The sequence below is a fragment of the Raphanus sativus genome, chromosome 1 (genome assembly GCF_000801105.2).
Source record: "Raphanus sativus cultivar WK10039 chromosome 1, ASM80110v3, whole genome shotgun sequence".
Taxonomy (NCBI): Eukaryota; Viridiplantae; Streptophyta; class Magnoliopsida; order Brassicales; family Brassicaceae; genus Raphanus; species Raphanus sativus.
In genome coordinates, this window is record NC_079511.1 from 23,466,169 (window position 1) to 23,522,626 (window position 56,458).

Consider the following 56,458-nt stretch of genomic DNA (forward strand, 5'->3'; position numbering starts at 1 on the left):
TATTTGGAAAATTTTAAAAAGGAAACTAAATAAAAATTCAATAATAGTATTTAAATGTAATATTTTAAATTCATTAAGGGTATCAATGTAATCAACCATCGTGAGAATTAACGTGAGCACGACACATAGGAAACTGACTTCTCAAATAATATTATAGAGATGGATAAGCTTCCAAGTTACTAAAAATTATAAAACGTTTTTTCAGAGACTTGCCTTAATTTATAGAAATATTTTAGGGATGAGATTCAAAATTTTAAAATATTGATTGTAATTTTTTTCTCAGTTAAAAAAATTCTTCTAACTAATATCTAATAAGTGTAACATAACAGATGGATAAGATTTTTCCAAAAAAAAACAGATGGATAAGATTCCAAGTTACTGTAAACTATTTGACAGAAAAAAAGATACTACTCCCTACCTTATAATTAATTGTTTTTTTTAATTTATGTACACAAATTAATAAGTTTCTTGATTTTGTATATTTTAAAAATAAAAATATCATTAACTATATGTCTAACCATATTTAATTAGAAAAATAAACAGAAGAATACAAGAATCATATATCATATAAAATTAATAAATTTTGCATTGAATTCTAAAATGATATTTATTTTGAAATGAAAATTTTACTCTACACTGACAATTAAAATGAATAATAGAGGGTCCAAACTATAATAATAGTTTAAATAAAATGAAATTATTAAAATAAACTATTTTAGATCAACCTTACTACTACCTTCAATATGATAAACGTGATTCTAATTCAATTTTGCACATATCCATATTTTATGTTTTGATAAACTGTTCTTTGGAGTCTCCCACAACTACATTTGGTCTTGGGGATGAGGACAATCCTGCTTCCATCTCAACACTCATAATCCTTGCATAGCAATTTGGTGTAGACTGCACCACACATCTCATTATCTATACTAGGTTCGTGTCTGCGCTACACGCGGATTGGCAGTCTTTATTTTTATTTTGCGGTGTCTTATTTCTTTAGAGCAAATGTAATATCACAACTATATTTTGTTAAACGAAAAAGAAAGATGAAAATGTTAATATGTTTAAAATTATTGTAAAAAGAATTTGACAATTAAATAATTATTATGAATCTACTAAATGGTTATGAATCTCATGATCCTAGACCATGCCAGAAATATATTTGTTTTTTGGATAGAGCGTGCAATACGTATCTTTTCTAATAGATTTTAGTGGTTTGCAATGTTGGTTTGTGGACGTGAGAAAGAGAGAAGATAGACTTAGCCTTTAATTTATTTTGAAAATTAAGTTCCACAATACCGTGATAACTGTGTTTTATTTCCAATTTTTTATTTATTATTTTCAATGACATGCTATATATATTCTTTAAACTATTGGATCCTAACACCAAACAACATAAACCCTCCTTTGTTCTCCTCTGGTTTGGTTTCTTCTTCTCCTAACTTCGATTTAGAGAAGTTATCTGGTTTCGATATTACATCATCAGAACTGTTATGAACTGTCTTGTTTACTTCCTCATCAGTGACCACAGAGTCACTGTCTGAAAAGCGATGAACATCGACCATCAAGAAGTTCTTGCTCTGGCCTTCTAATGTCGGAACATCACAAGTGTAAAAAGTGATCACATCTTTCTCCTTGAGGCTCTTCTCCTTGACGAAAGCAATCCATCCTCTGGTGAAGACAAAGCTCTGGCTACTTGTCCAGTAACAATACTTAAACGTCCATGATCTCATCTCTCTGTCATAAAACACAACCTCAACGTCTTCTACTATTTCACCCTCTTCTCTTTCGCTTATGAAAGGTAAATACTTCACTGCATACTTCTTAGGTATCACAAGCCTGTTGAGTTTCCCTACATCGCTCGCTGTCAGTTCCTTTTGAAAAAGCTGCGTGCAAGAGAAGCACTTGTTCGATTCTTCACCTCTTCGGTTCTGTTTTGATCCCACGACAACTTGAGAACGGTTTTTGAGAAAATCTTGAAACTCACGTTGGTAAGAACCGTCTTTGATCATGTTCAAGACAGCTTCTGTTGTGTAGCCTTTTTGAAACACCGGTTCGTGGACCGTTAAATCAGACCAAGGGAAGTTCCTATACGAGTTTGTGTCGAAGCTCCGAAGCTTGATGGATGCGCTATCGTACCCCATGGCCGCTTCAGCAGCTGATTTGAAAGTCCCGAGCCAGATCCGTTTGTGGTCTACGTAAATCTGAGCCCCCCAGTGACCGTTCTGATGCTGAACAACTCCCTTGTACTTTGTATTGTTTGAAAAAGAAACCTTGTCTATAGCAGTGGAAACTAGTGCATTGTCGGTGGGAGGTTCGTCAAGTCTCATACGTTTCTTGGGAGGCAAGAAAGAGTCGCTTGTGTTTAAAGTCTCCGACTTTGCAACGTCCATTGGAATAACAGAGGATACTAGAAACATAGCAAGAAATAGAGTTCGACCGAGAATGCAGCACAGAGAAAAAAAATGTAGAAACTACCTAGAGGAGAGCTCTATCCGAATAGTCAGTGCTATGTTTCTTTAATTTGTATTGTTGTTGTTGTTGTTGCACTGCCTGAGTAGTGTGGTATTTAATAGCAACGAGTTTCCTTTCTTGTGTTCGTGTTATTTCCATTTAACGGTCGGAATATTGCACTTAGAAAGATCTTTCTTATTTTAAAAAGATTTTCCTTTTTCGTAACACTTGTTACCTTTTTGTTAAAAGGTTCCGTAAGAGAAAAGTAACTAAAGAGCAGCTGAAAAAGGAAAGAGAAATTGGTAAAAATGCACCTAAACCAACCCCTAATTCACCATCTATCCTTAATCTCGTAAACATTTTTCGTCGGACGATTTTACCCCTCTGCCACTCTGCAGGTTACTTTTTTAGGTTTGTCGTGTGTCAGAATAATTTTTCTATCTGTTGGATAATTCTTTTTCTCTTTTAGTTCTCTTTTGTTTTTTCTCTTTATTTTTCATCTTCTTTCTTTCTTTTCCTCCATCCTCTTTCCTTTTTTTCTTTCATCTCTCATCAATTACGAACCAAATTCATGGTTTCAAATATCTAACTATTTCTGATCATCAATTTTTTCATCTATTTTACTAACTTCGGTCAGTTATATCTGATTACATCGATAATATAATTTGTAGCATGTTAATAAGTAGTATTCAATGTTAACATAATGCGTAACATGTAACATAGCCTGTTAAATCGCTAACAAAACTTATAACAACCTCAAATTCATAGTGGATAACTTTCGTAAATGATACTGAATTATATAGTGTATTATTAAGTTATTGATTTGTTTAATGTATTATAATAAAATATAACCTAATAAAAAATTGTTTAATGATTATCAATTTTTCATTTGTTTGAATTATTATCAATTTTTCATCTATTTTAATGATCTGTGTAATGATTGTCAATTTTTTCATCTATTTTATTATATATATTACTTCGATAACATAATTTGTAACATGTTAACAAGTAGTATTCAACGTTAAGATAAAGCGTATCATGTAACATAGTTTTTTAACTCGCTAACAAAAATTGTAACAACTTTAATAGTCAATTTCATAGTGTGTTAACTTTGGTAAATGATGCTGAATTATATAGTATATTTATTAAGTTATTGATTTGTTTAATGTATTATAACAAAATATAATCTAATAAAAAAATTGTTACATGTTAACAAGCATAATTCAATGTTAACAAAAATGTAAAACATGCTACACAATTTGTTAACTCGCTAACAAATTTTATAGCATATTAGTCAATATCATTAGCCGTTAACTATACACATACCTTGCTAACATATAATTTAACATATGTATGTGATTGATTATGATTCTAGTCTTCTAAATATGAAATGAATAATATATGTGTTAACAAATAGTATTCAATATTAACAAAATGTGAAATATATTACACATCTTATTAACTTGCTAACAAAATCTATAACATGTTTGACAGTCACATTTATTTATTAATTCTAAAATTGTTCATCATAAACCGAGGAAAAAGTGTTTATCAGAATTTTATAATTCATAAAATTACTACTATAGATTTACGCTTTTATTTTTCATAATCATTTTGTCTCTAACAATTTTATCAGGTCTTTTTAAAATATATGTAAAGTATATATGTACTGTTAAGCATCTTCTTTAATCGTTAACTTAAGCATCTTCCTACAAAAAACTGCCAAATGCTGTCAAAAAAAAATACACTGCAAAAAGTAATCTGCCAAACCTGATGTGCCAGTCCTGCGCAGTGTACTCTGCCAAATCTGATGTATCAGTTCAGGCAATTAATGTGTCACATGCATAGAAGGGTATTTTCGGCAATCCAACACCAAAAAGACATCATCCAAATCAGTTACTTCACATCATTGGCATTTGGCTAATTAAGACTCTCATTAATGATATTTACCTAATTCTCCCTTGTTAATTTATTTCTTGTTTTCTGATTGGTTAAATTAAAATATCTCTCAGACAAACGAGAAACAATTTTCATATTACAAAAATCCTGAAGTAACCGAGCGACGGTAGAATAATGCAAACAGTTGATGAAACATTTATATTAAACTGACCTTTTCTCCCATACAGATTTGTTAATGTCATAACTGTTGTTGGCAAAATGAACGTGTGAGAGAGAAATGTAGCGATCAGGTATGCGCTTTAAGGTCCATTTCAACTTGATGGATTGTCCACTGCATATTTTCCAGTTTCTGCAGAAACAACAAGTTCTCATTATCATTTTGCTATAGCTTTCCCACAAGTCGAATGTATAGAAGAAAAGGTTTAGTAATGTAATTAATAGTCTCCTCATTTTTTTTTTGTAATAGCATATACCTTAACAATGTCATGGTATTGTCTGGCAATTGTATCAAAATGAGGATCTACTCCTTGATATTCTCTCAGCCGTGTAACCTGGTCGTTTTGCAGGCTTTGGTTAGTTTATTTGATGGGACAAGAAGGCTTTATAGCAAAGCAATGAAAGAGAAGATAAGACACAAACCGCTTTGTTGTATGCAGCTGAAGCTTCTTCAGTAGCCTCGACTAGATAATTCCTAGTAAAAAAATACGACAAAATCAGAGATGTGCGCCGGTTTCATGAGTTCATGGTATGAAATACACTTTTGGAAAGTTTGAGTTCCGAACCTGATGCTGTGCAAGGCTGGTATGGATTCAGGGGTGTATGTTTCAAGTAAGAGAATATGTTCTAAAACCCTTCAAGCAAAGAGAGAAAAAAATAAGACATCAGTTACTGCAATAGCCGCAAATATAGATCTTTAACAGTGATGGATGAGGGTAATACCTTAATTTTGCGTTCATGGTCTCACACCTTTTACACAACCAAGTCTTCTGCATCTCATCCTGTAGCAATATATAATTAATGAAAATGAGAGAAGTGCAGCAACTTAATCAATAGGAAAAGACTGAAACTGCTTACATATTTGTGTTGGTGTTCTAACTTCAGATCCTTCACAAGCTTTATAAGTACCCCGAGTATTTGTTCCAGGACCTTGTTCAGAATAAAATCAAACAGTCATCAGAACTTACTAGCACTTGGGGCTACAAGAATAACTCATAGGAAGTAACATTGATATAAATGTAGAAACTTAAGTACACAAATTTGTATGTAGAAACTATCATACAACAGCCAGGTAATGAGGTTTTGCATAATGCAGTATTATATTCCTTTTCACCTACATTGTAATATTCTGCAAATTTCCTATCAGCAGAGTAGAGGTCCTCTCGTAGAGCCGCTTCTTCCCTTTCAATCTCCTCAATTATAAACTTAACTCTGGAAATGCAGGAAGACATTATGGTGCTAGAGTGAATCAGAGTATGAGTAAGTGTGATAACGTCATCTGATCTGTTAAGATTTTCGGATAAACTCTATAGAGAAACAGAATACGAATCACCAACATGATTGTTTCTCTATGAATATAATATCGTAAGAAAGACATTCTTATTTCTTGGCTTAGAACTACATTATGTATACATGTATGACACATCATGTAGATATATATATCCCTAGATAGCGGAGTAGCTAATAGTCTTCATAATACTCATTAAGTTTATAACAGATATAAGGAAAGCAAGTTTTTTCTTCTAAATGTTTCTAGCCATAGTTAAACATCAGTGCCAAAGCTAACCTTTCTGGGAGCCTAGCACTTGAATTTTGATTTCCAGTAGATGAATCTGTCATTAATGTAGACAATCAGGAAAATCTGGTCAGTACGTGCAGTGCAACTTTACATGAAGGGATAAGTATCGCACTCGCTTCAAGAGTGTGCTGGTAGTTAAGAAGATCTTACCAGTGTCGTCAACAATGGCATCAGCCAACTTATCACACTTGTCCTTCAATCGACCTTCTATCTCACGAGCAAGAAACATTTGGTAGTCAGCCATATCCTAAGGCAATTGTTTAATAAGAACATAAGAATTGGTGCACAAAACAGAGGAAGGCACAATATAGTGATGAAGAGACCAACACGAGACACACAATATGATCTCACACGTACCATGGACATAGTATTTTGGAGCTGGACATATGATAGATAAGCAGGTGTTATTCCAAGAAAGCGATTCGGCACACCACCAACTCCATCAGTATCAGCAGCACCAAAGGCGACGCTGTTCGCAGAGCTATTCGCATAGTTCACCGAGTTAGAAGCAGAGCTGACTGTAAAACTCGTGGCTGCACTATCAAGAGAGCTTCTTGATAGCATGCTCCACTTTTCGATCTCTTCCTCGTGGATTTCACCATCATCTGAAATAAGAGGCAGCCTCAGTTTCTGAGCTGCCTCAGCAACCACCAACCTATGCTCTAAAGTCTCATAAACCTGATAAAGTCAACAATGAGTCTAAGAGATAACAAAACTGGATTCCAGAAAAACTACATTTTTAGGTTAGAGACCTGAGGAGAATTCTTCAAGCCAAGTTGAGGGTAAAGACCGTGAACATCCCGAGTACCTCCATGGTTAGCTACTGAAAGAGCTTGTTGATACTCTTCTACCATAGCTGCAGCTTCACAATAGATAGCCTACCATTTTGTAAAACAACAGTCCATTTAAAAAACTGTCACTGTTGATCAAATGTAGATATTTGAAGGTCCATTTTACCCCCAACCCGAAAATCTAAACCGGAATCTACCAAATAACTGAACCGAACAAATGCGAATCCGATAAGAAACGATCTAAACAATATTCTATGGATATCTATATGGTTCCGAAACTCTCTCTAACATAAAGACCCGACCCGGTTACCCAACCCGATCCGAAATCCCTAATGCCCAGGCCTAGTGATTAGGGATGAATCACAAAATACCAAACCCTAATTTGGAGTAAGAGAATGAAAGTCATGAAGAAGAGATAAAAGTGCTACCATAGCTTCCAGATAACGCAGTCTCTCCCGAGACATCTCCTCTCTCGCCTGCAATGTCAGATAACAAAAGCTTATAATTAAATGGATTGAGGACACGAATCTGAACCTAATACTCGTAAGATACTGAGAGAGAGAGAGAGAGGGAGATTACGAGTTGAAGATCGTAGTAGGCTGATTTGGTAACAAGAGATCCATCGGGAGCCAAGCAGTGACGCTCTAACTGATCGATCAGGTGGTTCACATCCGCCGGTAGATTCTGAGCCGCGCCTTGCAGTGCCTTCACCATTGGATGTTTTCCGGCGAGAGATCTGCTTCGATCTCACCTCGCCGCGACTGTTAAGTTCAAAAACAAATAAATAAAAAATTCTCCGGCGCTCGATCTCCAAGTTTCGCTTATTTTTTATCTCTCTTGAAAAATTATTTGCAAAAGTAACTCTAAATTTAGTGAAATCACGATGAGACCCAATTTAAAATGATTTGCATTTTTTTGGTACATCTTATTTGCCTGAAGACGGATTATTTTTCTCGTAACATTTATTAATAAGTTATAAAGTGAGCAAAACTTTACCAAAAATATTATTTAGATTGAAAATGGATATAACGAAAGGAGTGTAGAGAAAAAACGTTTTTACAAAAACTGCATTTAAGATATTAAACCCTTCTCAAGTAGAGTTGAAGTAGCTGTCTTGAGTACTCTCAAGAATCATTACACCACTATTTACTTGCTTGGTAAATGTTGAATTTTTTGAATTTCTAACTCAAAATTAACTAATAATAAGTGAATTGTCAGATTTTTTTTTCATAAGCGTAAATAAGTGAACTGTCACATGATCTTCTTTTTTAAATTGTGAATGTTTTCATATGTCTGTCCCTAATCTCTTCCCATATTTTGTGATTCTTCAACTCTACTTCATATGTCTGCCCAAAAAAAAAAAACTGTATTCAAAATATAACAATCTCTGAAGTAGAGTTGAAGAATCACTAAACCACCATCTACTTGATAAATGTTATGTTTTAATGCAAGAACATAATATTTTTTTTTTGACTGAAAGAACATAATATTTTTCAATGTTGAATATCACATAGTTTCTAACTGAAAATCAAGTGATAGCCAAATGATTCGTGTCATGTCTTTTATATGTTGCTCTGGACGGGTCCTCACTTCTAACGTGGGACGTTATTATTACTAAAGGCATCCCCATATTAGTGAACCCCTCGCTTCTCGTTTTCCAAGGTAAGTTTTATAATTTTTTATTTATTTTTTCCGTTCGAATTTAAAAAAAGAAAAATAATAATAATAATAAAACGGACTAGTCGTGGATCGTCATGTGTCGTAGAGCCCACGGAACAGTTGATGAACCGCCTCTTACTAACGATACTTTCTGACCCAGATTCACTTCTTTTTTATTATTATATTTTTTTATAGAAAAATATGTAAACATTCCCCATGATTTTTTAATGCAGGTGCTCTAACAACCTCTCGATGTTATGAATTCTAAATTTTACTTATCTAGTTATCTTGGGTCAGTAGGACGACTAACATTGGATTGAACAACATTGCGCATCAGTCTGATTGTAATCTTCATGAAAACTTTGTAACTTCTGATTTTATAGTCAACTTTGAGAAGGAGATTTCTCTCATGAAAATATGAATTCATTCAATCTTAATGCAAAGTTTGGGAAGTTCTAATCTAATACTAGTTGAGCTAAATGAGATTTAGGCATCTAAGAGCATTATAGGAAAGAAGTCCAAATAGATTTCTAAACAAACAAACTATTATTATTCTAGTGTAAATTAATTAAACCATTTAATTTTCTTTTTCCTTTTAAAAATCAACTAATATAAAAGAGACAAGTGACTAATGGAAATCCAATGATCTAATCAGTATCCATAAACCTTTTATTTTAAAGCTTTAGTGCATTCTCTCTCTTATTTTTAATTGTTTTTTTTTTCAATGTTAAAAATTTCTCTAAAAACTGTTGTTGAAAGTTCTCTATATTAGATTTCGGTTATATTATGGACCTTCAATTTAAAATCAATTGATGATTAGTGGACTGACCATAACTTTTTATATATTAGTTAATGTCTCTTAGAATTTTTGATGTGGGTATAATATCTCTAATACCCTTCTTCGAGATGATGATTTTTATCGGCCAGAAATTTCGAAACTTTAAGACAGTTATACTCGGTCGAGCGAGTTAATTACGACTTTTATATCCGGCCGGAAAGAATTAATTACGACCTATAAACCCAGTCGGGAATGATTAATATTAATTAAGGAGTTTAGAATATTTAGGATCTGGGCTCTGATACCATGTTAGATTCGGGTTACATTATACTCCCTCCGTTTCATTTTATTTGTCGTTCTAGACTTGACACACAGATTAATAAAATATTTAAGTTTATATATTTACTAGATAAAAACATCATTACCACTACACCTAACCCGATTTCAACCAATAGAAAAATTGCTTAGAATAAAAAATCAATAAATTTTGCATTGAAATCATACAACGACACTTATTTTGAAACAAAAATTTTGCTCTAAAACGACATATAATTCGAAACGGAGGGAGTAGATTCTAATTTAAAACTAACTAGATCATGATCCGCGCTTCGGAAGCGCGGGATATTTATGATTCAAAATTTTGTTAACAATGTTACAAGTATTTAATATGTAAGAACTTTGTTTATTTAAAAAACTGGGTTTGAATCAACATTTTTAAATCCAAATTTAGATCGTCGAGCCAGTAAACCCGGTAATCCGATATATAATCATGTTTGAATTGGTTAAAAGGTAATGGGTTAATAAGTTTGATTTGAATCCACTTTGAATATATCATATAGCACGACTATTATATAAAATTAATTGGTTAAAGAGTAATGTATTGTATGGTGATCATCGCATGGACTTATTAGATGGTGATTATGAAATCTCAAATTTAACATTACTGCATGTTGGTTATGAAATCAATTGGAAAAGAAAATATTTTTTTGAATAAAAAAAAATGGATCAACTGATAAAATGAATGTATATAAAGTATTAAGTTAGCATAGAATAAGGAATTAGTAACATTAATTGTTAGTTAATAGGATCAGAAAATATATCATATCTAATAGTAGGTCCAATTTAAAAATTCACCTAGAAAAAATTCCAATATTTCTGTTTTAATAAGATAGATTGGTGATTAATGGATTGACCATAATATTTTATATATTATTTAATGTCCCTTAAAATTTCCGATGTGGGATATAATATCCCTAATACTGGAAGAAAATTTAGGATCTAGCGATATTAACTTCGAATATCACAATTTGACTTTATTAATTATAACCAAATTCTAGTACTTAATTTTGTTTCTTGGATCGTGTCATTTTCTGGTTTTGAACTTGTTAAACAATTGCTACTTTGTTTATTCTCCTTGTTTAATTTCCACGTTATTGCAAGATTTGATTTAAATTAATGCAGCTATTGAACAATTTTTAATGAACTTGTTAAACAATTTCGTTTACTTGTTAATTAAATATTAGACACCATTACCGAGAAATACCACAAATAAGTTTAACTTTGTTGATCAACAATTGTGTTTAGTTTAATTAAGTTTTTTTGACTAAATAGTTTAATTTAATTTAATTAAGTTGTTTAATGAACTTGTTAAACAATTGTGTTTCAAATTTGGAAGAAAACCCAGATTAAATATCATAAGATTAGCTTTAGTAAAAGTTCTAAATAATTATCAAAGCTTACTATAAGACATCTACAATGATTTTCTTATTCAACACTTTTTTACGTTTTTATTATTCCACATCATTTTTTCACATAATCACTCAATATCCATTTAACATTTATATTATATAGTGATTTTATTTACAACAATCCAATATTCTATTTTATTATTTTGTTTCAATTTTTATTGTTTTCTATTAATGTATAAATATATGTGGTTTTATAAACAAAAACAATATTAGTAAATAATTTATATATTATGATAAAAGATTCAATTTTTTTTGTCTCCGAATCAAATAAACCAAGTTTTATTTGTAAAGTATAAAATAATAAATTTTGGTATAAATATTTTTATTGAAAAAAAATATTTGCTATATAATGTTTGATGAACCCCATTTTTCTTTTTCAACTAGTTGAATTTATTCAATTGACATGAATCCACATAGTTGAATAATAGAATATCTAGCTAAGCTTTTTTAAACCAATTTGTTTTTAGTTTTGTTGGAATTTCGGAAAAAAAAAATTCTTAGAACTGTTTTATTTATTTTTAATAAACATATAAAGGAAATTTTCCTTAAAAAATAAATGATATTTATTTTTTTAATTTGTTGCATTTAAGTACTCTGTAAAATAAAATAGAACAAATAAAACATCAACCACGTTTATGTATAAAATCATACTTTTAAGACTATATAATTATGTTATTATATAAACTATGAAAAATGCCCACACCCTTGAAGATGTATACATCGTTTAAATGCAACATATGTATACAAAAAAAAAAAAACTTTTTACAAAAAAAAAATGTATACAAAAAAAACTAATATGAATTAGCTTGCACTGTTATGTTAACAGTATTCGGATTTTGTAGTAGTGAAAATCTTGCAGCTACTAAATTAAGAGTTATTCTTGGGTTCACCAACCAATAGAAACTTGTTATCTTAGATTGAGTATCTTTTTAAAAAAAGAAACAAAATAATTATCAAATTGCATTATGTTTTTAAAATAAATGTAAAATAAATCAAAATAGTAATTAACAAAAAACGAATTTTTGAAAAATAATTTTAAATCCGCCAGCAAAAACTATACCCTAAACCCTAATCCTAACCCCTAAACCCTTGGGTAATCTCTAAACCCTTGGATAAATCATAAATTCTAATTCATAAATATCAAACTCTAAATCATAAAAACACTGAATTTTTTAATTCTAAATCTTAAACCTTTAGATAAATTCTAAACCTTAAAATTTTATATAGTTTTTTTAAATACATTTATACAATTACTATTATTTTTACTTTTTTTTTATTTTAAACATAATATAACTTGACAATTATTTTGTTTCCTTTTTCAAAAGATACTCAATATAAAATAACTAATTCCTATTGGTTGGTGAACCTTCACTCTAGGGGGTGAACCCAAGAAAAAATCCTAAATTAATGAGAAATACTTGGGTTCATCCCTAGAGTGAACCTTAAGGTTCACCCAACCAATAGGATTTCGTTATTTCATATTTAGTATCTTTTAAAAAAGGAAACAAAATATTGTCAAGTTTTATTATGTTTTTAAAATAAAAATAAATAGAAAATAATAGTAGTCGCAAAAAAGATTTTATATTTAAAATACCGTCAGCAAAACACTAAACCCTAAACTATAAACCCTAAATCATAAACCTTAAATCCATGATAAACCCTTGGATAAATCCTAAATCTTTAGATTTTTTTAAAAAAATATTTTTAACACAATCAGCAAAACACTAAACCCTAAACCCTAAATACTAAATCCTAAACCCTTGGGTAAATCATAAACCCTTGGATAAATCCTAAACCGTAGGATTTAGATATTTATCCAAGCATTTTGGATTTACCGAAGGTTTAGGGTTTACCCAGGGGTTTAGGATTTAAGATTTAGGGTTTAGTGTTTGGCTGACGGTATTAAAAATATATTTTTCTAAAACGTATTTTTGTTTGCAATTAATATTAATTTTTATTTTTTTAGTTTAAAAGTATTAATATAATTTGACATGATTTTGTTTCCATTTTTAAAAGATACTGAATATGAAATAACGAAATCATATTGGTTGGGTGAACCTTAAAATTCACTCTGTTGGTGAACCCAAGAATTTCTTTAAATTAATGCAAGACGAAATTTTCCAAGTTTTACCTAACCAACGAACACCGACTATGCTTTCCATTTCGTTGAATCTTTTCGCAATATCAAATACTAATCACATGAAAACTTATATGCCCATATCAATTTCTTGATCCAGATTTCTATATAAAAAAACAACAAGTGAACAAACCCAAACAATAACTTTATATTATAAAATCACATTAATTAGAGCAGTAGTAAACATAGCAAAGTTCAGTATAGAAAAACTAACTAACCACATATATCAAGCGTAATTACACAACCCATAGACACAAAAGTCACCAACCAAACAACGATGGTTACATTCACCACAATGCCTCTTATCATAAGCCAAGTAAACACATTCTCCTCCACAACAAGTCTGCGTGAACTTGCATTGGTTGTTACATGCGCCACAATTATCGTTATCATACGCCACATCAGCACACGTGTTACTACAACAAGCCATTGTGGAGTTGGACGATCCTCGACTCTTGCATATCTCCTCGTTCTTGTTGCAATGATCAGCCGCGTTACCGTTGCGAGGATCTTTCTTCGCCTTTTGCGCTAGGAAACGACTCACCCTAGGAGGTTCCTTCGTAACGAGCGTTTGCGTTTGCAAATGAGTTTCTGTTTCGTTGTTGCTAACTGATACTGTAGAAATCAGTATGATGATGGTTATGGCAATTAGAAATATTGCCACTATGATATTCTTAAGCCCCATCTCGTTTTTTTGATCCGTAGAGAGAATGAGAGAGATATGGGGGCGTGAAATGTTTGTGAAGGACGAAGGAAATTATATAGTTTATATAGGATTTGACGAGTCATTATTTTGCAGTAGCCATACATGTGGTGGAATGAGTAGAGTACGTTTAAATAATTCTTCATTAATGTTGAATATTTTTCTCACAAAGTCCAAAAAATTTGTAACTAGTTTTCCAAGAATTTGACAGTTTCAAGTTTGTATTCAAACAACCCGTTTCTGTTTTATAGCGTAAGTTTGTGTATTTTTTTCTCACTTATTTTTCTTCCATAGAGTAGTTTCATTGGTTGCTTTTCATTGTATATCTCAATAGTAAAAAAATTTCTCAAATGAAACATTTGAAGGTGGTTGTACGTTATTTTATAATTGGTTTAACTATTTAAAAGACAAAAAATAAATTAAATTATAAATATTATAAAAAACCATTTGAACGAAGGAAGCAAAAATATATATGGATTTTATATACTAATAGGCTATTTGACTATATCTGATACTATTTTTTCTTCTTGTCATCGAATTATATATAAATATAATTCTGTATTGGATCAATAACTACATACATATATTATGCTTCTTGGGTTCAAGCTTATAAAGAACAAAAAAAAAAAAAAAGCTTATAAAGAACACCTGACGAATGTGAAAGTAGCCACATGCAAGATAAACAAAATGAACGATTCTGATCTAACTTCTAAGTACGGATAGCGTATCACCGATAACCAATGTATCAGGTAAAAAGTGCGCAAGATATTTTGTTCAGATTTCGAATGACCATATATAGTCCTAGCCCCCTAGGCCAAACGTAAAATTTATGGCAGATGTGAAAGTAGCCACATGCAAGATAAATAAAATGAACGATTCTGAAATAACTTTTAAGCACGGTTAGTGTTGTATCATCCATAATCAATGTACCATGTAAAAAGTGCGTAAGATTCAATGTTTAGATTTCGATTTGATATAGTCCGAGTAGCCTCCTAGGTCTTAATATAAAATTTAAGGCAGATAAAATGACGTGAAGAACGTTGAAAATTCAATTCTAATAACGAAAACAAACGATAGTAGAAGAATGAAAACCTTTTCCGTTCCTTTCTTAAAAAAAAACATTTTTCGTTAAAATGACTTAAACCAATAAAATGGCATCTTAAGTTTTTTTTTTTTTGAAGTATTTTATATTCAACACAGTACTAGCTAGTGTAATACAATGTGCCCAGCTTGATCGAGTTATATATGCTTAAAATCGGGAAAATTAGGAAGTATTAACCGGCTATTAAGGAGCCAGAATGTGACCTTACAAGTGTGGCTGGACGAGAAAATAAAGGCATGCTGTATGGTGAAGCAACGTTAATCAAATACCTAATAGATTGATCGAGACTTTCTTTCCAAGTCTTGGTGCCCTCCTGTGCACCGTCGGCAGAATAACTATAATTATTATTTTCATTGAATATTCCTTTGTTCGGTTCACATTTTTCTAATGTTGATACTAATGTTGCTTTGGTTTTGTGCTGTGATTAAATATTTGGAGTGGTTTTGAGTTGTTGTTTCGGTTGATCGGTTCAACTTTGTCGATCTCTCTATGCTGTTTTGAGTCACGTCCAAGTTCAAGCCTATTGCCACTGATTGTTTTGGGTTTGTGAGGCTTCTTTTATTTTCTTATAGTTTTGGGTTTGATCTTTTTAGTATTTCAATGCCTTACAGTTTGTATTCAAGCTTGCTTGGATCTGTGTTAGATGTTGTTCTTAAGTTTATAATGTTTACTGTTTCAGCCTTCACCTTCACTACAAAGTGTAAAAGAAGAAAGGAAAATTAATCTTACGATTGACAATTTGACATATAGTATCGATCTTTTTCTACAATATTCAAAAGGGGTCGGAAACTAACACTACAAAAAGTTGCTATTCATAGCACATTGTTATAGCTCATTTTACCGAACTGCTGTCGTTGATGAGGGTAATATTTTTTAATTATATAACAGCATTAGATAAATGCTATGATAGAGTTTTAGTAAGCGGAAACCTAAAATAAGCTTTTTCGCAAAACACTTAGTGAAAAATTAGCTTTTCCCTCACTCTCATCGGGTTTTCCTCTCATCTCTCTCATTTCCCTCTTTCTCTATTGAACCCTAAATGAAATCCCCATCGATTCTCTCTCGAAAAACAAATCTGGAAACCAATTAGCTCGGGAACCAATCTCTATCAACCTCCATCTCAAAAACCCTAAACGAAATCCGCCTCATTTCCCATCTCGAAACCAATCTCCGACGAAGCTCAAACCATCATCGCCGCTTCAAACCATCCTCGCCGCTTCTCCCAGCCGCCACAGTTCTTCGATTCAGCTCCGGTTTTACATCTCGAAGGTATTGGAAGTCCTAATTTTGAGTTAAAATCGATTTACATAATCTCTAATTTATTATTTTACTTTTTGAGTTCTTGGTTGCTTTGAGTTCTTATTTGCTTTGAGTTCTTGGTTGCTTTGAGTTCTTGTTTGGTATTGTTATATGCTCTGAATTATTTTGATGATTTTTTGGATTTTATGTATCGTTATATGCTCTGAGGACAACTTGACATCACATTTATGTTACGAAAAGCTTTCAACTTAGGTTCGAACATAGTACGATGGACAAAGCTTGGGTACATCTAAGCAGGTACTGATCTTAAGCATATATATTTTAGTTTTCATTTGGTGCATCTCACTAACATGTTTCTTTTGTTTTCATTTTGATTGTTAATGGAAGAGTTGATCCTGGATATAAGAGAGGGCTTCACAGTTTGTCCGGGATGTGGCTTCAGCTATGGGAGGGATTGATATGATTATATGCCCGTGCATAGACTGCCGTAACATTGATCGTCATTCAGCAAGTGTTGTAGTTCACCATCTAGTTACCAGGGGAATGGAGGAGGGTTATAAGATGCGGAGTGATTGGTATCTACATGGAGAAGTGAACTCAGAGGTTACAGGTGAAAGTAGAGCAACTGAATGGAATGATGAGATCTTTGGGCTGTACAGAGCTGCTGAGCTTTTTGATGAAGAGTTAGCTGAGACGGGAGATTTATCTGAAGCTGCAGAGGGAGACGACAAGAAAGAAGATGAGTTTTTGGCAAAGTTAGCTGAGGCTGAAACATCCCTGTATCTGAGCTGTGTCAACCATAGTAAGCTCTCTGCAATTGTTTCATTATTTCGACTGAAGACTCAGAATGGGTGGTCTGACAAGAGCTTCAATGATCTGCTAGAAACATTGCCGGAGATGTTACCAGAGGAAAATGTGCTTCACACATCTCTGTATGACGTGAAGAAATTTCTGAAATCCTTCGACATGGGCTATGAGAAGATTCATGCATGTATTAATGACTGCTGTCTGTTCAGAAAGAGGTTCGAGAAGCTTGAGAAGTGTCCAAAGTGTAAGTCTTCGAGATGGAAGACAAATATGCATACCGGTGAGAAGAAGAGGGGCGTCCCACATAAGGTATTACGTTATTTTCCTATAATTCCTAGACTGAAGAGAATGTTCCGTTCAGAGGAAATGGCTAAAGATTTACGGTGGCACTCTATGAACAAAAGCAGTGATGGTAAGCTTCGTCACCCTGTTGATTCAGTGACATGGGATCAGATGGATGCTAAATACCCAACGTTTGCAGCTGAAGCAAGGAACATCAGGCTTGGACTTTCAACAAATGGATTCAATCCATTCAACATGAAGAACTCGATGTACAGTTGCTGGCCTGTTTTACTGGTAAACTACAACTTGCCACCTGACTTATGCATGAAGAAGGAGAACATCATGCTCTCATTGTTGATTCCTGGTCCATAGCAGCCTGGTAATAGTATAGATGTATGCTTAGAACCCCTCATCGAGGATCTGAACAGCCTGTGGAGCATTGAGGAGTTAACATTCGATGCTTTGAGTCGATCAACCATTTGATAGGTTCTGAGTGATAGCTACAAGGATAGGAGACGCAAACAGATTCCTCACACATGTAGTCAGAAGGGAATGGTTAGACTAGCAGAAGAGATGGTAATTAAACATACTATATATTTTGTTTTGGCATTCTACATATTAATTAGACAAGTCTGTTGACATATTATTTTGCCATAGAAAAATAGTTCTGAAGACCCATCTGAAGTGTCAAGACTTAAAATCTGGGTGAAGTCACGTACAAGGAAAGATGGAACACCAGTCAACACAAATGCCGCTGAAAAGATTGTGAGTTTAACCCATTTTCTGATCATATAAAAACAAAATTCTAATTTCCCTAATCTTTTTTTTTTAATGTTCTCTACAGCAAAAGGCAGCTGAGATAGTTAATGGTGCTAATCAGACTGCTAAAAATGTAGATGAAGATACACTCATCCAGGTCTTAGGACCTGATAATCCTGGTCGAATGAGAGCAATGGGGAGAAATATTAGTAAGACGAAATTAGCTTGCTTCAATGTCAACCACAAGTCTATCTCTGAAATGCAAGAGAAGCAAATTCAGCTTATGCAAAAGGTTAACGAGTTACAGTCTGAACTTGCGAAAGTGAAAAGCCAGGTTAGATACATCTTGTAGAATTCATAAAGATAAGTAGTTATGCAATAATTTTAAGCTTTGGAATGGATTTATGTTACAGAGAGAAGACAATGAAATGGGGGAAAACTCTGCTGTAAGAGTAAGTCATATATATATATGAGATCAATGGTTTTTTTAATTTATTTTACACTAGGATTTTTAACTCTTGACCATTTGACAGAGTGTGAACAAGAGATCACAAAAGAAATGTCTTCTGATTGATTGGGTTGATGAAGATGGGAACGTTGCTGAGGGCCGTATCCTTGCTTCTGACCCAGATGACATAGTGAATGACAGTCGCCTAGGACCTAAGGATGCAAAGGTCTTAGTTGAAACTGCTACTGAACCGGAAGCATTCCTCTGGAGACCTGCGAGTAACATGTGCACAATTAAGGAAGCTGTTGGTAAAATCATTGCTTGGCCGAAGAATAAATGTGTCGAACTAGGTATGGGCCTTGGATCAGAAGACATTGCACCACTGGTAAACACTATTTCTCTTGCATTCACATAGTAATTAAGGTCAAGATTTCGTCTATGATGAGTTTGATATCTGAATATTTTTGACAGGGTTCGAGAGCAAATTCTCTCAACAAATGCAAAATACTGGATTTGTCTGATGATAGTGTAGTTGTCGGTGAAGGGCGTTGGCAGACACAAGAACCAAAGGCACTGGTTAATGGCATTCCTCTCGGACCTAAAGCTGTTAAAGTATTTCTGGATGTTGTGCTTCACGAGGGAACATATTTATGGAGGCCTACGATGGATCTTGCATACCTTGACGACTGTTTAAACTCTTTTATATCATGGCCTGCTCGGAAAGTTGTCTTTGAAAACACACCAGGATCAACAAGACAACATTCTCCTTCTCCAAACACTGCCCCTTCATCATCAGTACGACACAGAAGAGAAGCTGGTAGCAAAGATACATTGGTAGGTTCACCCGTTGGAAAAAATGTTACAAAAGGTGCAAATTCAGGTGCAAAATCAGGTGCAACAACGTCTTCTCCTACTGAGGATTCTCCACCAACTGATCAGGTAATTTTTTTTACTCGTTTTGCTGTCATCTGATTATATTAGTCTCAGTTTGAACTTGTGCTCATGTATATTGTAAAGTGTCATATGAAGCTTGGATCTCAAGCTGTGAAACCGAATCAGAAGTGCAAACTGATGTACGTTGGTGTGAAGAAACAAGTTGTTGCTGAAGGACGTGTGCATTCAACCGACCCAGCTCAAATGGTCCACTTTGTACGCTTAGGTCCGAAAGCAGCTAGAGTTTGGGTAGATGTTGTGCTCGTAGATGATGCAGAAGTTTGGAGGAAATCAGATGAGATTGAGTGTTTGAAAGATGCACATGGTTCATCAATTTCTTGGCCAATTGATAAATTGGTCATCTTTTAAGCTGCTGTAAGGGTTTTATTTTTTGTTATAACCCTGCATATGTAATTGCTTTGTTGATGATCAGAGTTTATCTCATCTCAGGGAGCAGGGGGAGTGAAGAACTTAAGTCCAGATTAGCTAGTTTTAAGCTAGACTAATGAACTCCATGTATGATATATATTATTTCTTATGACTTTGGTATCAGTTTTCAAACGGCATCAGTAACACTTATGTGTAATGACTTATGTAGTTGGAACTTATTTTATGAATGGATTTGTTTGGATTTGAATTTCTGTTTTGGTGAAACAAATTACGTATTAAACAAATCATAGCTCTTATACACAAAAACAATAGCTAAAAAAAAACGGTTGTCGTTACAAACCATAGCATTCCAAATTACATATAATTTAAACTATCATGATATATTTCGAAGCTATTACACCCTTTTGTATAGCACTTAATAACTACAATTACCAGAATAAGCTTTTGCTATTGTAGAATTCTCTACCATTGCACGAAATATGTATCGTAATTGATTTGTAACAGAAAATAAACGTGCCATAGATTAGTTAATAACATCACCCAGTTAATGCTATTGTAAATCAACATTTCGTAGCATCACAGAAAAACGTTATCCTAGGGGGGATACTTATGATTGCTGTCGTATACATAGCATTTGGTAAAACGCTATCAAACCCCTAACATAGCATAAAACCCGCGCTAACAATAGACATATTTTCTTGTAGTGTAAAATATATTAAATGAGTAATATTCATGTGATTAACAATTTGATATATATCAATCTTTTCTGCAATATTTATTAGCATTTACTTGGGTTTTGGTTTGTTAATTGTCAAGTGTTAACGTGCCATTTGACATGGCGTATGGTCAATCTAACTAATAGAGTACTAGGTATACGAACTAAGTTTTCCGTGGGGTAATCCATACTTATTGTTGCTTTTTATTCATAACTTTTTTAAAGAAAATAAGAATGATAGTTCTGATTAAAATCTAGCTTGTATTTTTTTTTGTAACACCACAACCAGCTTATATATGTGGACAGATCTACGGTTTAGCGAAATATTTTTATTGATTTTTTTTAAATGATCTAAAAATGTATTGAATTGATAACAATAGTGTTGTAAAGTGTCGTTGCAAGTCACCGGACATAGGCTGGTTAAGATTCTTGTTAGGACAAGATATATGATCGCTTGAAAAGAGCTCCGGATGACCTCTTGGTCAGTGCTTGTAGCAACGGCTACGTCTGCACAGTTGTGATTCTTGCGATGATTTCAAATCATATTGATACTAAAACTTATGAAATGTTTTTATATTTATATATTTCATGCGACTTAAAACATAAAGCAATCGATTATGAGGAAAACAGTTTTGGAAAACAATATAGTTAGCAATCGATTATATTTATGTATATAGTTATCAGTTAATCAAGACAGGAAAACAAATATAGTTAGCATCTAAATAGTTTTGGAAAAGTGTTCATGATTATGAGGTTAACAGTTTTAGAAATCGAAATTTTATAACTGTTTAATAATTATATCTTTTATTAAAAAAACTGTTTAATAGTTATATCTATCCAAAAGTGTCCGATTGGTGTAAAGAGTGTTGTTACAATGCAAGCCATTCTAGTTCAAGTTTTATGTGCGAAAGATGATTAACGTCTAGGATTTAGCTACAGCTATTATCAAGATATGGTTTGGAGGAGATAACTTCTTTATTATAAATAAAAATTTAGAATAATTTTCATGGATCCTAAATGATGAACTTTTTGTTAATTTTTTAATACCGGCAATGAGAACAAAACTAACTACAAGCTATGATTAAGTTAGATCTCAAGAAACTACGGGTTGGTCCATTTGTAGGCATAATATGGTTAATTCAGTTTGATTTTTTTTTTGGTTTTAATTTTGTTAAAATAAATCTTATTCGGATTAAATTATAGTTTGTTTCAGGTTATTTTAATTTCAGTTATTTCAGGTTATTTTAATTTCAGTTATTTCAGGTTTTAGAACATACATCTCATTTGCTACTAAATTAGATATGTTTTGGTTGCTTTAGTTTTTATTTTATTTTATTTTTGAGAATATAAAATAAAACGATTTAGAGTTTAGGTTCTATTTATTTAATAAAAATATTAGTTCATTTACTTAATAAAATTCCAGAAAAGCACCCTAACTAAATTGTATTAAGCGTTTTAATACTTAAATTTTTTTGTTACCCAATTCAATATCCAAACTAATTATTTTGCTCATTTTAATATATTACTTTTAAATGTGTGCTTATTTTATTACTCCAACTATTCTTTTCAATCATAAATATTAGTAAGTTTAAAAAAAAATTGTTTTATTTTCCCTAAAATTCAAAAATAAATCTTAAAAATTTTCAATTTTTTTTTAAGTTTTAGGAATAAAAGTAGCTAAATTGTCGATAATCTTAATTTCCACAATATTAGTTTTAGTTTTACTTTTAATTTTAGTTTTAATTTCCAATTTATTTTTTCCACGAAGTTCAGGATTAATTAATTTATTTTATTCATAACCAAGGCTTTCTATTTTTTTAAATTATCCAAAATTCAGTTATTTTTATTCTTAAATCCAAAATAAATTTGATTTTCTAGATATTTTCGAACTTTTTATTTACTTTTTAAAATTTGTTTAAAACTTATTAATATTTTTAATTAAAATGAGCATTGTTTGAATACTAAAATGAGCAAAAATTTAGAGTAAGTGTACTAAAAAGAGAAAAATATTTAGTGAGTACTGGACAAGGTAGATTTTTTTAGGTATTAAAAAAATTAATTAAATTTAGTTGGGGCAATTTTATGGAATTTAGTTTGTTTGGTAATTTACAAAATTTATATCCATTTTGTAGAGGTGGGATGGATCGGATAGAGGTGAGACGGATTGGATATCCATAAAATTTGAAAATATCCAGATCTAGGATTGAGATACTCTCAGACCAACCCAAATCAACCCGGTAGGATTGAGATACTCTCAGACCAACCCAAATCAACCCAATAAGGCTTGGATTGGCTCGATGTGGTCTTGGCCTCTTGGGTTGGATATATCTCAACAAATCCAATTTGACTTTTATGTTAAACGACACCGTAACCGCTTCTTCAATCGGAATCGCAGATCGTCTCCCTATAGACAGACGACAACGACGACGGAGAATCACAAAATCCATGGAGTTCGACTTCCGGAATCGCGACTATGGAGCTGACCATGAATCTCATCTCCTCCCTCGTTCTCGAACTCAGAATCACCCTCTTTCCTCTCCAATCGCTTCTCGTCAACAACAGGTTTATTAGGTTTAGCTTATTTTGTTAACAGCTTTCTTGAAATTTATTTTATTTTATTTTTCTTTTTGTTGAGATTCTTGAATTATAAGACTTGACAGCTTGTTCTATACGATTTGTAGGCGAGAACTGTCAGAGGTAGTAGTGATCTTGACTTCTTTGATCCATTAATGGGATTGAATGCTTCAGCAGAAGAGAAGGTTGAAGAAGAAAAAGATACTTCTCTATCCATTGAAGCGGTGACTCAGGATCTGGCAAGGGAGTGGAAGTCTCTTAAACGAATCTTGATGCAGCACTTCCCTGTCTCCAAAGTCATTTCTTTTTCTCCAGTTACGTTTCTTCTTTGCATAAACTCTTAATGATCATAATAGCTAGAAAGATCACTTACTGTCTTACCCATGTTTTACAGGTGTCTAATGTAATAACGAAAGGTTCCAAAGGTATGTCTTTGTTGTGCCTTTGTAAATAAATCTATTCCAAACTAGTGAATGCATATTATAACAGCTCTTGCTTTGATTTTCTCAGTTGAGACCCCTTCCGCTCAACCACGTTTGGAGGAGACAGGCAGTGAACAGACTTCTCTGGAAGAAACTGCTAAAGTGATGGACCAACAGGAATATCTAGCCAAAGTACGCGAGCTAATTGATGGAATAACTAATGCTTGGCAGGTTGAAGATCGAGTAACATCGTTAAAGTTATCGATAAAGGTTAATTTACTAACTTATGATGTCAAATTCGTATGCAAAAAAAATTGTAAAATGGTAAATTCTATGTTCTGTTCTGTTCTGCAGGTCACAAAACTTCTGATGGACACAACAGTTCTGCAGTTTTATCCTACAGTCTTTGTTGTAGTGACTGACATGCTTGATATGGTTGGGGATATGGTGTGGGAACGGATCAAGGAGAAAGCAGAACATGATGTAGATGGAACACTGATCTGCACTTTATCGAGTATGCATCTCTATTCTAATCCTATACTAAGATCTGAATTCTATTCATTATCACATTCAGTCACATAAGTTTCTAGCACAACATGCAGTCTTCTAGTTGCAGATAATAATTTTTTTCTTGAACCCGTGCTAAAGACAGATAATTTTCAAGCAAGTGATATCTGCCTCGAAGCAAGAGAGACTTGCTATAACTGGTTCTGTAAAGTTGGTTCAGTTCGAGAACTTCTCCCCCGCATGTAAAGCCTCTATCGTTAATAATTGTTCTTACTCACCTTACCATTTTACTTATTTTTTTTGGCTTTGTCGTCTGCCCATAGTTACTTGGAGCTTGCAATTTTACCTTGCTGGCGTTTCCTCGTTAATCAACCCAGAGAAGTTCTGGATCGTTTAGTCATGATGGTGAGAGGTCTTGCGGATCCACTGGCATCTGTGTATTGTCGTCTTTATATGGTGCATCGTATGCAGAAGTTGGGTTTCTGCAATTCAGGTACCCTTATTCTACGTTCTTTCTTTCAATAAAAAATGCCAGGTGGATGAATAGTAGAAGAGTCATAATGGTTTGTAATATGATTAACAAGCTTGGCTTTCTTAATCGAAACGAATACATAATTATAGCCTAGTCACACTTGCTAGCTAGTTATGGAAAAGAATCCAGATTTAGAGAGTGAATGGGGCATGACATGAAGAGAAGATACTAGGGAAGGCTGTTTAACTTGATTATAGCTCAGGGAGATTTTCGTGAACTTTTCATCATAGCTGCATATCTATGGATTTAGTGTATCCTATCCTTTTGATTTTAGCATGCTGATGCATAATCTTAGCCACCTCCAGTTTGAGAACTTTAATTGTAGCCTTTTACATGTCAGTGTTTGGAGTTCTGTAAGCTGTTCTTTTCCTGTTTGAGGAAGACACATAATATCTTATGTTTGACCACGATATAACAGGATATCTAATCAAATGCATCAAGGATATTGAAGACATATTAGCACCTATTTTAGTGGACAAGGACGGGTGTTCCTATATTACAGACGACAAAAAGTTGCTTTTTAATTTGATGGAACCAGCCATTGAGTATATAATGAAATGCCTATTGCTGACTGGACGTCAGGTTAGTAACCGTTCTTGACCAGTTAGTGGCTGAAAGCATTTGCTTGTATTTTCTTCTTGGTGTTTAGAATCCCATTTCCAACATGGTAATAAAACACTTTCATGTGTTTTGAGTTTTCTAGAAATGTCAGATTGCTGGGGAAAAAGTTGCCCATTAGACCTTGTTAATTCTTTCTTTGTTGTATGATAAATTGGTTCTTATCCTAAAAATTTAGTTACTGTACAGGAAAACAATGTGTTGGGCATGCTTGAAGAGCTTGGATTTGGAAAGAATAAATCTCAGTCGTCCGACAACTGTACACACGTGTCCATTCTACTTCACCATCTACTCAAGGAACTTCCATCCGAATTGGTTAGTTCACAAGCTATGGAGATCCTGCATATGATTAAATGCAGCGACGATTGTTCTTTCAGTCAGGTTGTTTCCTCATTTCAGATTTAATAATCTATTCTATCCACTGGGTCTAACCCTTCCTTTTATGCTGTACTGCTTTGTCGAGCAGGTTTTGAATTACAGGTTACTTGGAATCAGGTTGTGTGAAGGGAGATCTCAAGCAGATTTTCTCAGTGCACTCATCAGTGAAGTTATGCAGGTTTTAGTTTTTCCTTTTCCTTTCAACAAAAATTAGGAATCCATCGTTATAGATAAGTTTTCAATCTTTGTGTGCCTGCGCTGTTCATACTTTACATAAATGCTTTGCATAAACATATGTTAACAAAAACTGTGGTAAAGAGAATGGTGGCGTAACTTTCGTAACAAGCTGACATTTAGGTCTGTTTATTGCAACAGGCTGCTTCTCAGTATCAAACGCTGTATGACTACTTGAGAATTATGGACGCATATGTGGACTTGTTGTTGCAGAACAAGATGGTGAGTCTGAAGTGTTAGTTTTCGTACATGAGGATCTCTTATCTCGTCCCTCTAGATTTTAATCATCAGTTTCAACTGTATCAGGAAAATCATCTAGATGCGCTCTTGGATAATATTGTATATCTAGCTCGTGACCAGTTTCTTTCTGAAGAAGAACAAGCGAGTTTGCAATCCATAATTTTGAAGCTGCTGTCCCATTTCGAGGACTTGCAAAAAGTACTTTCTCTGGTAGTACTTTCCTCCCTTTTTCCTTTATCTAATTTCAGGCTTTAAGGAAACAATCCGCAACAACCAATTAGAGCCAACATTGTATCATCCGTTGGGTGATATCATTATTAACTCTCGGTTAATGATTTCTGTGGTCACATTCTAGAATCATTTCATCGAGATCTTGGATCTTATGTCTGGGACTTCAAAGAAAATTGTTAACATGCATCTTCTGAACATGGGTACTAGGTAAGGCCTGTTTGTCACCTAATTCGATTCACCAAGATCCCTTTAAGATATTGGGGATCCTATTTTGAGGGATCTGTAGTTAAGATTCTTTTGCTTAAGTATATTTTCCTTTTCTTTCTTGGTTAAAGCATACTCATTTCTTTGTCCTTGGAATAGGAATGGCTGCATATGTGATTCAACAACCGTGCAATTGCTTTTTGAAGTTTCTCAGGGTCTTTATGATGCTACAGATTTCGTTAACATAAAGGATGATGATAATCGACAGACATCACATTTAATTTCTCGTTTTGTTGAGATGGTACCTAAGTTCCACTTACCAATGAGTACTTCCTCGTTTGTGGTAAGTTGGTTGATTTTGATTTAACTTTTGATGCTTAGGTTGATTATGGGGCAGAAAGAGAACGCCAATTGTTGTTTTTGGCGGAGTGTCGTGGCGCCTTTAGTGGGATACATGAACTTAAGGTCAGCAATCAATTTGTTCTTTTGTACCAGTTTCAAGTATCTGCTATACCTGTGGAGGACCCTGTGTGGTAGTCTTGTGCGTTCTTTTACTTCTTAAAAGAGTTTGATTGTGAACTAATTAGTTAATTGTAGTGCATAGATATTATATAGTCTCGTACGTAACCTTAAATTTGAGGGACAAGTAGCAACGTATCTGCCTTTTGGCGCATAATCCAAATGGTAGGACCTTACGAAATAACAACATTTTATTTATCTGGTGGGCAAGTCACAAAGTTTTAAGGCAGGCATGCAGGAATTTGCAACATAATATGAATTAGGTGAAAGCTCTAGAAACTACCACAAGATCTGATTAGATATCAAATGGTACATTATGAGAAGTGATCATAATTGGAAGAGAGAGTACTTGGAGTATTATATATAAAGTAGCCATAGAGAGTGAACAAGGGCAAGAAATGCTTCATATGTGCTTTTTTCTTGCACTAGCGCTTGGAGCAAATAAAAACTATAAGACGTTTGCTTGGCTTAATGTTGTGATAATTTATACTGTGTTATGGTCATTGGCTGCAGGAGACACTAGTCCGTTCAAGCAACACCTTGGCAGTGAAATCACTAAAAGCAGGAAAGATGCATATCAACTTCGTAAAGTCTTGCCTAGCATTCAGCGAAGTTACCATTCCATCTGTTACAATTCCGACAAAGCAGTTAAATCTTTATCTCGAAACTGCTGAGGTGTGTCTTTTTCTTATTTGTAGCATTTTGCACTCAAAAGTCAAAAGTATGTACGTACTGAAACATGTTTTAAAGGTTGCGCTTTTAGGTGGTTTGATTTCTCATTCGGATGGACTGGTCATATCAGCTGTTGAGTGTCTAGAGGATGTAGCGCCAACAGATGGTGAGTTTGTTTGTCTAGACATGTTTAGTTTAACTACTTCATACTAGATTAACAAGTGAGAAGTAATAGACTAGTCTATGTATTGGAGCCTCCCTAAAACCAGTGACCTGCTTAATTTTGTAGCAAATTGACGATTCTAGGGGACAATGTTAGGCAGAGAGGATTATCGTTGTTCTTAGTCACTCTAATTTCATAGATTTTCTTTTCTTTTTGTCCCATTTTCAGGTCTTCATTAGTTTTTTATTTATTTTTGTAGATAATTCATATGCCTTATCGTTCTGTTAATTGATATGCATATGGTATTTTGGTGGTATAAATATCATATACGTTTGTCTCTATCAGGTTTAAAGTCAATTGATGTGGATAGTATGGCCTCGGTGGTATGCAAATTGTGTAGCCTCTTGGTAATGGTTCCAGGTAAAATCATGTGGAATCTCATGGATTGGTTTTGCTCAAGAATCTAGATATGATTCTTTCACCAAATGGCTTTTGTCTGTCCTTATCTTCAGAGCTTTATAACTGAGTTTTTTTTTTGTAAATTCAATTGGAAAGGTAATCCTGAGAAAGGCGTGATGAAGATCCTTAAGAGCATCTTTTCTGCTACTTGCTCTAGTTCATGGTATGTTTCTCTGAAAGACTATACTTACCTAGATGTACAATATTTGATATGCAAAACGGACATACATTCGCTTCTTTGTCCTATGCTTTTAATGTCTTTTTTTTCTTTCTTTATTACGTTTTAGGCCCCCCTTGTGCCTTTTTGGTTGTAATATTTTGTGATGTTGTAGGGCAATACCGAGATTGAAGGTAAAGATACTTTGTGCTATCATTTCACTGTTGTCGACACTTTCCCAGGATAATCTGCCTTACCGTTCTGCCAATCCAGAGGTATTTATATGCCTCTCCTCATCTTATTTACATGCAAAACATTTGTTGACATGCTGATGGCTGGATCTGAATCTAAACTTATGTTATAGAAAGAGTCTGAGCTGTACTTTTTGTGTTTGTAGATAATTGGAAACGATATATTGTTCTTTGGTGATTCATCATACAAGAATGAACTTGTCTCCTGGGCTCAGCTAGTTGTAGGTGAACTTGTAGAAGCTATTGAGCAAGAATCTTCACAGGTCAGAATCTACTATCACTAGTAGTTAAAAACGGATTCCAAATTTTGTTATGCTCTCTAACCAACTCGAGGTTATATGATATTATTTGCAGATTGCTCGAGGGAACATTGCGCTTGAAGCTTGCAATTACATATCATCAGCGCTAATTGTATTGTTCTTCTCCTAAGTTTTGCAACTTTTTTTCTCATTCCTGAAAAAACTAAAGGTCATTCATTTTAGCTGGGTTGGTGACATACCTTTTTGATGATGTGCAGATGAATGAGAAAGTGTCACAACTTTGCTTAAGACTGCTGGAAACAGCAAAAGTTTGTTTGGGTGAAAAGGACAGGTACCTTGAAGCCACTAAGCAATCACTCCAATTATGATGATTATCATGTGCTTACCGAGTGAATATTATTGATTATGTGCGTGTGTGTGACATTATTGAATTGAACCAGGAAAGGTGATATTTTAATTTTTTTGAAGCTTGTTACGTCTGAGAGGATTAATGTTTTAACCGCGCGTCAATCATGTTTCATATTCAATCACAATTTAATCTTAAAAGGAATCAATATATTATAACGTCTTAAGCCGAGATTTTGGTAAAATTTTTTGTTTGTCAAGCCCTACGTACTTCATGCATGTTATTGCTAGGTACAAAAATTTGATTATCAATGCTTCTTGTAATAAGCCAAAAAGAAAAAGATGAAAAATATCATTACATTACATGGTGACGTGGCTAGATGCTTATCGATGGAGTTGATGATCAGATGATTGGTGCGCTACAAGACATGGAGATGGGTGAACAAGATGACGCTCTGGTGCAGTTACAAGAGTCTAATATAAATGACGAGATATTGGATGAGGCTGTCGATGACTTGCTGGGGGAGGAACTAAAGGAGATGGATGAGAGTATGAGCTCTCGTATTGAGCCTTCTTCTCTCACTGCTGTTAAAGTCAAGATCAAGTCCTCTAAGGGGAGCTCACGACAATTGGTTCCACGGGGAATGCCAATTAGGAAAGCGGAGTTTCTTCGTCGGGGATCTCCACGGAGCTATGGTGTCTCTTCATCGGGAGATAACGAAACTCGCAAGTATAATCGTCAGAGTGGATCGAAGAAACCACGAGCAAGTTCTCACAAGAGTAATGAGTTGGAGGGGTCCAAAAAAAACCCAACAATTCATCCATGAGGACAATCAGTTGGAACTGTCGAGGGATTGGAAGCGACCTCACAGTTCGACGCCTTACGGAGATGTGTCAGAAGCATCACCCAGGACTCGTGTTTCTATCTGAAACGAAGAATAAGAAGCCGCTGTTGCAAAACATTCAGGCTGATTTAGGATTTGATCGTTTATTTACCGTTGAGCCACTTGGTCTCAGCGGAGGTTTAGCTCTTTTTTCTATGGATGAATTTCAAGTTAATGTTTTATTTTCAAATAACAGAATGATTGACATTGAGGCAGTCATTGATGGAATAAAAGTCTTTATGACGTTTGTTTATGGGGATCCTGTATTAGAACGAAGAGATCAAGTTTGGGAACGTCTTACGCGTTTCTCAACAACAAGAACTGGACCTTGGTTTATGATAGGTGATTTCAATGAGATTACAGGTCATAATGAAAAAGAAGGTGGTAGACAGCGTACTGATAGCTCTTTTTTACCTTTCAAGCAAATGCTAAGTGACTGTGGGATGCTCGAATTTCCATACACTGGAGATATGCTCTCATGGGTTGGTAAGAGAGCAGGGAGAGTAACTGTTAGATGTCGACTGGACAGAGCAGTGGGAAACGCCGACTGGCATGAAAAGTTTCCTCATTCGAAGACGAAGTATATGAGATTATGGGGCTCGGATCATCGTCCGATACTTGCTGATATCCTAAAAAAACCAACCAGGAGATCGAGGAAATTTAAGTTTGACAAAAGATGGTTGGACAATGAGGAACTGAGACAAGTTATTTTGGAGGGATGGAAATCACCTGATCTTCCACCTAATGCCTCTATAATGGAGCATATTTCCAGTTGTAGAAAAGCATTGAGCGAGTGGAGGAGACAAAATAATATAAACTCTGCAAAACTGGTGGAAGAGCTTAAGGAAAAAGTGGAAGGTCTATATGCAGATGATAACGCCACAACTGAGGAGATTGCAGCAGCTCTGAAGGAGCTTTCTGATGCTCTTAAGGCAGAAGAAATGTTTTGGAAACAAAAGAGTCGAGTATTTTGGCTAAGGGAAGGAGATCGTAATACGAAATTTTTCCATGCCTTAACGAAACAGAGGAGAGCAAGGAATAAGATCACTCAGCTTCTGGATGGAAATGGAAATACTGTGGAAGATGAAGAAGGATTAGTAGCCATTGCTACTAGTTATTTTAGACAAATCTTTGAGTCTTCTAATCCACAGGATATTGAAGAAGCTCTATCTGAAGTTCCTACGACAATAACGGAGCCAATGAACGAAAGTCTTACCGCACCGGTCACGGAATGGGAGATTAAATTAGCACTCTTTGCTATGCATCCAGAAAAAGCTCCAGGTCCAGATGGGATGACTGCACTGTTTTACCAGAAGTTCTGGGATATAGTAAAGGATGATTTGACCCTTATGGTTAATAAGTTCCTTACTGAAGGGATAATGCCCAATGGACTGAATGAAACTAATATCTGTCTCATCCCAAAGACAACAAAGCCTAATGAGATGACGCAGTTTAGGCCTATTAGCTTGTGTAATGTGAGCTACAAGATTATCTCTAAGGTCCTATGCCAGAGACTTAAGAAAGTGCTCCCAGGATTGATATCAGAAACCCAGTCAGCCTTTGTTGCTGGAAGACAGATTTCTGATAATATTATGATTGCTCAGGAGATGTTCCATGCTCTCAGAACCAAGCCAAGCGGGCGCAACAAAAAAATGGCTATTAAAACAGATATGAGTAAAGCCTATGATAGGATGGAATGGTCATTTATTGAAGCTGTGATGAGGAAGATGGGTTTCTCAGAAACATGGATTACATGGATAATGAGATGTATCACGTCAGTACAATATAAAGTCCTCATGAATGGGCAACCGAGAGGAAACATTATTCCAGGAAGAGGCCTACGCCAAGGAGATCCTTTGTCTCCTTTCATTTTTATTCTATGCACGGAAGCGCTCGTTAGCCTTCTCAATCACGCAGAGAATCAGGGAAAGATAACAGGGATGCGCGTTACCCGCGCGTGTCCATCGGTATCCCACCTGCTATTTGCTGATGATAGCCTTTTCTTCTGTAAGGCGGAGCCCCGTGAATGTGAAGAAGTAATGAAAGTGATCAAGATCTATGGTAAAGCATCAGGACAGTGTATTAACTTTGATAAATCCTCCTTACTCTTTGGTAAGAGGATTAACGCAACCACAAGGCAAGAGATCAAAGATGTGCTTGGAATACAGAATGATGGAGGGATGGGGACTTATTTGGGTATCCCAGAAGATATTAGTGGCTCAAAATGTAAGCTCTTTGCCTTCTTAAAAGACAAACTAATGCATAGAGTGAATGGCTGGACAGGACGCTGGCTCTCGAAAGGAGGAAAGGAGGTATTGATTAAGTCCATTTTGCTTGCTCTTCCGACGTATGTTATGTCTACTTTCATACTCCCATTGGAGATATGTGAAAACATAGCTAGTGCTATTGCCCAATTCTGGTGGAGCTCGAATCCCCCCAAGAGAGGAATACACTGGTCGAAATGGGAGAAAGTCTGCCTACCGAGAGAAGAAGGAGGGATTGGATTTCGCATGATTCATGAGTTCAACCTGGCACTATTGGCAAAACAATTATGGAGACTAACACAAAACCCGGATTCCCTGGTCGCTCGTGTCTTAAGAGGAAGATATTACAGGCTAAGCTCGCCCTTACGAGTAAATTCTGTAAGTAGTCCTTCATATGTTTGGACTAGTATATCTGCTGCGAGGGAGCTTTTGTTGATGGAGATAAGGCAGAAAATACACTCTGGTTATGAGGTTAAGGTATGGGAGGACCCCTGGATTCCATTGAATCCTGCTAGACCAGCTATACCAATAGCACCAGTTATGAATCCAAATATGCGAGTGAGTGATCTTATTGATCAGGAGCTGAAGGTATGGGATGTTAATCTATTGGAACAATATGTCAGACCTGATGACATACCCCTTATAAGGAGTGTAGCCATAAGCACGACTCATAGACCTGACACGTTTTGCTGGAACTTCACAAGACATGGACAATACACGGTCAAGTCTGGATATTGGGTTGCTCAAAATCTAATGAAGGATACAGATGAAAAGCAAATGTTAGAGCCGAGTATAACAAAGCTCCAAGCCTTTGCTTGGAAGATAAAGGCGCCAAAGAAAATTTGTCACTTCCTATGGCAATGTTTAACTGGTCATGTGGCAGTAACGAGAAATCTAGTAAGGAGAAATATGAGATGTGACAATTACTGTCCGAGGTGTGGTGAACCAGAGGAGTCAGTAACACATGCTATTTTCGAATGTCCACCTGCTCTACAAGTTTGGCTACATTCATCGACTCCAACTAATCCTGGCGTTTTTCCAGCATCAAGTATTTACACGAATATGAATTACCTCTTCTGGGAGAAAGATGGTTCACTTGAACCAGAGCTAGACAGGGATCCTTATCCCTGGCTAATTTGGTACATCTGGAAGGCTAGAAATGACAAACTCTTTAGAGGAATCGATAGAGATCCTCTGGAACTAGTTCGATATGCTGAGAGTGAGTGTCAAGCTTGGTTTAATGCCAATGAGATGATACCGCCAGTGGTACAACAGATTACTATACAAGAACCCCAAGTCATAAGCTTGGAAAATATTTGCTTATTGGATGGATCATGGACAGCACTAGCTCAATTTAGTGGATGTGGTTGGGTCTGGTTAGACAGTGGTGGAAAGACGCAACTCATGGGATCACACAACTTTCCCAGAAGAGAATCGGCTCTGCACTCAGAAGTGGAAGCACTGCGGTGGGCGATGGAGAATATGCTTCAACATTCAACATGCCAGAACTTCGGAACAGACTGCAAAGAATTGATCGCAATGATCAAGGAACCTCAGGCTTGGCCAAGTTTTGCTACGGAGTTGGAGAGGATAGAGACACTGATCATATGCTTCCCGGACTTCAAGATTTCTTATGTTCCAAGAGCGCGCAATCGGATTTCTGATTTTTTAGCAAAGACAGCTAGATCCTTCCATAGGAAGTTACTTTTTGTTGGTTGTTCTATTCCGGTCTGGTTACCCAGACCACCTCAAGCTTGAGTAATAGAATAGCCGTTTGCCGTCAAAAAAAAAAAAAAAAAAAAAAAAAACATGGTGACGTGGCTACGTAAGATCGGCTCAAACTCTATCTTCACTAAATTCAGACATGAAACGTAGATCCTATCTTCAACTAGATTTTTTCTGTCTCCAACATTGTCAAGAAAAAAGAAGAATAGAAGTGAGTCCAGAAAATGTGGTGCGCAAGTTATCATCAGCCATTACCTGCTGCCGGTTCCAGCGTCTTGAATCACCACACGAAACAAGCAGAGAGCCTGGGAAGAAAACAAGTGTTCCTTTTCTTATCTTCTTCTCCTTCAACTTCAAGCCTAAGGGGACATCAATGGCAGAACAGTAACTATCCAAAACTTGGGCTCAGATTAAAACCAAAAGCAAGTGTGGTGCCTCCGTCTGAATCTGGTGATATCACCACCTTCCTCCTAGTAAGGTACATACATATATGATATATTTCTGTTGTTCAATGTATTAGTATTTTATTAAGAAATTAAGTAGTTATTTGTGTTGAATTGTTTATTATTGCAGTGTAGCTATGATCTCAATGTATTTGGTAGCGAACTTTGTGGTTCCGTCTTTGCTTTTCAAGTCGCTCCAAGGTGAAGAAGAGGAAGACTCTGATTGAACTTGAAGTTTTTGCTTCTTTTTTTTTTTTAAATTGAAGTTTTTGTTACACATACCCAAAACTTATCGTATTATTATTATTTGAAAACACGCTTAAATGAAATCTTTATAATTTGATTAATTCACTATTTCATATTGTTGATTAAACTATTTTACAATGTTGATGTAGCTTTTATCATTAACTATCATTAAACCGACTGATTTGAAATATGATTTTTTTTTAACGTGTGGATCGATTATTATCGATTAATTATGCTATTACAACGATGAGAATATTACAAAGACGATTATACAGCCGACAATTCTACCATCCTGTGAGAATACACGCCTGACTGCATCACTTTGAGCCGTCCTATGAGATCCATGTTCGATGGTACGCCCTGCACCAAGCTGAAGATCTCATGTAACATGTTTTTCCATAATCTGCATAATTTGGTATTTTCTGGGGTTTGAACCCCAGACCTCCGAATGTAGAAGCAATTGAATCTTTAGTCAAACCACTGGACAATGGGGCTTCCACAATTTGAAATATGATGAGATAAAAGTTTTGATTTAAAGACAATTAAATAAAAGCTCACTAAATCTAATCCACTTTCGTAGACAACTTACTATATTATCCAAAACTATAAAGTAATCATATCACTAAGTCATTATTATATACAATTTTATCATTATTCTTATGACATTATTAACAAATAATATTTACTAAAATATGATTTGATACAACTTATTATATTATAAATTATATTTTTATCATACACTATATATATATATTAAATTTATATAAACTATATAGTTTTATGTCAAATTATGTAATCAATAACTTTATATTGTTGACTAAGAGAGATAACCTAAACAAATGAGACAGAAATATATATATAGATTGAGAGAGAATTACAATCTACTTATATACTTATAATAATAGCTATACGAAAATATATGAATTATATTAATGTCCGTACATGCGTGCAGACGGTCCACCTAGTTAAATATAAATCAGTTCATTTCATCTTATTTTTGCGTTACGTTCTGTATCATCTAATATATTTAGAACAAGATCTAGAATTTATAGAAGTTTAAACATAATCACTCAATATATACAACTAACAATCCCATTTTATTCCACCATATAGCCGTGAACGAATATAAAATAATAATATTTCTGTTTCAAAAAGATGTATGTTTTTGATACATTATTTATATTTCTAATATATTTTCTGTTAATTAATAATGAAACATTGTGAAATTCAAAACATTAATTGAATTTTGTAAAATTTATTAGTTTTAAAATATAGAAAATATTAAAATTACAGAAACTATGTATTTATAACTAATTTTTAATATATTTTATTAAAAAGCAATTTAAAAATATGTATCATTTTGAAACAAAGAAAGTAGAATTTAAAGAGATTTTTGACAATTTATAACTAGTGTATTTAGGGATTTGTGACAATTTATTTATTATTAAGTGACTTTTGAGGTTAAAGCGAAAAGAACTTAACATTCTATTAAGACCACGTTTACTTGATGATCTAATGAATTAAAATAGTTGATAATAGATTCTAAAGTTGGATTTAGTTCATGATAAACTATATGTAATAAAGAAGCTTATCTTATCTGATTATTGAACCTATTAAAACATTCCTTAATCACATTAAAAATATGATTAAGAATGAGGGCATAATGGTAAATTCGAGACATCATGAGATCTGAATAAGTGGGGAGTTGTTGAATATTATTCCTACTTCTAGAGATCCGTTGACGAAGAAAACGCCGAAGCGGACTTCTTCCACGCGCTATCCACCACCACACTCCCTTCGTTATAAAATCTCCATTGGTCGTTCGGACAAAAGAAACCAAACCACCTCCGCAACATTCCACATCAAGAAGAAGAAAGATGCACGATTTCTGCTTCACTATCCCGTACGGGATGCTCCTGATGGTCGGGGGATCTATGGGTTATTTCAAGAAAGGAAGCATCGCATCTCTCGCTGGAGGCGCAGGCACCGGATTCCTCGTCCTTCTCGCTGGTTACATCACCCTTAAGGCTTTCGAGAAGAAGAAGAAGTCTCCTGTTTTCGCTGTCGTTCTCCAGACAGGTTTGCAGTAACTCTCAACCCTGTTTGGTCGTGTTCCCATTTGAGAGATCTCGAGATCTTACGTGTGGTTTTTGTTTCTTGATACAGTTATTTCAGCTGGTCTCACATTCGTCATGGGACAACGGTACTTGAAAACTCAGAAGATCATGCCGGCTGGTTTGGTTTCTGGGATCAGGTCATTTTCTAGACAAAAACACATTACATTCATTAGCTGTGAGTAATTGTTAAGTACGGTTATAATCTGACAAAATCATGTGTCTTTGTATTTTGCAGTGGTCTCATGACATGTTTCTACCTGTACAAGATTGCAACTGGTGGCAACCACATACCAACAACAACGAAAGCTGAATGATTGTTATGCACTCTGGTTTTAGATATGGTATCCTCCACTTGTTGAGATTAAGTATATGAATTTTTCGATTTAATACACTATGTATGGTAAAGGTTTGTGTATCTTGGTCTTTAGGTGGACATGTTTTGTTTTCTGCATCTGAGATTATAGTTTCCAATGTAACCATGACTAGCTTTTAATAGATGTAATTTTCTTGGTTCATATATGATTTACTCTTCGTTTGAGGATGAAGCCTTCCTTCTCTGGAATAAACTATGATCTCATAACTGATTAGAAAAGATACCAAGCCAGTCTTCAAAAGATATTAAAGTCAAAAAGATCACAAATGTATGGTTCAACCTGGTGTTTCACCACTAGAGACATGGTGAGGCTATCATCTTTTTCATCACTGTCTGATGAAATCTGTGTCTGACAAGGACCTATGTTATTCTCATCGTCCACAGTCCTCACAAACTCGCTTGCCTCTCTTAGAACCTGAACCTCACAAACACCATAGGTATCATCGTCACCTTGGTGGTAATGGTTCAGCTGGTTCAACATCTCGATTCTTCTCTCGTAAGTAACATTACTGAAATTCTGGAAACAATCTCCTCACCATTAGTAGTACATTGGTGTAGCCTAAAAAGAAGGGATGTACAATGTCAAATCATCAATATGCTTACTGTAACCGGTCTAAACTGCATCCTTGTAAGGTTATTCTGATTATAGAGTGAGATTGGTTAAACGGTAGGAAGTGTCTTTTAAATTTATTTTTTATTTATGTATAGAAAAATTACCGATCATGTTTTATTTAGATTTTAAAGATAAATCTATAAAATAAGTAAATTTTTGTGATCTCATTTTTTCTCTCTCTTTAATCACTGTTCATCTTCCTCCCTTTTGCTCTTAGAAAACCAGATCTAGGGTTCCTTAGCTCGCCGACTTCGGTGGCTTATATAGCACCGGAGTCGGGTTCCTTTTTGTGTATATTCGGCTTTTTGTTTTGCTCTGTTTTCATCTTGGTTTTGTTGGATTAAGTTACGGCCTCTCCGAAATATCCTTTGGCTTCGGTGTTCCGGCTTTTCTCCACTTGACAAACGATGATGGCCTATGGCTCTCAGATCTTCTCTTTGAAACTAACTGGGCTTGGAAATGGTGGTTTGTAGTGGTTTGGTTGTGCTTTTATTTTTCAGATCTGGCGGCCCTGCTTGTGTTTGGGGCTTTGGCATGATGACCGATCTAGCTCTGTCCTCCTTGTTTCCTGATTGTGTTGGTTGTGGGTGTGAATCCGGCGATTCTGGTTCCCTTGCTCGTGGAAGTTTCGACCTAAAACGGATATGCTAACCTGAGGAGAGCTTTCTTAGTCTCCTCCCCTTTGCCGTTGGTGTCTTCCCATACATGCTTTCTGACCTTGGCTTCTTCTTGCTACTGTTGCCGGTGCGAGCTTGTGTTTATCAGAGTTTCCGATGTGTTCAGTGGCCCCCCAAAGTCTGTGCTTTATTATTTGGAAGGTTCTTCCAGAGATTGTTGGTCACCGGAACTATCATTGCGGCCTCGCTGGAAAGGTATCTCTGGGACGAGGGTTAAGCAAATGTTCTGGTCCTATTCCATGTTCTTAATCTCTGTTTGTTTCATTCCTTTGTTGTTCTTTGGTCATTTGCCTTCCTTAAAGTCTTGGTTCAGTTTTTTAGATTGTATTTGAAGCATAGGTTTGTGCAGCTCTGTTGTTTTCCTCTGTTCTATTTCTTAAGTCTCCCAGTGTTGGGCTGTAGTCTCAGGAGATATAGATGTTCCTCTGTTCTATTTCTTAAGTTTCCCAGTGTTGGGCTGTAGTCTCAGGAGATATAGATGTTATCTTCCTGCTTAGTATCCTGGTTGTATGGTTTCAGGCTGAAGTTTCTAATCAAGTATTGTTCAGTGAAAAAAAAAAAAAAGTAAATTTTTGTAAAAGTTTTGTTTTCTATTATAAAATATTTTTTAAAACTTTTACAGTTCTAACGGACCAACCGATCATCCACAAACAATCTGATAAGGTTCCCTACATGTGCAAAAGGGTTTTAAAAAATCACACCAAAATAATGATATAGTGTGACATTGTTTTGTTTCGTCCTGAAAGTTTCAGACACAAACTAGCTAAGAAGAAGCTTCAATTTTGATCTTGAGTCCTCTGGTGTACCGTTCTCTGATCTTCCCCAAAGTCTTCTCTACCTCCATGATACGTGCCTCTAACTTCAACTCTTTCTCCTTTACCGCAAGATTCCTCTGTCTAAGCCTTTCAAGAATATCTTCTCTTCTTTTCTCATTGCATCTCTTCTTTTCACTTTCTTCATGAAGCAAACATTCAGCTTTCTTGGCCTCATCAAAGATCATACTCTTCTTCCCTAAAGTAGCTCCTCCATTCACATCAACATCATCATCATCACAAACTTGCCTTGCCTTTTGTTGTATGTTGCTTGCACTGTCATTATACTCTATTTTCACTGAAGCAAGCTTTTGACAAGACCCTGAATCATCATCACTATCCATCACCTGAAACTTTCTTCTTCTTTTTCCAAGCGGCTCAGAAGCATCTTCTCCAGCTTTCTCTGCATCACTATACTTCCTCCTAGATCTAATTTGAGCAATGGTCATGTTATCATCATCTTCTTCTTCTTCATCCATATAACTCTCCTCATCATCCTCATGACCTCCCTTCATCTTCCAACTTGAAGATACCATACTGTTCACCAACTCACCTATCTTATCTTTGTTTGCTAATAACCTACGCATACTAGATCTTGTCCGTGTTGCAGGAAAGCCTTCTTCCAGATCCTGAACCACTTGGCTTAAAGGCAATACCTTGGGAGATACTTCATCATCATCAAATACATTCCTTGCATTCAAAGTTTCAGTTGTTTCTTTCTGCATCTCTGAAAATGATTTCACCCACCAGTCTCTGTATTTTGTAGTAACAGAACCTGAAGCAAGTCTAGAAGGCATATACAGCTTCAAACCATCAAGAGGCTTGTTGTAATCCTCACATGCCTCCTTTTCTGTGAATTCTCCATGACGAGTAACCAAACCAGGAAGATCCTGGGACAAACCGAACTGCATTGCCACTCGGTTCGGATAGTAACTCTCCACAAAACCATCTCCAACAAGCTGAGAAACTCTCACACACCTAGCAAAAGAAGCAAACTCATCACCAAGACTCTTACCAACAGTCACCCACTTAGCTTCTTCCACGTAAACCCCAAGTGGGTTCCAGTTCTTCAAAGGCTTAGTGTATGGACGCCACTCGAAATCATCAAACCTTAACCTCACATTCTTATGTCTTTGCTGAAGACTGTCCCACTGAGCTATTCTTGGCTCACCTTTAGGTATCTCTTTAGCTTTTGGTCTTAAGTTCTTGAACCTCTCCCAAGTCCATACTTGAACTAACTTCAACAAAGACTTGAGATTGAGATTGAGTTCGCCATCACACTCTCCTCCTCTACCAAAGCCACTGATTAGACCCAAGTCTCTGTATACACTTGCAAGAACAGGAGGAGCAAGAGCAATCCTTTCGCCTCTAGCTAAACGAACAGCGATGGGAAGAACACGTTTGGAGATAGAGCGACGAGTAGTTCTCTCAGGGAAAACGTATAAGGAAAGCCACAAGACAAGGAAAGCTTCATGTTCCAGATCACCTCTACCCATGAAGCTCGAAGTCCATCTCTCTTCCTTCACCCCAACACCCCTCTCCTTCTTCTCTTCCCATGCTTTCTCCAGCTTCTCCACCTCAGAGCTGTGTTGTACAGAGTCCAAAACAGGGGAACCCAAAACAGAGAATCCAAGAAGAACCATCACATCCTCTAACGTTACCGTTGCTTCACCCCAAGGGAAGACGAAAGAGTTAGTTTGAGGACACCATTTCTGAGAAACAGAGAGGAGCAGAGAAGGGTTCTTGGTGATGTTGTAAGTAGACGCCTTGATGGCTTCAAAGATGCCAGCTTTTCTCCAAGTGGGTTCGTGCAAAGCTTCCATCTTTCCAACCCAAGAGACGAAACGACGCTCTGCAACCCAAAACCCAGAGACAGATCTTCGTGAAGACAAGCGCTCTAGCAGCTCTTCCGAAGGAGGTGAAACAGAGGGACGTTGACGGGGAAGCTCTGCTACGGCTACAGAAGAGGTAACAATGGGTTTTAGGAAGTGGGTTTTGAGAAAGGTGTGACCTTTCTCAGAAAACATGACTTCTTCTCTCTCTTCAGTGATGTGATGTGAATGAGATGATGTGTTCGCCATGGAGAAGAGGAAGAAGGAAAGTTAGGGATTTGGAAAGTCAAGAAGTGATCAGTTTTGCTATGAATGGCAAAAGAAAGAAGCAAATGCATAGGCAGAGCAAAATGGTGGGAGTGAACGTAACACTTGCTTTTTTCGGCAAACAAGCAAGCAAATGCTAATTTCTTCTTTACTCGATAAATTGAAATGTTGACTGTACTAATTACAAACAAAAGTATTAACTGTCGTATAATTTTGGTTTTAAAACTTTTAGTTTTTAATGTTCATGTAGATTTTAAGTTAGATTTTCTGCAAAATATTTTTTTTGAGTTTATATGACATATAAACTCTTCCTGTATCTATTACTCTTCTGCATAAGGATTATACAAGTTCATCTAGTATTTAATAAAATATGTTGAAGAATTTTTTTTTTTTGAGTTTATTAATTTATATGGAATTTCAAAAATCTCATTTATAATTTTTTTTTCATGTAAAATTAGTCAGATCTCTATATAATTTGTTTCATCTCTTGTTTTTGTTGAAGCTATACAACTGCAATCAAGAAAATAGTTTTATGTAGAATTATTTTTTTTTTGAATGAATGTTAAATTTTATTCATCAAAAAAGTTTTTTTACATCAAGTGTAGACATTTTTAAACTTCTTTTCTATTCTTCAAAAACATTCAAATAAAAAGAAATTATAAAAACTCAAGTTCTAGTTTGAAACCAGAACCGGAGACTCCCTTCCATTCTTTTTCGCCTTCTCAAACTCAATGAACTAAGCTTGTTCTTCACCTCCTTATCAACAAGCTTCTTCAGAATCGGAATAGGTTTCAGCTTCTCCCCATGTCTTATACCATTTCTCTCTCTCCAGATCAAATAGACAGCCACTTGAACAGAGTATCTAATGCAAAAAGAACTTATCTTCCCCAAAGAACTGTCTGACATCAACTCCACAATTCCAGTCCATGACGTTGTATACTCTCGAAGAATCCCATAAGCTAAATGACTCCAAATCTGGAAAGAGTAAGAACATTCAAAAAATAAATGATATCTAGACTCCATTGCATTCTTGCACAGCACACAAGTCATGTCTACACTATGTAGAATTATTATTAATTAATAATCTTAAATTGTAAATTTCAAGAAAATAATTGAATTTGGTAATAACTGAATTTGTTAAATCAACAATAATTTAAGTTACTGAAAAGTATAATCAGAAAAAATATGTTGTACGAAATTTAATTCTATTAATTTAAAACAAATATAGTAAAAATTTGTATTGAAAAAGTAAACTGTAAACCATCATTTTAAAGACAAACGTGAGTGTTTTCACTATTTTTTTCTACAGATTTTACTTGCATTGTATTTATAAGATTGATGTTTTAGACCTTTCACGCATATTAGAAAAAATCAGTACATTGTTTTATTTATTAATTTTGCATCTTTTCAGTTAGTATAAAATCTTATTAGTTAACATTGGTTTAGGTTTATGCAAAATCATGATCAGTTAACACATCAGTAGATGATCTTTTCTAATAAAACATTAGCACTTTTAATAAGTTATGTCGTTAGTAGATTAAAACCACTAAATGTCTAATTATACTGAGATAGTGTAACTGTGTAAGTACTAATACTATATTCTAAGGACTTCATAACTTATCAATATATACAAGAATAAAAATCTTGAAGCTTTTTCATTATGGATGAACAGACGAGTACTTTATTTCTTTTGGTTAATGGAGTTTTTCTTTTCCCGAATACAATTGAATTCGTAATATGTATAATATTCTAGTATTAGTTCATTTGAATTTAAATAATAATAATAATTTAGTTTATGTTTTTCTTAATCTTTAATTGAAAATCTTAATATCTCGTAAATAACAAAAAAATATATTACTCTAGTTTCAAAAAAAATAATTTAATAATAATGTTTCAACAAATATATTTCTGTAGAATTATATATATATATATATATATATTGACAATGTTAAATTGCAAGCTTCAAAAAAACAACTGAATTTATTAAATTAATATTTATTTTTAAGTTACTGAAAATTTATATTCACATTTAATATATTATATACTGTTGTTACTTTATTTTCTTAAAGTGTGAAAAGTTAATTTTATATTTTGAGATAAGTAGAGTAATTTTTGCATTGGAAAGACAAACCACCACTTCAAAACCAAATTAACTGAAAATCGAACTTTCTGTTTGGTACAGTTCGGCAAGATTGAGTCAGTTAAAAATCTCAGCCCTACCCACATATGTTGGTCCAAGCAAAATTATATTTGCATTGTACTATTTAGAATCAGTTCCTAGCTTCACCAATACTGATTATATCCTTACACATTCAATAACCAATAATGTGGTTTAATGTAAAATATATTATACCATACATAACAAAAATACATAATTTCAACATTTATATATGTAATTTATTCTGCGCAAGGTGCCAATTATTACCTAGTATAGTAGTATAACTATATGTAAAATATATAATATAATTAATATACATAATTTATTTTATTAAGTTTATCTTCATACTTCAAATGTTGATTTTAGTAAAAAAATAAAAAAGATAATTTTTACTTTCTTCTTGACAATTTTTGTGTGATAATATTTAGTTATTTAGTAATATTATGGATTGCTACTTTTTCTTATTTTTATCCTCTAAAACTATTATTAATATTAACTTAATATATTTACTGTATTATATTTAATAGTAAAATAAATAATAAAAATATTCATTTAAATTCGAAATATTTTCATGTTATATTAAAGGCGAAATCTAATCATATAAAATAAAATTCATATAATATTATCAAATATAAATATATTTATGGTTTTTTGGTATAAAACTGAATAAACCAAAAACCACGGTATATAAAACCGAACTAAACCAAAATAAATATGATTTGATATAGTAGTTATTTTTTATAAATCGAAATATTGAAAAATCTAATAAACCAAACCGGTATCCGGATTGAACCCTCACAGAACCCAAACCTAGTCTAGTCTCAAAAATTTCTCGGTTACTTATATACGAGAACAATACCTATAAAAATTCGGGAATGCAAAGTCAACCATAAATAATACCAAAAAAATCTAGAAAACAAAACTGAAAGCGAAATATTTTCTAAGAGATAAACGGAAAGGTATATCTTTGACAAATCCTATACTAATACCATTTACTTTTATTTACTTTCCTATATACTTTTATTTGCTATAAAACTCTATAATACATATTATTTACTTTGATAAAAACAGAAAGCGTAGAGAGGGAACAGATTAGGGTTCGAGCGATAATGGATCAGCAAGAAGAAACAACCGAACAAATCAACAAAAAAAGAAGAATACAATCAACATTATCTTTTCCTCTCGATCTCATCTCAGAGATACTCTCAAAGCTGCCTGCAAAATCTGTTGGCAGGTTTCGTTGTGTTTCAAAGCTCTGGTCATCAATCACTACCGATCCATACTTCAAAAAAGATGCCAAGTCTTCTTGTCACCTTCAAAAAAGGTGACAGAGTGTTTGTTTTCTCGATTCCGCAAGACCGTCAGTCTTCAAACGAGCCTCATACAATTCCTTCTCAGCCTGTTCACAGTTATAATATGACATACCCAAAATCACGTCGCTTCATGCCTGAGGTATCTGTCCACGGCTTGATCTGCTGCTTTCGAGGAGCAAAGAAACACGTATTCTGGAACCCTACAACGAGAAAGTTGTACACCCTAACCAAAATCGAAAAAAGCTGGAAGTATGCAAGATTCTTATTGGGATATGATCCAACTGATGCTAAATACAAAGTTTTGTGCATTCGTTTTGATGAAACCACTGACGAGGGTTCTGTTTTAACATTGGGATCAGCTCAAGAATCATCGCGAAGGATCAAAACCAACCATAAGCATTGTGTTAACCCTTATCCTGCCCACCAATGCACTAACGGCTTTATTTATTATATAGCATATACTGACAAGACGGATAGAATTGGGTTCTTAATGAGCTTTGATGTCAGATCTGAAAAGTTCTATATCATAAAATTTCCGTGAAATGATATAGGGGACTGCGGTCTTGTCATATCTCAGGGAATGTTGGCTTGTCTTAGAAGTAATCGTACAGGTCATAGCATGACATTGTGGATTTTACAGGATGCAGAGAAACATGTTTGGTCTCCTAAAAACTATCTTGCGCCTTTTCATTACTATAATCAGGGTTTGAACCAAGTTTGCAACTTAATTGGTATCACGGATGCAGGCGAGATTGTTTATGTACCAGAAAGGTGTTCCAAATCGTTTTATGTTATATATTATGATTCGAAGAGAAACAAGTTCCACAGAGTTGAGTATAAAGGAATCGCAGACGATGAATCAAGGCTCAAGAATGGACTTGTTAAACGTCGTCTGTATAATATCCCTATTCTCTCCAATCACATAGAGAGTCTCATGTCTCTTTAACACTTGGAACAATTTCTTTCTTTTTTCTAATCTCCTGTAGAATGTTGCTTACTTTATGCAATTTCTTATTATTATTTATTTTCTTATCATGCCTTCTCAATTAAATTGTAATCTGGATGGTTTTTTTCCTCATAATATCATAAAGGTTCTTTTACGTACGATGTTTTTTTTTAGATGATTTTTTAATCTTAAAAGTGAAAAACTGAAAGGACTGCGTACGATGTTGTAATCGCTATTATAATAAACCTTTGTTAATGTTATAAGGGATTAGCCCAAAGACATGGATTTTTACACTTCACTGATTGGTGTTGACAGTGTTTACAAAGACATGAGTCTCTCTATGTGATTCAAGATAGTAAGGTCACCATCCAAACGTCTTTTTCCAAGTCCATTCTTGAGCCTTAACTCGTCTGTCTTCGATTGCTTAAATGTTATGACCTTGTTGACATGATTTGTAATCTACAGTGGCGAATCTAGAACAAAATTCAACTGGGTGCATTGTTGTTATAAAACTAAAAAGATGACGCAAGGAAGAATCGAACTAAAATTATTATGGGTGCACAGCCCAATTTTTACCATCTCATCCAGCTAAGTTTTAATAATTCTATATACAAAAACTACATATTAATAAAACTATGGGTGCTCAGCTCTTGTCCCCCATTCCCATTAACCTGGCTACGTCCTTGGTAATCCATTCACTTTTATTAAGATCGTCAAAGAGTTTTGGTAATTGAAACGATAAGTTCAACTAAGGAATCAATAATATTATGAACAACATAATCCCCGATACTAAAATAAAAATGTGAAGATAAAATAATGAAACTGCATAAATGAAGTGTCATTCAAACGAAATAAAATAAGAAGACAAGAAGATGAAACTGCAAAAAAGTAAGTGTCAGTCTAACGAAAAAAAATAAAAATATAAACAAGTTGTTTAAAAAGACCTAAGGCTCTCTATGTGATTCAGAACAGCAGGAAGATTATGCTTGAGGCTAGACTTGTCGTCTGCGATTCCTTTAAACTCAACTCTGTGGAACTTGTTTATCTTCGTATCATAATATAAAACATAAATCGATTTATAAAACCTATCAGGTACATAAACGAACTCACCAGCATACTATAAGATTGTAAAGCTGAATGAATTGTATTAACAGAGTATGTGATACATTTATACAGAAGAGTGATAAGAGGAATGGAAACAGAATATACGAGATTGACTGAGATCAAGCAATTGAGTGATACACAAGTATCTAATCAATGCTGATATATTTACATTCCTTATAGCCTCCCTTAAGATGGAGGACCTGTGGAGACTCCAATCTTGTCTCTTAGCTGGAGAAAACGCGGGCGTCCTAACGGTTTTGTCAAGCAGTCCGCTAGTTGATCGTGAGTTGAGACATGAGAGACTCTGAGCCGGTTTGATTGAACTAGCTCACGAATGAAGTGAAAATCAAGAGCCACATGCTTCATTCTTGAATGAAAAACCGGGTTTGCACAGAGATATGTGGCTCCTATATTATCACAGTAGATAACCGGTGGTTGCCCTTGATTAAGTCCAAGTTCTTGTAGTAGAGAGCAGACCCAAATGAGTTCAGACGCTGTGTTTGCCACTGAACGGTACTCAGCCTCGGTAGAGAATCTTGCTACACTTTTCTGCTTCTTTGAGGACCATGAGATTGGTTGGTTTCCAAGGTACACAATGTAGGCGTTTGTGGATGTGAAGTCGTCTGCGTCACCAGCCCAATCTGAGTATGAAAAAGCATGGAGATTCAGCGGGTTTGAGCGCCTGAGAAAGAGACCATGAGTGACTGTCCCAGCTAAGTAACGCAGCACTCTTTTGGCAGCTTGAAAATGATCATTTGTTGGGGACTGCATGAACTGAGAGAGTTTGTTGACAACAAAAGCAATGTCAGGACGTGTGAAGGCCAAGTACTGCAGGCTCCCAACTAGTGTTCTGTATTCTTTGGGATCTTTGTATGCTTCTCCTGCAAGTGTGAGCTTTGGAGAGGTGGCCATTGGCGTTGTGGCAGGCTTGGCGTCCATCATGTTCATGCGTTGAAGCAGGTCGATCGTGTATTTTCTCTGACTCAGATGAAGTCCAGATGAAGACCGTACTACTTCAATGCCCAAAAAATAAGAGAGATCACCCATGTCTTTGAGTGAGAACGTCTTGGCTAGATTCTGTATCATGCGATTTACTCTGTTTGTGTTGTTTCCTGTGACAACAATATCATCAACGTAGACCAAAAGATAGGTGAAATCAGAGCCTTCTTTATGGACAAACAGAGCTGTATCAGAGACCGAGTTCTTGAAGCCAGCAGCAAGAAGGTATTGCCTCAGTTGCAGGTACCAAGCTCTCGGAGCTTGTTTAAGGCCGTATAGAGCTTTGCGTAAGCGACACACATGATTGGGTTTGTCAGGGTCTACAAAACCTGGAGGTTGCCGCATATACACGACTTCATCAAGATCTCCCTGCAGAAATGCATTGTTGATATCAAGTTGACGGAGGCACCAATCACGAGTAACTGCTATGTCCAGCACTGTTCGTATAGTCGTGGATTTAATAACCGGACTAAACGTTTCGAAGTAATCTACTCCAGGCCGTTGTGTGAAGCCACAAGCCACCAGTCGACCTTTATGTTTATCAATAGTTCCATTGGCAAGATACTTAAGCCGGAAGAGCCACTTACAGTCAATGATGTTGGCGTTCTTCGGTGGTGGCACCAGATCCCATGTTCGATTTCTCATTTGAGCATCGAACTCACTTGACGCTGCTGCACGCCACTGCTTGTGTTTCATAGCTTGATTGATTGTCCTTGGCTCAACATCCTTTGCAGAACCGATTAGTGCAGAGAGGCCATAGCGAGGATTCGGTTTGAGAATGCGATTCTTAGCCCTTGTTTGCATCCTGTGTTGGTTCTGCTGCACTGGCTGTGTGACGTTTTGGCTCGTAGTCAGGGAGACAGGAGCCGGAGCAGCTGAGGCAGGAGCAGGAGCAGCTGAGACAGTTGCAGGAGCCGGTGAGACAGGAGCAGGAGCAGGTGAGACAGGAGCAGGGGCGTCTGTATTTGATGATGTTGAGGAGGACGATGGAGAGTGGTGACTCGCAGTGGCTGTGTTTTGTGATAGCGATGGCGTCGTGGTAGTTGTTCCAGGCGAGGAATCAGAGGTCTGAGGTGGTGACTCCAGTGGAGATGAATGAGCTGCAGATGGCGGTTTCATGGTGAAAGGGATTTGGGTGGCTGATGGGGAATAGCTAGGAGAGTTATCAGGTGGAGCAGGAGTAGGTTGTAGGAGTTGATGATAAGGGAACTTTGATTCATCAAAGCGGACATGGCGAGAGACATAGAGACGGTTTGTTTTGGGTTCCAGGCAGAGGTAGGCACTCTGTGTGAGGGAGTAACCTAGGAAAATGCAGGGTGCAGAGCGAGGCTCAAGTTTGTTCGCATTGTATGGGCGAAGGAGAGGAAAGCAGAGAGAGCCAAATATTTTCAGTTTGGTGTAGTTTGGTTCTGTTTTGAAGAGGGCAGAGAAAGGTGATTGGTGAGATAAGACAGGGGTTGGCATGCGGTTTATTAGGTAAACGACAGTGGTGAAAGCATAGGACCAATAGGTAGTGGGAATTTTAGCTTTGGTTAGAAGGGTGAGGCCAGTTTCCACAACATGGCGATGCTTGCGTTCAGCATGGCCGTTGTGTTCTGGTGTGTGTGGAGGTGTAGTGAGGTGTGTGATGCCTTTGGTGGCAAGGAAGGGACGAAGAGCAATGAACTCTCCCCCGTTATCAGAGAACAAGGTTCCTATTTTGGAAGGGACGAAGAGCCATCAATGAAGGAGGCTAGGTCGTAGCCATCAAGGAGTGCGTTCACTTGACGACTCCACATCAGGTAGTTGGAAGCACTTAGCTTGGTGATGTTAGCCATGTTCACGTTGAGGAGGGAGGAGTTGTTTTCGGAGAGAGACATGGCTAGCGGTGGAAGAGAAAGAAAAAATAGGGTTTTCTGGATATAGATCTAAAGCTTCTGATACCATATAAGATTGTAAAGCTGAATGAATTGTATTAACAGAGTATGTGATACATTTATACAGAAGAGTGATAAGAGGACACTACAAGAAAACATGCCTATAACAAGGAAAGATTACAAGGAATTATATTCCTCGTAAATGTACGAGTAAATTACTACGACTTTACGACGAAACTGAGTTTCGTTGTAAAGTCCTAGTAAATTTACAAGGAAAAAAGTTCATCGTAATTTACATGTAAATTTACATCGAGTTTATGAGGAAAGAGAAAATTCGTTGTAAAGTCCTTGTAACTTTACAAGGCTTTTACGATGAAACATGTTAACATTATCTTTTTTGGTGAAAACATGTTTCAAGTGTGTTTTACCAAACTGATTTCGCTGTAAGGATTCTCAAGCCGATCAAGTTAACTTCATTCAATTCCCTCGGTTGGAAGATTCTAGAATAATTTGATTAATTGCTATCAAAGTTACACCTCGTGGAGGAATAACTGTTGGAATCACATTTGCAAGAAGAAACTTGTATCATTGAAGTCGAAGTATTTGAACAACAAACAGATGACATCCCTCTTATTGATTCGGATAACCATCAATATGAAAATGTTTCCGACGATATGATAAATATAGAAGGTGAAGACGAGTTCAATGCAAACAATGATGATCAATATTTTGTTGATATTGATAAAATCTCGAATGATTTAGAATGATGTAATATATGTTTTAAATATATAAATCATTTTAAGACTTAATTCATGTGTATGTTGTTTGGTTAAAATAACTATTCATTGGATTTTAAGGATTAAATTGGAGTTTAGAATTTTAAAGAAAATGGGATAAAAAGGAGGATGTGGTAAAAAAGATATAATGTTATAGGTTATAGACTTTGGGGTTTAGGGATTTGATTTTCAGGGATTCAGATATAGTCCTAGTAAATTCGTCGTAATGGAGAACACGGGACTGGTAGATTCCTCGTAATACGTGTGTCCTTGTAAATTCGTTGTAATACATTCCTTGTAAATTCGTTGTAAAAGTTTCCTTGTAAATTCGTTGCAATACTTCCTTGTAAATTCGTTGTAACTAAAAACGCGGACATGGTAAATTCGTTGTAATTCTTTCCTTGTAAATTCGTTGTAATACTTTCCTTGTAAATTTGTTATATATAAATCAGTTTTTAGTATATAAATCAGTTTAAAACTTAATGCATTTCTATGTTGTCTGATTATAATACTTATGCTTTGGGTTTTAAGGATTTAATTGGAGTTTATGGTTTATTGGATAAAGAGGATGATGTGGTAAAAGGGTGGTGTTATATAGATAACTGATTTTGGGGTTTAGGGATTTGATTTTCGGGATTTCATATATAGTCCTAGTAAATTCGTGGTAACTGAAAACACGGGCCTGGTAGATTCCTCGTAATACGCTTTTCTTGTAAATTCGTTGTAATGCTTTCCTTGTAAATTCGTTGTAAATAATTCCTTGTAAATTCGTTGTAATGTTTCCTTGTAAATTCGTTGTAACTCTAAAAACGCGGGCCTGGTAGATTCCTCGTAAGGGTAAAAGGGTAGTGTTATATAGATAACTGATTTTGGGGTTTAGGGATTTGATTTTCGGGATTTCATATATAGTCCTAGTAAATTTGTCGTAACTGAAAACACGGGCCTGGTAAATTCCTCGTAATATATTTTCCTTGTAAATCCGTTGTAATGCTTTCCTTGTAAATTTGTTGTAAATAATTCCTTGTAAATTCGTTGTAATGTTTCCTTGTAAATTCGTTATAACTGTAAAAACGCGGGCCTGGTAGATTCCTCGTAAGGGTAAAAGGGTAGTGTTATATAGATAACTGATTTTGGAGCTTAGAGATTTGATTTTCGGGATTTCATATATAGTCCTAGTAAATTCGTCGTAACTGAAAACACGGGCCTGGTAAATTCCTCGTAATATGCTTTCCTTGTAAATCCGTTGTAATGCTTTCCTTGTAAATTCGTTGTAAATAATTCCTTGTAAATTCGTTGTAATGTTTCCTTGTAAATTCGTTGTAACTCTAAAAACGCGGGCCTGGTAGATTCCTCGTAAAATTACGATGACTTTAAAAGGAATGATGTTTCTCTATATAACTCGAAACATGAATGAGGAATGCCTCATTCATTCCTCTCAAACCACTCCTCTCTTAAGCCTCTCAAGGTATGTTTCTTCTTAAAATATTAGTTTAGGTTTTAGGTAATTAGTTTAGGTGGTTAGTTTAGTTAATTAGTAGGTGATTAGTTTAGGTAATTAGTTTACGTGGTTAGTTTATGTGGTAAATTTAGGTAACAAAATTATATATAAAAATATTAGGTTGTGGTATTTAAACGACTGATTAGATTATTTTTTAAAAAAAATTAAAGTATATTTTATTTTCTAATCATTTTTATATAATTAATTAAATTACTATGATTTTTTTTTCAAAGTGACTCCTAAAAAGAAGGGATGGACGGTGGAAACAAGCTTCATCAACAAAGTCGCAAGGGAGACTTCGTCCTACTCTTCCAGACAGAACCCGTGGATGAAGTACGAGATTCTCCGGGAAAGAACGTCCCCAACAACTACTTCGACGGCGTCATTATATTTTTTTAAAAAATTGTTTCCATTATAAATTTGAATATTACTTTATGACATTTATATAATTTCTTTAAAATAATTTAATTTCCAGTATTTCATTTTATAATTTAAATTTTGAATATCTCATAACATTACAATAATACCTCAATGAGATGTAAATTCTTTGTAATGGTTACAAGAAGTTTACAAGGAAATACTTGTAAAATCCTCATAAGTTTTACAAGGAATTTACAAGAAAATACTTGTAAATTCCTTGTAAAGATTACAAGGACTTAACATGGAAGGACTTGTAAATTCGTTGTAAAATGTACAAGCATTTAAAGACGATTTTACAAGGAAACTATACTAGTCTTTTACGACGAAAGCTAACTACGAAATTACGACGAAATCCTCTCTTTTGCCTTTACGACGAATTTATTTCGTCGTAAATGTTACAAGGAAGTTACAACGAATCTTCCATTACGACGAACGTTTTACAACGAAACGCTATTCCTTGTTAATTCGTTGTAAACTTCCTATTACAACGAATTAACAAGGAATATGGCCCTTGTAATTGATATGTTTTCTTGTAGTGGGAATGGAAACAGAATATACGAGATTGACTGAGATCAAGCAATTGAGTGATACACAAGTATCTAATCAATGCTGATATATTTACATTCCTTATACATACGTGATACCAATAAAGTTGAATCTTATTTTCAAACTCTCATCGTTAATGTAAGTTAAGGGTGAAAGAAAATTGTGACTAGGGCCAGCCCTGGACAATGCTAAGTTGTTGAAAAGCTTGAATGACTTAGAGATAAAGCTATCTATTTCCTTTTGTGATTTGGTTTTAGGAAATAAGCATAAGTTCTTGATGATTAGGAGTTATCTAATTATCTTTGTTTAATGAATTTAGGACTTTAGAAGTTATATATATTGATATGTCAGACTTGTGACATAGGGTGTGATTTGAGAGACTAAGAGCTTTGTTTTCTAAGCATTGTTTGATTGAATAAGAGAAGGACTTCTTAATTATTAAAAGGTTTGTGATTCTATATTTGGTATCAGAGCCAAAAAAAGAATCTTTGAAGCTTGCATACGACCATGGGTGATGTTAAGGATGCAATCGTTCTATTCAAAGAAGCCGGACCTGCCTCCATCAAATACCCGATGTTAACCTCTTCAAACTACGCTGTCTGGTCCATGAGGATAAAGGTAGCACTCAAAGTCAGCGAAGTTTGGGAGGCAATAGACCCTGGAACCAGTGATGAGAAGAAAAATAACCTGGCTATCGCACTTCTATTTCAATCTATTCTGGAAGCTTTGATCATGCAAGGTGGCGACTCAAATACGGCAAAGGCGTTGTGGGATGCGATAAAAGCAAGACATGTTGGAGCTGAAAGAGTAAAAGAAGCTAGGTTACAAACCCTAATGACAAGTTTGATAGACTCAAGATGAAAGAAGAGGATACAATCGATACCTTTGCTGGCAAGTTATCCGAAATCCCCTCTAAATCTGCTTCCTTAGGAGAGATGATAGAAGAGTCAAAACTTTTTAAGAAATTTTAAAAGTGTTTGCCAAGGAAAAAATATAATCACATGGTTGCTTCTCTTGAGAAAATGCTTGATCTTAACACAACAAGTTTTGAGGATATTGTCGGGAGATTAAAGGCGTTTGAAGAAAGAGTCGCTGATGAAGATGATGAAACACATGATGAAGCCGGAAAGCTGATGTATACCAATGCAGATTCAAGCAGCGAAAGCTATGGATATAATGGTCGTGGTCGAGGAGGCGGTGGAGGATTCAACAGCGGAGGAAGAGGTTGCGGTCGCTATGGTTCTTTTCAGCAACAAAGAGACGCCTATAGGCAAGGATGTGGAGGCGATGCTTCACATATTACATGTTTCAGATGTGATAAACTTGGGAATTATGCCACAGATTGTCCGGATAATCAGCTAAAGCTTCAAGAGACTATTGAAAAAAAAGTATGAAGAAACTCAAGAAGCTGATACGTTAATGATGAACGAGGTGGTCTGCTTAAATGAGAAGAAGGTGAACCCTAGAGCTTGCGAAGCAGAGTCGGATACAAGTGATATGTGGTATCTAGACAATGGTTCTAGTAACCACATGAGTGGAAACCGTATGTTTTTCTATGAGTTCGACGAGACGGTCACTGGAAAAGTACGTTTTGGTGATGACTCGAGAATTGATATAATGGGAAAAGGCTCGGTCTGGTTCATAATCAATGGTGATGAGAAGAAAATTTTGAAGAATGTATACTAAATACCAGCGCTAAGGAGTAATATTGTCAGCTTGTGACAAGCTACGGAAGGAGGATGTGAGGTACGTATGAAGGATGATGAGCTGAGCCTCCTCGACAAACATGGAAAAGTGATGGTCAAAACAACAAGGGCGAAGAATCGTTTTTATACAAGGTCACACTGCAAGTAGACCAACTTCAGTGTCTACAGATAAAAAGTTGTACTGATCATGCAGTTTGGCACGGTCGTCTCGGCCACATCAACAAAGAGACAATGAGAACGATGATTAATAAGGAGCTCGTTGTTGGTGTTCTTAATATCGGCCACAACACAGACGCATGTGTCTCTTGTCTACGAGGGAAACAAACTAGGAAGCCCTTCCCTCAAGAAACCTCTTATCGAGCATCTAAATCTCTCGAGCTTGTGCACGCATATCTGTGTGGACCTATCACTCTGCCAACACCAGCTCACAAGAGATATGTCTTCGTTCTTATCGACGATCACACACGATACATGTGGACTATACTCCTACAGGAGAAGAGCGAACACTACAAGAAAACAACACTTTGGCGAGGAAAATTAACGAGGAAATAAAATCCTCGTAAAATTACGTCGACTTTACGAGGAAATTACAAAGAAAGAATAAAATGTCGTTATTTCCTCGTAAAGTAACGAAGAAAACATTTCCTCGTTAAAACCACGTAAAGCTTGCATCATCTTTACGAGGAAATGAGGAAATAGAGTTTCCTCGTAACACAACGTAAATTCGCGTCTTCTTTACGAGGAAATGTTTTACGTGATTTTAACGAGGAATACTAAAGCACATTTTTTTTTTGCTACCTACCTATTCCTCGCAAAACTTCAACTACCAGATTCGAAAAATTTCTATAAATATGGAAGTTTCAACATCATTTTAAACACACCAATATTGAGGTTTGAGGTTTGGAATGAAGAGTAGAAGATAAGAAAGATGGTGTTTGTGGTTTGGGATTTTAGATTCTAGGCGTTTAGAAAGCATACCTCGTTAATTCCTCGTAGTTAACAAGGAAATAACGACGAAAATAAAATAAAATAAAAAATGCGAGCCTCGTTAATTCCACGTAAGATGAAATCGTCGTAAAGGCCTCGTAAGCTTACGTGGAATTACCGAGGCCCGTCTTTTATTTCCTCGTAATTTCCTCGTGGGTTTACGAGGTTTTAACGAGATATTTTGTCTAAACCCTAAACCCTAAACCCTAAACCCCAAACCCCATCTTTCTTCTATTTTGTCTAAATCCCAAACTCCAAACCCCATTAATAATTTTATAATTTTCAAAAGATTATATTTTCAAATCTTTAAAAGATTATATTTTTGTTGCAAAATAAATAATTTGATTTTGTATAAGTTTATATTAGAAAGAAGAGATTGATATTAGAAGTTAAAGAATTGTGGTTTTAAATTTTGAGTTTTGAAATGTTAAGAAGATTATATTTTCAAATCTTCAAAAGATTATATTTTT

The 56,458-nt window shown here is 35.1% G+C and overlaps 8 protein-coding genes and 1 pseudogene across 8 annotated transcripts; 5 read left to right on the forward strand and 4 right to left on the reverse strand.

The window, feature by feature from the left end:
• Nucleotides 1-983: 983 nt before the first annotated feature.
• LOC108857809 (AP2/ERF and B3 domain-containing transcription factor At1g50680-like) lies at nucleotides 984-4,252 on the reverse strand. Its single transcript, XM_056988313.1, has one exon. It carries the CDS (start codon nucleotides 2,418-2,420, stop codon nucleotides 1,371-1,373), a length of 1,050 nt encoding a protein of 349 aa, XP_056844293.1. The 5' UTR covers nucleotides 2,421-4,252; the 3' UTR covers nucleotides 984-1,370.
• Nucleotides 4,253-4,441: 189 nt separating this feature from the next.
• Nucleotides 4,442-7,768, reverse strand: LOC108827844 (AUGMIN subunit 4). Its single transcript, XM_018601383.2, has 13 exons — nucleotides 7,519-7,768; nucleotides 7,368-7,415; nucleotides 6,901-7,026; nucleotides 6,506-6,826; nucleotides 6,299-6,395; nucleotides 6,137-6,182; nucleotides 5,688-5,781; nucleotides 5,428-5,499; nucleotides 5,293-5,351; nucleotides 5,136-5,204; nucleotides 4,993-5,044; nucleotides 4,827-4,904; nucleotides 4,442-4,702 (listed from the first exon to the last, which is right to left on the reverse strand). The coding sequence occupies exons 1-13, from the start codon at nucleotides 7,651-7,653 to the stop codon at nucleotides 4,640-4,642; spliced, it is 1,260 nt and encodes a 419-aa protein (XP_018456885.2). The 5' UTR covers nucleotides 7,654-7,768; the 3' UTR covers nucleotides 4,442-4,639.
• Nucleotides 7,769-13,487: 5,719 nt separating this feature from the next.
• LOC108860550 (stigma-specific STIG1-like protein 3) lies at nucleotides 13,488-13,961 on the reverse strand. Its single transcript, XM_018634419.2, has one exon. The coding sequence runs from the start codon at nucleotides 13,944-13,946 to the stop codon at nucleotides 13,488-13,490; it is 459 nt and encodes a 152-aa protein (XP_018489921.2). The 5' UTR covers nucleotides 13,947-13,961.
• Nucleotides 13,962-23,017: 9,056 nt separating this feature from the next.
• On the forward strand, nucleotides 23,018-29,658 carry LOC108854015 (uncharacterized). Its single transcript, XM_056988320.1, has 23 exons — nucleotides 23,018-23,222; nucleotides 23,342-23,548; nucleotides 23,629-23,659; nucleotides 23,745-23,926; nucleotides 24,011-24,170; nucleotides 24,309-24,405; nucleotides 24,487-24,656; nucleotides 25,114-25,277; nucleotides 25,503-25,694; nucleotides 25,780-25,869; nucleotides 26,067-26,147; nucleotides 26,232-26,375; nucleotides 26,521-26,603; nucleotides 26,760-26,901; nucleotides 26,982-27,065; nucleotides 27,633-27,794; nucleotides 27,870-27,957; nucleotides 28,300-28,374; nucleotides 28,510-28,576; nucleotides 28,746-28,845; nucleotides 28,968-29,084; nucleotides 29,176-29,232; nucleotides 29,339-29,658. The coding sequence occupies exons 1-23, from the start codon at nucleotides 23,106-23,108 to the stop codon at nucleotides 29,447-29,449; spliced, it is 2,721 nt and encodes a 906-aa protein (XP_056844300.1). The 5' UTR covers nucleotides 23,018-23,105; the 3' UTR covers nucleotides 29,450-29,658.
• A 148-nt stretch (nucleotides 29,659-29,806) lies between these two features.
• On the forward strand, nucleotides 29,807-34,238 carry LOC130497708 (uncharacterized). Its single transcript, XM_056990730.1, has 4 exons — nucleotides 29,807-30,156; nucleotides 30,507-32,088; nucleotides 32,428-33,840; nucleotides 33,960-34,238. The coding sequence occupies exons 1-4, from the start codon at nucleotides 29,807-29,809 to the stop codon at nucleotides 34,236-34,238; spliced, it is 3,624 nt and encodes a 1,207-aa protein (XP_056846710.1).
• Nucleotides 34,239-34,442: 204 nt separating this feature from the next.
• LOC108855191 (uncharacterized) lies at nucleotides 34,443-35,115 on the forward strand. The gene is made up of 2 exons (XM_018628947.2): nucleotides 34,443-34,777; nucleotides 34,873-35,115. Exons 1-2 carry the CDS (start codon nucleotides 34,524-34,526, stop codon nucleotides 34,967-34,969), a joined length of 351 nt encoding a protein of 116 aa, XP_018484449.2. The 5' UTR covers nucleotides 34,443-34,523; the 3' UTR covers nucleotides 34,970-35,115.
• A 1,601-nt stretch (nucleotides 35,116-36,716) lies between these two features.
• On the forward strand, nucleotides 36,717-37,620 carry LOC108850114 (protein FATTY ACID EXPORT 5). The gene is made up of 3 exons (XM_018623719.2): nucleotides 36,717-37,067; nucleotides 37,155-37,242; nucleotides 37,341-37,620. The coding sequence occupies exons 1-3, from the start codon at nucleotides 36,866-36,868 to the stop codon at nucleotides 37,417-37,419; spliced, it is 369 nt and encodes a 122-aa protein (XP_018479221.1). The 5' UTR covers nucleotides 36,717-36,865; the 3' UTR covers nucleotides 37,420-37,620.
• Nucleotides 37,621-39,497: 1,877 nt separating this feature from the next.
• On the reverse strand, nucleotides 39,498-41,846 carry LOC108848951 (uncharacterized). Its single transcript, XM_018622425.2, has one exon. The coding sequence runs from the start codon at nucleotides 41,659-41,661 to the stop codon at nucleotides 39,532-39,534; it is 2,130 nt and encodes a 709-aa protein (XP_018477927.2). The 5' UTR covers nucleotides 41,662-41,846; the 3' UTR covers nucleotides 39,498-39,531.
• Nucleotides 41,847-44,875: 3,029 nt separating this feature from the next.
• LOC108848961 (putative F-box protein At1g50870) lies at nucleotides 44,876-46,183 on the forward strand (annotated as a pseudogene).
• Nucleotides 46,184-56,458: the final 10,275 nt, after the last annotated feature.

Coding starts and splice junctions, on each gene's coding strand:
- LOC108857809 (XM_056988313.1), bottom strand. CDS start 2,420: ATGTTTCTAGTATCCTCTGTTATTCCAATGGACGTTGCAAAGTCGGAG.
- LOC108827844 (XM_018601383.2), bottom strand. CDS start 7,653: ATGGTGAAGGCACTGCAAGGCGCGGCTCAGAATCTACCGGCGGATGTG. Junction 5,205..5,292: donor ACCATGAACGCAAAATTAAG/GTATTACCCTCA, acceptor CTTTGCTTGAAG/GGTTTTAGAACATATTCTCT. Junction 4,703..4,826: donor AATACCATGACATTGTTAAG/GTATATGCTATT, acceptor TTGTTTCTGCAG/AAACTGGAAAATATGCAGTG.
- LOC108848951 (XM_018622425.2), bottom strand. CDS start 41,661: ATGGCGAACACATCATCTCATTCACATCACATCACTGAAGAGAGAGAA.
- LOC108850114 (XM_018623719.2), top strand. CDS start 36,866: ATGCACGATTTCTGCTTCACTATCCCGTACGGGATGCTCCTGATGGTC. Junction 37,068..37,154: donor CGCTGTCGTTCTCCAGACAG/GTTTGCAGTAAC, acceptor TTCTTGATACAG/TTATTTCAGCTGGTCTCACA. Junction 37,243..37,340: donor GGTTTGGTTTCTGGGATCAG/GTCATTTTCTAG, acceptor TGTATTTTGCAG/TGGTCTCATGACATGTTTCT.
- LOC130497708 (XM_056990730.1), top strand. CDS start 29,807: ATGCTTATCGATGGAGTTGATGATCAGATGATTGGTGCGCTACAAGAC. Junction 30,157..30,506: donor GGAGATAACGAAACTCGCAA/GTATAATCGTCA, acceptor TTCAAATAACAG/AATGATTGACATTGAGGCAG. Junction 33,841..33,959: donor ATGAGATGATACCGCCAGTG/GTACAACAGATT, acceptor CTGGTTAGACAG/TGGTGGAAAGACGCAACTCA.
- LOC108854015 (XM_056988320.1), top strand. CDS start 23,106: ATGGAGTTCGACTTCCGGAATCGCGACTATGGAGCTGACCATGAATCT. Junction 23,927..24,010: donor CGTTAAAGTTATCGATAAAG/GTTAATTTACTA, acceptor TCTGTTCTGCAG/GTCACAAAACTTCTGATGGA. Junction 27,066..27,632: donor GTGGGATACATGAACTTAAG/GTCAGCAATCAA, acceptor CATTGGCTGCAG/GAGACACTAGTCCGTTCAAG.
- LOC108860550 (XM_018634419.2), bottom strand. CDS start 13,946: ATGGGGCTTAAGAATATCATAGTGGCAATATTTCTAATTGCCATAACC.
- LOC108855191 (XM_018628947.2), top strand. CDS start 34,524: ATGTGGTGCGCAAGTTATCATCAGCCATTACCTGCTGCCGGTTCCAGC. Junction 34,778..34,872: donor ACCACCTTCCTCCTAGTAAG/GTACATACATAT, acceptor TTATTATTGCAG/TGTAGCTATGATCTCAATGT.